The sequence below is a fragment of the Panthera tigris genome, chromosome C1, assembly GCF_018350195.1.
Source record: "Panthera tigris isolate Pti1 chromosome C1, P.tigris_Pti1_mat1.1, whole genome shotgun sequence".
NCBI lineage: Eukaryota > Metazoa > Chordata > Mammalia > Carnivora > Felidae > Panthera > Panthera tigris.
In genome coordinates, this window is record NC_056667.1 from 18,418,114 (window position 1) to 18,487,701 (window position 69,588).

The following is a 69,588-nucleotide window of genomic DNA, read 5'->3' on the forward strand; positions in this document are numbered from 1 at the left end:
CAGGGGGCCAGGCCCTTTTGCCGGCAGGGACCAAGTCAGGTCCACGTGCAGTCACGCCCACAGCCCCCGTCGTCAGCCACAAACAACTCTGGGGAGACGTGGAGCCAGTGACACCCCCTCTTTGCACCTTAGTTGTGCCATCTGCAAACCGGGGGAGCTGATGCAGCTGCCTGCTCTGTAGTTGTGATTGTGGCTAAACTGCCCCCGTTCTAGCAAACACAGGTCCCAGCGCGGGCTCTCACTGAGGCTGTTTCACCTCCTCCCCCCCCCCCCTGCCGCCGCCCCTGCCCCACTCTGGGGAGCGAGAGCCACATGGGGTACACTGCTACTACTTGTGAAAAGTCACAGGCCACTTGTGAAGGGGGGAGAGGTGGTGGCATCGTAAGGGCCTGATGTCCCTCTGGGGTGCCAGCCACGCCAGGAAGGGGCCTCACCAGCTGCACTTGCCCAGGGTGGTCTCTGTGGTCATTACTGATGGAGCTGGATGCAGGGAGGCCAAGGCACTGGGTGCAGGGGCGGGGGGCGGGTCTCCAAGGCAGGGGGTTTAGCCCTATTCCTGTCCCCAGGCCCCGCCCTGTTCCTCCTTGGCCATGGTGGGAGGTCCCCCCACCCCCGGCCCCCGTACACGCAGCCCTAGAAGTCTGGCATTGGGATCCTTCAACACGTCTCCGAGTTATATTATGGTAACAAATCAGTCAAAATTCCATTTTACAGTTAAATAGGACAGAAGACAGACAGTTTACTGTACAAGCAAGTTGTGCATTGAAAACAAACACATCAAGCAAATTATAGTGCAAAGCAGTTTCCACCCCTCCCCACCCTCTTCCCGGCTCCGGGACGGATTTACTGAAGATAGGTGTGTGGCAGAGGTATTAACACCTCGACGTGACAATATGTCACAAAGGATCTGTACCCGCCACCAACAGGCTTACAGTAACGTGGTATCACAACCCCTCGGTTTCCTTGTGCTTTCTCACTCAGTGTGTTTGCCTAATACAACTTTAAAGCAGCCTCGTAAATAAGGACCCATTTTTAGCAGCCCCTGCTCTCTGTACCCACTATGGGCCTTAGAGTCGGACTCGGCATGGCTATCATCGCTTTTAGTCAGGGGGCGGGAGGGGGGATCAATTTATTTCCTGTCTCTGCCCCTACCAGGGCTTGGCTATCAGGAAGGGCTGGTAATCCAGAGTGGGGCTACAAAGTGCTGGGCGCTGGGAACCCAAGGGTGCCTCCCCCCGCGGGCCTGGGGGCCGGTCTGTAACCACAGAGGACAGGAGCGAGCAAGGTCCAAGGGGGATGGGTCTGTAGCTGCTTCCTGAGAAGGGGTGGAGAGCCCCCCTGGGTGTAGGGAGTCAGCAGGACACCCCCCGCAGCCATCGTCAAGAGATGGGAGACTGCTTTTTCCAGTGAGGACAGGACGAAAGAAACTGCAGCAGGGGAGGTCTGAGTAAGGTTACCAGAAGGACTTCCTAACTTGCCGGAGTGTGTATCCGGTGTGCATCATCTGGCTGCTGTTACAGGTCGGGGGCGGTACGGCAGGCCGAGAGCAATTACAGAGACGACAGCTAAGGAGGGGAGATTGTCACATCCACAGAGGATGTGGCTGAAACTGACGAGAAACCACACGCTGTCTAGCCCTTAAGGGTTTTCTTGTCCTTTTCCATTTACGCCTTTTTAGAATTAAACTCAGACATGAGACTCTATGCAGCCTGAACCCCGAGGCTTCCCCATTTGCAAGCTAAAGGGGCGATACTTCACCTCTGAGCCCAGGGGGTGCTGAGCTGAGGCTGCTGGGCCCTTTATGGCTCTTCTGTTTCGCCATCACGCGGCCACGGCTCTCCACCCCTACAAATGTCTACGAGCCACGGATGTGAATTCCAGCATCACCTGGGTTTCCCTCTGGTCCCCGCCAACGTGGGCCTTTGGTGGAAGTCGGTGGGACGCTTGCTGGAGGACCATGGCCTCTGGGGGAGGTGTGGAGGGCTCAACAGTTCCACACTCTCAGAAGGCAGAGGGGATGTTGTTCGCTACGACAGGGCTTTACCTGTGACAGACAGTGTGTCTGAAAACATTCGAGGCTTCTTTCTCTAAAATCAGCTTTCGAAACTGGTTTTTGTTCCAGACTGCTTTTGGAGCACAGACTAGTTAAAGACGGAGAGCTGTCAGAGGCTCTGGCTGGGCCTGCCCACAAGGCTGGGGGCTGGGGGCGCACAGCTTGGCTGGACCTACGTGGGACAGGACGCTGAAATCCGGCCCCACGACCTCTCACCCAGTGTCTTCTGCTAGGACCTTTCTGGTCCCTGCGCTCTCTCCAAAAATGGCAATTTCGAGACCAGCCTAGAGGGAAGGGGGGATCCCTGGCCCTTCACCAAGAGAACAGAGGGTGAATGCCTTGGGCTGGTAAAGTGCATGGAGGACCTGCCTGCAGGTGTCTTTCCTGGTTTTAGGGACCTGCTGCCATTGGCTAGTCTACTCTGGGCCTGGGACCCACAGACAGCTGGGGAGGCGGGGGGTGGCTTTGGGCTGCTGGGAACTCTAGGGAAGCAGAGCTGGGTGGGGAGCTGGCTCGGGGGTCTTATCATCTCATCTCTGCCAGCGATTTCCTGGGCCGCTCGGTGGGTCCCTTCCCCATGTATACAATGAGGAGAAACCCTCTGAGGGGTGGGGAGGCCTTCCAATTCTGACTCGGTTTGTATGAACGTGGAGGGAGGGCTGGGGATCTCTGAGGAAGGTGGGGTGGGGCCAAGCCATGCGGGCAAACGTCACCTCTGTCTGGAACAGAGATGGTCTCCGCCCCAGGGGACCTGGGCCCTGTGACAGCACCGGGCGTAGCTGGGGACAGCTAGGTCATTCCGGGGGAGGCGGCAGGAGACTTTCCCCACGTGGGGTGAGATGATGAGGATCTGGGCCGGGGGCAGTGACCTGAGGGAGGTCCCCGCCTGTCTGTACAACGGCGTGGCTGGACTAGATGCTCTCGGAGCCACCTGCCGGCTCTGGAGCCCAGGATTCGCGGACCCCGGGCCCGTGACCGGCCCAGAGCGTTAAGTCTCATTCCCGTCCGGGGCCTCAGAGCTGCGCCGGCCACTTGTCGGGAAGGTTCGTGGGGCCCCTGCCTCCGTCGGGAGCAGTGGGCTCTGACCCCGGGGCGGTCAGTAGGGCCGCCACACGGCCTCGTCCACGCGGCCCGGCGTGCTCAGGGCGGTGGGGGAGTTGCTGTGGCTGCCGTCCGCCTCCACGCTGTCGCTCTGGCCGCCCAGGCTGGGGTTCATGAGGTTGCCGGCGGCGACGGAGGCGCCGCTGGGGCAGGAGGCCAGCATGCGGGTGGGGGAGCGGTCGCCCCCGCTGCCGGCCACCATGGAGAACTGGTAGGAGCCCGAGGACGCGCCGTAGTAGAGGTGGTAGGGGGACGGGTTGGCCTGGAAAGGGCCGCTCTGGTTCTGCGGGGCCCCCGGGTAGGGCGGCGGGAGGTAGGTGTGGTGGAAGCGGCTGGTGGCCGGCACGCTGGCCACGCTGAGGCTGCCCGAGGGTGTGGCGCTGTAGGGGAAGGCGGCCGACATGGCCCCCGGGTAATGCATCCTGGGGTCGGGGAAGCGGCTCTCGGTGAAGGTCTGCAGCGCCGGGAAGGAGCGGTCGAACTGGCGGGGGTCGGAGAAAGGGTTCAGGTCCGAGGTGCCTGGGGGACAGCAAGGGGGACAGTCAGTCGCAGCCTGACACCACCCCAGAGGCTTGCGGCGCACGGGCCCTTCGCGGAGCCCCTGCTTCTAGATCTGCCCCCGCTCTCACTGCCCTGGGCTGCTCGTGGGCCGGCCCCGGCAGGGAGGCGGGCGCGAGCAGGTGCCCGGGCCACAGGCGGCCCCGGGGGCCTCCCTGGGCGGGCGGAGAGCGGGGAGGGCTTTTCTTTCTCCTCACGGAGTTCTCTTCACAGCCCAGCTGCAGAGGCCTGCCGAGGGGGTGAAGGTGGCCCCCACCTGGGGAAGCGGCTTCCGCCTTCCTCCCTCCCTGTCAATAGCTGGTAAGACCGTGGGTGTGCAGACAGTCTCCAATGACGCTCTGAGCTTGGGAGCTGGGGCTTGCTTTTACAGATAAGGAAACTGAGGCAGAGAGAGAGAGAGAGAGAGAGAGAGAGAGAGATTGATTTTCCTGACGTGGTGCAGAAAGGACTAGAACTCATCGCGAGGCCGCTGCTTCCCGCTCTCTGCTGCTGGGTGTGCCAACCTCTCCTGCCCAGGTGGGGCTGGCTAGCTTACCTGAGCTCCCACCGGTGTGTGTGTGTGGGGGGGGAGGGGCGGGGCTGGGTCCCCAGCAGCTGTCTGTCCCCCACCCTCACGTCCCTCATCCCGGGCCTGTGTCTGCGGGGCTGTCCTGTAGGCCGGAGCGGACTGAAGGCCAGACAATGATGAGATGCCACCCTCCCTGCCTCAGCAGCAAAGTGAGATGGCAGCCAGAGGGGCTTAGCGGCCTGGACCCTGCCTTAACCTGGAGAGACCCAGCCCAGGCACTGCGCTAGCTCCCTCGAGGATGGCTCCCCGCTAGACTCCGAGACAAGGGCATCTCAGCCTCTGCCCCCTACTCTTAGAGTCACAGACCCGCCAAACCTCAGCATTCAAAGGGGCTTCAGGACTGAGTCTAATCCCTTCAGTCGGAAAACTCAGGCTCAGAGAGGGTGAGGCACTTGCCCAAGGGTCACACAGCACATTAGACCTGGCACAGAATCCTAGAGTTCGGGTTCTGAGCCCTGACAGGTGTCTGATAGGCAGGCAGCTGTCCCATCTCTGAGGCAGCACAGCACCTCTCCTGGGTCTGACACTTAGTAGCTGTGTGTCCTTGGGCAGGACACTTAACCTCCCTGTGCATCAGTCTTCCTACATGAAAAATAGAGACAATAATAGCTCCTGGAGTTAATACATGGAAAGTGCACAGACCGGACACAGAGCAGAGGCCCGAGGAGGGTTGCTGCAGTAGCTGTGACCCTCTGTGGCTCTGAGCACCCAGGAGAACTGGCCACTCCAGGGGCTGCAGAGATAAGGCCCTCCCCCTGGTCCTTCCTTGTACCCTGGCCGAGGGGGTAACTCTGGACAGCAGCATAGAGGCAGGTGAGCCCCTGGCAGTGGTCCTGAGGGCAAGTCTGTCTGGTCCCCACCCCTCTATGCCACCCACCAACGAGGACTCAGGAGGAGACCAGTCGCTGTCACCCGGCCAGCTCTAGGTGGCCACTGCCTGCTCTGAAGACAGAGAGCTGCGGGTACCCTCGCGCCTCTTGATTCCCCAGATCTGCCCGACATGCCGTGTGATGTCAGGTGAGGCCTGTAACTTCTCAGGGCTTTGGGGTCTTCCTGACTCCACTGGGGAGAGCTGCCTTAGCAGCGAGCTCTGATTCTGGTCCTGGCTGTGAATCAGAAGGGAACAGTGCTCCCAGGCTCGAGGTGGGTGGATGTGGGGACAAGGGTCCGGATGACTGCAGCCTTCTGGAACATTCTAACAGGTCCCTCGGCTGGTCAGTGCTGCCTTGAAATGTAAGGGGCCAGAGGTGCCTGGGTCCCCACCCTCGTCCCAGAATGCCAGTGCAGAAGGCTCTGTCGGCAGTGCCTGGCACCCTGAGCAGAGCCAAATGTGAGGCTGACACCTCGACTCTGAGCCTAGGAAGTGAGTGGTGCCCACCTGATGGGAGCCGCATTCTCCAAACAAAGGGAACCCGAGCAGGGGCCCCAGGATGTGACAGTAGGGCTGCAGCCCAGGACACACAAGGCTGTGCAAGGTGGCCCCGGGTCCGGTGCGTGTGGCCTGTGGAGACCACGTGGCCCTCGGAGTTGCCTGGCCTGCCACTGTCCTCTCCTGCCTCCCTCCCGGAGCGGTGGGGGAAGCGTCTGCCCTCAGCACCCCTGTGGCTGCTGCCCCCCCCCCCCACCCCCAGCCCAGTAGCCCCAGGAAACCGGAGCTGGCCAGCTGTGGAGCAGCCAATCCCAACACTGGAAGGAAATGTTTATTTTCTTCTCCAAATTGCCCCAGCTGCTGCATGGTGGCTGAATGAGCCCTTTGAGCTGTGAGAAGCCCCCACTGTGGGCCCACAGCTGAGGGGGCCGGGGGCTGGGGTATGGAGGGCTGGGGGCCTCGGCACTGCTTGCTAGTGACCAAAGCCGGGGGGTCAAAGGGCACAAGGGGCATCAAGAGAAGCGTTTTCGGGGGGGGGGGTTCCTGAAAATGATCCCAGGATAGATTCTGCAGGCAGAGGCTCATCCCACCAGAGGGGGAACACCAATGAAGGGGCTCCAAATCTAGCCCTGCTGACACCCCTCTGCAGCCGGTACTTTCTTCCTCCCACATTACTGATGAGAATACCGAGGTCCAGAGAGGTGAAGGACTTTGCCTAAGATCACGACCGAAGCCTGGCACAGCCCGATTCCTAGCCAGGTCCACCTGACTGCAAAGTTCATGCTCCTTTCCTGGTCCCGGTCATCAAGGGCCCTTCCTTCCACTCCAGAGAGGACAAGCCCGTGGATGGGGAGAGCTGGCTGGGGCAGACGGCCACAAAAGGCTGCTGTGGATGATTAGGGAGGGGCTGGGGGCCCTGCTTCAGGATGCAGTAGAAGGGGAAGGACCGGCTCAGCCCTGCCCCCAGAGTGCAGGTAGGGGTTCTGGCCTGGCCCTCAGGCTCCTGTAGCCACATCCACACAACTGTGGCAGCGCGGAGGGAGGCTTTCCTTCCCCAGGAGCTGCTGGACAGGAAGCCACTGTTTACTCTCACCTTCTAGATTCCGGGGCTCCCTGGGCCCCAGCTCTGCCTGTAGCAGGGAAAGGCCTAGAGTGTTAGGCTACTGTACCTTGACAAGTGCTGGCCTGTGGGAAATGGAAGCGTGCACAGCTTTGGGCAGGGGTGGGCCATGAGCCCAGAGAGCAGAGTACCTCCCACTGGTTCTTGAGGTCAGACCCTTGTGCGGCAGCCCCCTGGGCTCAAGAACTACTAAGTGTCTCAAACTCACCAGCCCATGGGTCTTTCCCCACCCTGGGGGCTCAGTAGGGCCAAGAGTGGAAGCTTCCCACACCAGAATAGAAGGGACCATCTCTTCACCCCGAGGGACTATCATAAGTCCCCCCTGCCACTACATCATGCCTGGCGGCAAGGTCTCTCTTAGTGGAGAGCCCCAGGAAGCCCTCATATCAGCCTAGAGCATGGAGAAGGCAGTCAGTTTGTGCCCCTACCCAGGCTCTTCCTGCTTGGGGCCCCCTTGTCTGTGCCCTCAGAAGTGCAGGAAGCTCCTGGGGGTAGGTTCGGTGGGGCCCTTGGACCTGGTCAAAGGTCCAAAGTTTTGGGCTCTGTGACCCAAGAGTGGCCCTTAATCTCTTAAGCCTCAACTCGCTCATCTGCCAGATGGGTTCTAAGCAGGCCGAGAAAGAACAGTCACCCACATCAAGCAGCAGCAGCTGGCCCTCCCGCCTCTGTCCAGCACTGCTGACCAGGGCTCTCGGCCTCTGCCTGGCCAGGGGCCAGCCTCGCACGGTCCTCTGTGCCCCGACCCGCTTGCTGAGTGGGCCCGGAGTGCAGAGTAAATACTCACCACCCAGCCACTTAGTGGGCACCTGCCATGTACCAGGCATCCTGTCTGCTCTGCAAGGCCCCATCGTGCCTGCTGTGTCCACCCAGGCAATGGGGACAGAGACACGGTCTGGGGCTTGGGCCTAGATGCCTCCCTCCTCTTCTGTTTGGAGGAACTCCCTGGGGCGGGGAGGGGGTTGGGGGAAGGGAGGGCTTTCCCCACGGGGTGCTGTGTGTTTCCGGGGCTGCCACATCACTTTGCTGTTTACGAAGGTTGTCTGAGTGCAGCCCTGGCATTTGAACATCTGACGCCCCGGGGCTGAGGCAGCCCCTCTTTCAGACGACACAGCAGAGGCTCCAGCGGGGGCCACTGGGACTGGTCTGTCAGAGGCTCCTTAGACAAGTCGTGCCCCAATTTTAATGGGTACACACACGGTGGGATTAATGCCCATCTCCCTCAAGGGACAGGGAGTTCCTGGAGGGCAGGGACCGTGTCTATTCATGCTGACCCCCCAGGCACGGCACATGACCCGTGGTGGGTGTCAGTAAGCGTCTGCTGAATGAAAGAAGCGTCTGCTGAATGAACGAAGGGCCCAGCCCAGGTCGGGGCACATCCCTAGGAAACACCTGTAGGAGCAAATGAGCACCAGCGACCTCCTCCAAAAAACAAGGCGGTGCAGCGAATGAGCTTTCGGTCCGGAGGCGCAGGACCACGCCCCGGCCCCCCGTCCGCCTCCCCACTGCCCTCCCCGCCCGTGCCGCACCTTGGATGGGGGTCTGGGCCTGGCTGCTGAAGTGGCTGGCGGTGCTGATGGAACCGCGGGGACTGGGCGCGCTGGGCGTCACGCGCATGCGCAGTCGTTCCAGGTCCCCGAAGCGATCGGGGAACGCCTTGGTCTGGTCCTCCAGCTTCTGCCGGTGCCCTGCAAAGCATTGGTTGGGGGGGGGGGGCGGGTGGAGGAAGCCCGTCAGCAGCTGGTTCCTGAGAATCTCAGGGGGACGGAAATGCCTCACTCTGCTTGGGGGGGGGGGGTGCGGTTCTCCCTGACACCTCTGCAGGGACAATCCTCAGCTTACTACCAACCTCTTTTCTGAGGCTCCCCAGAGACCTCGTGCACAGAGAACGGTCATTATGGGCTGCCCTGATGGCCCGCCTCACCCCTACCTGCTGGAGTAGGCATACGTGTTCTTCCACTTGAACCTCAACAGCCCACTGTGCAGCACAAGCGTAAACTGAAGCAGCAGCCGTGTGAAATGGCTCAGGTGGGCTCCCGTGGGCGTGAGGGAGAGAGCCCCCGGGGCGGGGGGGTGCTGCCACCCTTTACCTCCCCACCCCCCCTGCAAGAATCATTGGCCCTGGCCTGGGACAGCTGGCTGCTAGCCCTCAGCCATCCCGAGACCCCCCAGCACAGCCCTTGTCCTCGCCGGGCCCCAGACAGAAGGGCAAATTCACCGGGGCGTGTGGAGGAGGCATGGGGAGGGCCCGAACTCCCACCTCTGAATGGGAGCTGGGGACAGGGGACCGGGGCACCTGGCTTGGGGCATTACACGCGGAGAGACTGCTGGCATCTGCCACCACTTCTCTGCCACAGCCCACCCGGGGAAGGGCCCCAGCCTCGTCTCCTAGGCCCCGGAGGTGCGGGCAGGGCTGGGGTGGCCGTGCGCCTGCCTCTGTGCAGCTGGCTGAGGGCTCCCCGCATGGCTTCTTGAATGACATCAGGCTTGCGGGGACCACCCCTCCCCTGCCACACCACATTTTCAACTATTCATTTTCCATTTCATAAGCAACACATGAATCTCTACAAAAACAAACACACTGCAGAATTACAGATAAGGCTAATGACTCCTTCGACCCACCCTGAACCCCTCCCCAGAAATCTCCATGTGATCAGTTTGGGGGGTCTTTCTTTCCAGCCTCTTTTGGTTTCACATGCATGGAAAACACAGAGTAAGTTTCTCCCAAGAACCTCTGGAGTGGTCTCAGGCTGGTTTATCATTCTGTAACTCGCTCTTCCAGCCAGGTGGACCACCTGTCTCCTGACCTGGAAAATGGGGGCAGTAACCCAGCCCCACAGAAACAACAGTGCTCCTGCTGAACCTCGGGGGGCCTCCTTGGGGCTCGGTGCGGGCTCAGCAAGTACGAGGAGGGCTGATCACTATGACAGCAGATGTCCCTTTTTCCTGCTGGTCACAGCCCCTGGTGGCTGCCACTCGCTCAGCCAGTCCTCTAGGATGCTTAGGTCGTTTTGAAATTTTCTCCACTCTCCTTCACATGCAATGTCCCTGTCACGGCCCAGAAACATCCCTATTCACACCTCTTTGTGTCTGGGGATCTCTCCAGCGCACAGACACTGGCATGGGCTGATCAGTCAGACACTAGCCATGAGCCTAACACCCGAGGCTGGCCTATTCCACTCCAATCAACCCTGAGGGAGGAGGCCAGGCCAGGCAGGGAGGCTAGGTTCTCTTTTTTTACCAAGAGAATTGCAGCTCAGAGAGGCGAAGAGGCTTGTCTGCAGTCACACAGTGAGGAAGAGGGAACGATGTTTTGGATCTGGGACGCCTTGGAGAAGAAGCATGGGGAGGGGCTGAGGGAGAGGGAAGGCTTGCCTGAGTCCTCGGGTCTGCAGGGGCATGCCGAGTTTTCTAGATTGACAAGGAGAGAAGAAGAGGGAAGTAGGTAGGAAGTAAAACAGAACTCCTCACCATCCTTCCTGAGGCCTGGAAAATGGCATCCTGGGGGCCTGAAAAAGCATGAAATGACTGTTGACCTCCCTTGGGAATGAGGGGACAGAGTTGGAGGCCTCAGAACAGGTTTGACTTCTGATTTTCAAAATGGGGATGCAATGGATTCTGGCACCAGACGCCCAGGCTCCCTGCACACCCCTGCCTCGCACGGGCATCTGAGGGCTCTTGGGGAAGAACTTGGAGTCCTGGGAGCCACAGTGGGCTCGGCAAGTCACCAAGGAGCCGGGAACCCCCCTTCTCCTCCCAGGAGGCCCCAGGCCTGGAGCCCAAGGGACATTTGTCTGCCGCGGCCTCCCAGGACCTTTGGCAAGGGGGGAAATGTAGGCTGGGTAAGTTTAACTGGAGCCAGGGCTACGGGCTCTGAGGCCTCTGGGGGCCGGCAGGCCATGAATGAGGCACTCGGGGTGGGTGGGGAGTGAGGCGGACTGGAAGAGGGAGTCCTTTGCAGGAGGGGCAGTTGTCCCCCAGTCCAGCCGACGGGTGCCCTCGTGGGGGTGGACCCAGTGTTGCCAGACCCACCAGTTTGGCAGGGGAACAATAAACTTGCTTTTATGTGAAATCTCCCATGCTTTCTATGCTGGCAATTCACTCCAATACCGAGAAACAAAACAAAACAAAACAAAGAAAAGGAAAGAAACATCCCAAACCAACTCGTAGGATGTGTCCTGCTCACACTGCCAGTTTACAGCCTCCAAGTTCGAGATTTCAGCGTCTGGTTGGTTGTGTAACCTTAGCCCCTGAGGACTGCTTCATGGCTACCCCTCAGGAGGTGGTCTCGAGGGGGCTGCCGCAGGGCTCGGCCCTGATAAGCCTCGGAAGAAATGTTGTTGCCGTTGCTGCTGCGGCCACTGAAGAACCAGCAGGGTGGTGTGGACAAGCTGGAGGGCAAATGAATTCAGAACGATCTCAACAGGCAGGAAGTCGGCCGGATAGACGTGGAGACTGCAGACTGACCTGACAGCAGCTTGGGTGTGAAGATTCTGGGTGTCTTAGTCGACCACAAGCTTGAAGTGAGCCAACGGGGGCTGCACAAAAACTCGTGCGATACGTCCGGCCTCCTGATGATCGCCATTGTGGAACGAAGCCCCGTTTCTGAGTCACGCTGTGTACCTGGCATTTGCAGCTACTCTTGCGGCCCAGCGGAAGGAGGGCGGGGTTCACAGCCAGCCTGGGTTCGAGGTTGGGCCCAGCCACTTGTGCAGCTTGGTGGCCTCACTCAAGTCACACGCCCTTTCCCCCACCCCAAGCCGCAGTGTCCCCATGGTGGCCACACAAGGTCTATAAATGCCCTCCAGCTACATGGGTTACTTCTATACCCCAGCTCCTGCCAAGGGAGGGTGAGATTATCACCCCCACGTCAGAGATCAGGACACTGAGGCCACGACGGTAAGTGTGGGACAGAAAACAGGGACAGCAGAGCCAGCACTGGCATGCAGACCCCTGAGACCAAGTCCCTTGACGCTTTCCTTTTTGCTCCCACTGTACAGATGGGGCTACTGAGGCTTCCAGAGGAGATCTCTGCTATGTGGTCGGTTTGGGCTATAAGTCAGGTAATCTGGCCCCGAAGCATATACCCCACCACGCGCTGTGCTGCCGTCACAAAGGGCCCACCCCCTGGAGTGTGGGAGTTCTCACAGTGCTTTGGGAATTGCTTCCTTGTTGCTGGGGAACAAGGGAGGGGCAGGGGGAAGCTGAGGTGGCTCCGCGTGGCCCGGGCGCCGGAGAGTCTCAGAGCCACAGGGCCCCGGCCTTCACACTTGGAGCAGAACGGAACTTCCTGTGCCCGAGGAAAGATGGGCCCACAGAATAGACCTCTTTCATTTGGCCACCCACAGTGGGAGCCGGTGGTGGTGGTGGGGGGGGGGGTTGGCCTCGCTCACTCGGTCATCTGGGTCTCAGCCCTTTCACACCGTGCCTCAGTTTCCCCTCTGCACAGCTCGCTCACTGGGGCCCCTCTAAGCTTTGAGAGTCCCTGGCTTAAGATGACCACTACCGGTGGGAGCCACCGGCCATACTCGGGCCTCCAGAAGAAAAGGAGGCAGGGTTGCTTGCTCCATGGGCCACCCACCCCCCACGCCCCCACCCCACCTCTCTCCTCTTGCTGCTGCTGTTCTTAGAGTTTCTCAAGTATGCCCTGCCTCTCACACTTCAGAGCCACAGCTCGGGCACAGCCCCCGCCAGGAATGCTTTCCTGTCCTTTGGGGCTCACCCCAAGAGCCCCTCCCTGGCAGGAAGACCCCCCTGTCCCAGCACCGAGCCTCTGCAGCACCCCGTAGGCTGACAGAAGCAGCAGCTAGCGGTGCCGGAAATAAAAACAGCAGCCCCTGCTTGCTGAACGCTGCCTCCACTCCGGCGTCTAAGGTGTTGACATGCGTTGCCTTGTTTCACCCCGCATCTCCTCACTGTCCCTACTTCACAGGTGAGAAAACTGAGGCTCGGTGAGGGTCAGTGACATGTCTGAGGTCACACAGATGGCTTGAGGCCACCTTCTCTCCCTGGAGTCCATCCTGAAAGCAAGGAGCCTGGGTTTTGACAATCACGGGCTCCAGATAACGGGTGTTAGGGCCGAGCCCAGGCCCAGGGCCCAGGGCAACTCTCTGCGGGCCCAGGAGGACGGGCCTGGGAAGAAGAGGAGAGGGTCTCAGTGGACTCCACCAGGAGCCCCGCCCTGCTCTGCAGCTCAGTGCTGAGCGTCCAGCTCTCTAACCACGCTTTGCTCTGACCCGCCAAGTCTCTCTCCTCCTCTGGGCCTTAACCGCCGCAACGGTCAAGTGGTTTTCATACTACCTAACCCCCAAGGTGAGGATAAGCTGCAGGACAGACCCTAAGTGTTTAAAAGTAAAACACTTTGCAGGGAGGATGGGGGCCACCTGGGTAGGGCTCCACCTTGGCCCACCACACCTGTCAGCCTCCAGTAGCTGAGCTCAAGTCACTGCCGGTCCCTGCAGCATGCCTCGATTAGTGCTGTGACCCTCATCTATAGGAGAGCAAGGTCCCAGTGGCCCAGGCCTGTATGAGGCAGTTCTCACCCACTGGGGATCTTGGGCAGGTCACCTTCTCCCTCTGGGCCTCGGCTGTCTCATCTGTAAAATGGAGATCACATTGGAACTCCGAAGGGTGTGGACAGGCTGCAGGAATTAAACAGGTGGTCCGGCCTAGGCCCTCAAGGAAGGCGTTCTGGGCGCCATAGTTCTTCCTTAACGTGTCTATACGGTAAGCATGCCCAGCCTCGCAGGTGTAGAGAAGGGCCAGAAGCGGGGGAAAGGAATACTGCGGCCCAGCCACGCTGAGTGATTCACCCAGGGTCACACGGTGCTGGAGGAAGAGAACGATGGCTGGATTCTGGGCTGGGGGCTCCCTTCCCACCAGTCCCTAGGCATCCTTCATCACCACCAGCTGGGCCGGCACGGGGTCCCTGCACCTGCCAAGTACCTGGTGCTTCTTGGGGACCGTCAGGGCCATCCCCCTGCCTTCGTGCTGCCCCAACACAAGTCCCCGTGATGAGAGTGGCAACCACTTTTGCAGGCACCTACGAGGGGCCAAGCACCGTGCTAGGTGAGCCATGCATATCGTTTACAAGGGCCATAACCCTCTGAGGGGCTGCTACCATCACCCCCATTTTACAGGTGGGAAAGTGGAGGTGCGAGGTCAAGGTCAAACCTGGACCGGTCAGCACGTTGCACGAAGCTTGGCGGCTGAGGTCTCGGCTTCCCAAGCGCTCCGAGAGAGGAGAGCTGGGGTGACTGGCGGTGAGGTCTGACTGGCAAGCGACCAGCTCGGCGCTCGGCCTCAGCTGGGTGGGAGAGGGACGGGGAGGCAGGGGACAGGGGACAGGGAGAAGCAGAGCCGGGCACAGGAAGAGCGGCGGCTGCCGGGAACAATGTGGGCCCCAATTACGGGGCCCTTCACCCATCCGAAGCCACTCAGCTGCCTCCTCGGCTGCCTGGCCCGGCTCTGGTGCGGTCACAGCCCAGACACAGCAGCCACTGTCCGCCCAGCTGCGGGGTGGGGCCCCCGGGCCCCAGGCCCGCTCTGTGGCCTGTCAGGAGATTTACACCCGACTCTTAACAACCGCGGGGAATCGCAGGCGGGTGCTGGGCCCCGGGTGGTCTGCCTTGAATCGGCCCCCTGTGAGCAGATGAAAGCCGGTCGGTGGCTGGGCTGGGAAACCGGCTGGCGGGGGGCCAGCGGGCAGGGAGGCAAGCGGCTCCCTCCCAGGGCCGCAACTGGGGCTTCCAGCGGCCTGGGGTTGATTAGGGGAGCCCGGGAGGTCTGAGGTTAACCCCTTCCCTCCTGCTGGGTGCACTCCCCTGGGGACCTAGGGGGCCCTGGGAGTACGGGCCTCTCCTCAGAGGAGTTGCCTCTCCTCAGCCCAGGCCTCCCTCTACCTCCCCACACCTGGAGCGGAGACCGAAATTGTGGCAACTCTAGGACCCTGGAAGGCCCCGCTATGGGCTTAGGGTCACGCTTCCTCCCCGTCCCCGTGCCGTCCGGAGCCTGTTTGCTTACTTCCTTCGGGCCTCTCTGGTCAAATGTCACCTCCTCAAGAGGCTTCCCTGGTATCCCATCCCTGTGCGCTCTACCCCTCCCCCCAGCTTTGTTTTTCCCCATAAGACTTCTCACAACCTGAGATTAAGTCGACTAATCATTTAGGTACTTCATTTATTCAACACATATTTACTGAGCACCTACTAAGCGCTCATGTCTGTATTCCAGGGTCTATGCCCGCACGTGGCAAAGCAGAGGAAAGAACTTCTGCCCCATGGAGCGTATGTAATAGTGAGCGGAGATGGGAAATAAATGACATAAATGAGTGAACTCTATTGCATCTTGGAAGGTGATCAGGGTTCTAGGTAAAAATCAAAGCTGGTAAGGGGTGGGTGCGTGTGTGTGATTTGAAACAGCATGACGGTGGTGGGGGTCTCACTGGGAAGTTTGAGTAAAGCCTTCATTCAGGGTGGGAAAGTACAAGCCACGCATCTGGGGGTGTCTGTTTCAGAGAGAGAGAACAGCAGTGCAAAGGCCCTGAGGCAGGGATGCGGCCGCCCAGTTTGAAGACCAGCCAGGAGGCCAGGGTGGCCAGAGTGGGGTGAGCAAGGAGGATGTCAGAGAGGAAGTCAGGGGGTAACGAGCACAGATCACGTGGGGTGCTGTGGCCACAGGGACAATAGAACTATTTATACCATCTTTCCCCACCTCTAATGTAGAAGACCCAAGTGGGACGGAGCCTGTCTATTGGGCTCACTGTGGCATTCCCAGTTTCTAGAACAGCGCCAGACACATGAAAGGTGCCCAGGAAAATACCTGTTGAAATCATGCCACATACATTTTTGGGAAGAAAGGGCCCACAGGCAAGATGCTCGAACTGTCCCCCTTTGCCTCCGGCCGGATTAAAAACTTGGGTCCTACCCTTTCAGGTGCCAGCACCTGCTAAACCCGGAAGATGGGGTGAGTGGTTCCATGCCAGAATCGCCAGGCACCGGACTGCCTCCTGCCTGAATCCTGGACCCTGCTCAGCCACCTGCTTTTTAACCAGCCCCCGGTGACTATGAGGGACACCGGCATTGAGAACCTCAGAAACCAAGGCCACACAGGCAGGAAGCCACCAAGCTAGCCTTCAAACCCAGCCAGCCACCTGGCTGCGTATCGGGCATGCTCTGCAGGGCACCAGAGGGGAACGACCCAGCCACAGAACCCACAGCTGGGCCTCAGGGATCTGCAGACTCCCACTCCTTGGCTCCCAGGACCAGCCCCTACTCCCACCCCCACCCCACACAAGGCTCAGCCCTCACATGGGGCTGGGAGTCACAAAGCAGGAGAAAAGCCCAGAAAGGAAATCCTGTGATAATCCGTGAGGGTTTGGGTACTTCCTGCGGGCTGTGCAGCTGCAAGCTCCTTTCACGCTCAGGACAACTCCCCAGAGCAGACGCTACTATCCTCCCCATTTTACAGATGAGGCACAGTGAGGCAGGAAGGCCCTTCCAAGTGGCCCTCACTTCCCTGAGCCCCAGACTGGAGCCCATGGGGTGCACTGAAACTAACTCACCCTTGGGCAAGTGGCTCTGCCTCCTGGCCTGTCTCCTCCCGGGTGGTTGCAGACCTGTTAATGGGGACCTGGCACACGAGGAGTGCTTGGTGACCAGCAGCACTGATCCGGTCTCTCACCTCTTACAGGTGGGGAAACGGAGGCCCGGAAAGGAGGAGGATTTGTCCAAGGTCACAGACAAGGCCAGGGTGGGGTTGGCAGCCAGGGTGCGGGTGAGACCTGACCTGAAGGCCTGGGTGGGCGGGGGCACAGGCAAGCGGGCCCTCAGGACGGGAGACCTGGAGAACTGCCTCCTCCCACAGCTGCTCTTTTCTATAAATAAGCTTCTGCTAAGATTTTGTTTGAACAAGTCTCTTTAATGAGACTTAAAGGCCTAGAGAGGGGTGCCATTTGCCTCGGGTCACACAGCCAGCCTGGCCTCGGACTCCGGCCCAACTCCCGGGCTGGCTTCTCTTTCCTTCCTCTTGCTGTCTCCCCTCCCTCCGGCCTCGGCTGCCTTGTCCTGTGCAGTCCCCTGCCGCCCCCCGCCTCCCACCGCCTTCCCCTATCAGCTCACCCCCAGAAGGGCTGTCTCAGGTCTGGGGACCCCAGGAGAGAAGAGCTGGCAGGGGATTTGAACTGGGGGCTCCCAAAGGCAGGGCCACACCCCTGCCCTTATCCAGGGCCCTCAAGGCGGGGTGGAGGGGGTGGGGTGGGCAGCTCTGGGCTGAGAACGGCTGGACATGGGGGGTTTTGAGGGATCCCAGGCATTGCTGGGCCCCTGGGAACCTTCCTAGCAAGCTCCAAGACCCCCTGCCACACGCCTCTGTGGACTGGGTGCTCACTGCTTTGTGGAGTGGCTCCTAAGTGCTGCATCATCGCAGCGAAGCCGACTGTGGCTCCCGTCCGTCCTGATTCTGCCCCTGGAGACGGAGTGGTGTGCCACCTGTTTGATACCTTTAGGGCCATGGCTTGGGCTGCCCCCCTGCTGCTGACCAAGAGTCACCACCCACAGATGGTGCTCGTGGTGGAAATGCACGGTGGTGGCCAGGTGCTGGGGATAACCGAACACCATGGCTCCAGTGACTCACCAGGACCCTCCCCCTGCCACAGCCAGATGCTATCCACATGCCATCACTGGTCTCTAGGCCTGTGGTGTGGGTGGTAGCACCCCACTTCCTGGAGGCGGGGGGGCTGAGGCTGAAAGAGGCCAGCAGTTTCCCCAACATCCCCGACCAGGCAGGCTGTCTTCCGCATCCTGGTGGCTTATGGCTCACAAGGGTTTCCCAGACATCACCACCTCGAGACTCTTGGGGTCACTGACTCAGTTCACAGGTGACAAGACTGAGGCCCAAAAGACAACACGACTTGTCCAGGGCCATGAATCCCAAGGCCAGGGGCATGGACCCATCCACATCCAGTCCTGGCAAGAATCTGGCCAGAGCAGATGCCTGTCTTTGGGTCTGAAGACCATATGAGGGAGCTAAGGGAGGCTGGAGGAGGGGGCCCTGAGGGCCTTCAGGGAGAGTCATCCGGGGACACCAAGCCCAGCTTTAAGCCTTCCCCAAGTGGCCAGACACCGGAGTGGGCCCCGGAATTGGACAGATGGGGAGCTAGGTCAGTCTGATTCCCCAGGAGGAGGGGCCAGCCCTGGGTGGCCCTCATTGACGACACCCTGGCAGAGCCCCATCTGTTCTGAGCCTCCTGGGCTCCAGTCCCCATTCTGTCTTCCTGCCCCAAGTCCACCCAGCTTGGAATGGAAATCGACAACGACTGTCTCTGGGAAGACAGGGCCCCTCCCAGCACCAAAGGCCATGGGAGGCCCTGGCAGGTTCTCAACATCCCCTGGCCTGGACTCTCTCCCCACTGGAACTGGGGTGACCCTTTGGCTCTGCTGTCGTAAGGATCCCATGGGACAATAAATGTGAGAGGGTTTTCTAAACTCTAAAGGACCACGAGTAGGAAGGGAAAGGCAGGGCAGCTCCCGATACCCCACACTGAGCATGTTACAAGTTGGGGGGTGGGGTGGTCCAGAAGGAGCACTCTGGTCAGGGCTCAGAAAGCAGCCAGTCCAGAAATGGCCAGCTGGCCAGCTGGTTCTCTGTTTCTTTCATTCATTCATTCATTCATTCACTCATTTAGTGAATACAGACCTCTGGCCCATTCTGTGGCAGCTGCCCCTCAAGTGCCCATAACATAAACCTACAAACAGCATTATCCTTCAGCAGGCAGAAGCAATTAAACACAAACTCTCTTTGATGCTAAAAGGCACACATCAGGACTCCCTGCGCATAGTAGGTGCTCAGTAAATATCTGCAGAATCAAGTTCGCATTCTTGAGTGTGGGTTTTGGGGTCAGAGTGCCCAGGCTGCGTGTGACTTAAGTCACATACTGAGATCCAAAGAAAGTTTCCAAGGAGGGGATGTGGCCTCACAGCCAGACCAACTCCTGTTTTTGATGGCTCCCTCCCTCAGCCACTGGCAGAGGAAGCTGGGACGGAGTAGAGCAAACCTGGCCCGACCTCCCCCCACCCCCAACACTCACAAATACCCTATTGGAAGACTTTTCCATCTAGTTCCTTTCCCTAACAGATGCCAATCACAAATCCATACTCCCTCAGCTGGCTCTCAGTGGGCAGTCCTGGGGGGGGGGCGGTCAAGCTGATTCTGCCATTACCCCTTCCTATGGTCCTTGCTGGCCTCCAGCAGTCCAGGGATAAGCACTGGGTTTGGGTTTATTGGCAGGCACCCGGAGTGTGCAGGGATGTAGAGCCCAGGAGTGCAGCCCCCTGATGAGAGCGTTTCAGGGGACCACTGCCATCTGTCTGACCTCGGCTGCTGCCCTTCCCCCTGCTGGACCCTCCTCCCCACTGCCCAGAGGGCTCAGTGGCTCGGGCACTTACGTCTGGGTTCCCGGGGTCCATCCACGGTCACCTTGATGGCTCGGTGGTAGGTGGCCACTTGGGTGGGGTTGGTGAACACGGTGATGGTCAGTGTGAAACTCTTCCCTGGGGGGGGGAGTGGAGAATAAAGGCAGGAGGTTGGCACCTGGAGCTGTTAGCAACACCCCGTCTCCCTCCCAGAAAGGGCAGATCTCTCTCCTTCGAACCTGGGCAGAAGATGGGGCTCTGGGTGAAGTTCCAGCTGCTGGCCTTGGCATTCAGGGCCCCAGGAGGTCTGGCACCAACTTTATCATCCTCCCCCTCCCCATGCTCTGGCCACCCTGCTAATTTTCTCCCTGCTTCCTGGCTTTTGTGCTGTTCCTTCTGTCCAGCGACCCTTGCGATTTGGGGCTGGGGAGCACCCCACGTATAACTACAAAAATATGTATAAGAACGCATATATTTTTTCCTAAAGGTAATGAGTGATCTTTATAGAAAATTTGGGGAACACAGAAAAATCGTCCACGGTTCAACTAGCCAGGAACAAACACTATTAACATTTGGGTGTTTTCTCCTCTAATCCTTTTTTGTGTGGGTTATGTGTATTTACAGAGTTGCAATGATACCAAAATACATATTTTCATACCCTGGTTTTGTTTTCTTTCATTTAACCTCACATCATAAGCACTTTCTCATGTCGTTAAAAATTCTTCATAAACTTCATTTTTAATGCCTGCAAAATATTTCAACTCACAGAAGCCTCATCTTTTATTTATCTGTCTTACTCTCTGACGCCCCTGCTGACTTCTCACTGGTGTGTGCAGCTGGGGCTGAAAACGGGCTGATTTGGGAGCCGCCGACATTTCATTTGTACATGCAACTGTTATTTCCAGAACTCCGTTCTATTTTTAGACAGACACTTGGCTCCAAAGTCTCCATTCAAAATTCCTAAGAGAGGAAAAACTTTTAAAATGATAAATTTTTTTTTTAACCAGTTAGAATAAAATGAAAACGACCTTTCGTTTATAAAAATCTTTGTCTCCATCTCTGCTTATTTCCTCAGAAAAGATTCCAAGAAGTGGTGAGTGATTTCATCGCAGTCAGAGGGTTGGGACGTATTCAGGGGCATTGATCTCTCTGGCGAGATGGTGCTCCAGAGAGTCATCGTGACCGTGACAGCTGTCAGCGCGGTGCCATCGGCAGCATGGCCGCCTGTCAAGGTGGAAGGAGGATCTTACTGCCCCTGACTCCGTTTGCCTCTTGGCCATGCCCAGTGAGACTGACAGTCTTGACACGTTCATCCTCTGTCCTAACCCAACGCCAACTATCGCCTCGATGTTCCTTTATGCTTTCCTATTGGCATTTCGGCGCCTTTTGGAGATGGCTCTGCAGTAGCCTCTGAGCGCTTTCCCCGCCCTTTGTGTGGCCATCAGTTTCTCAGCTCAGTGGCCTTTCTGTCTTGCGTTTTGCTTTTTGCTTTCTGACCCCGAGCTGGTTTGCATTTCCAGTGCTTCCTCTCGCTGGTGCTTTCTCCTACTGTCCTATGTTGAGGCGGGTTTCCCCGTGTGACAAGCGAATCAAGGCTTCCCCTCGATAAACAGCCTTCTTCTCTACCTTCTACCTCTTAATTCTTTGGCTCTTCTGGGGGTATAAGTGGTGGGTGGGGTATGAGGTCAAGATTCTCCTCAAAGGGCAACCCAATTCTCCTCTCACCTTCGCTGAAGTAGGCCTCTCCTCTCCTGCCCTCTTCTCTAGTAGCATCAAAGCCCCCACACGGTCTGAGACTGGGGAGGGTGCGAGGGGAGCCTCGCTGATCCCCTAATGCCGGCCTCCTCCTTCTCTGCCCCTGAGCATCGCTATCTCTGCACCCCAGTTGCAGACCCAGGGGCTCCCTAAGGGCAGGGGCCTGTGGGCCGTGGGCGGGCACCGAGGGAGGCAGCCTGAGTGGACCCCTCTGCAGCCCCTGTACTCCCGGCAACTCTCCAAGGCAGGCAGGCAGGCAGGCAGCCAGCCAGTCTTGATGTCCCCGCTTCACAGGTGGGAGAGGAGCTCTCAGGGCAGGGAATGCTGCTTAGCAGTTCTCTCTGCGTGGTTGGGTCCAGTGATCCATGAAAACTCTAGCCCCCGAAACAGGAGATCCGGAGCGGAAGGAAATCAGGCTTCCAGGGCCCCGGCACGGAACCCTCGGGCTTCTGAGACACCAGGGGGTGGGTTACACTGAGGTGCGGCTCAAACTGGGGAAGAGTGGGGCCTCTCTGGAAGAATTTTCCTGAGCCAGTCCACTGGAGGCAGGGACAGAAATGCAAACAGCACCTGCTTCTGGACTCCAGGGTCCGCAGAAACCTAACCCCTCACGCTCAGACCACAGGGGCACTTTCCACGGTTTCTGGAGACCGGAAGTGCAGAAGGTCTAGGGAAATGCCAGGCCGCAGGCTCCCTGCCTACCCCCTCCTGGGACCTGCCTTCCCTCACTCTTTGGTCACTTTTCTCCTGGACTCCTCCCCCTCCCCAACCAGCTGGGCACTTTCTGGGGGGGGGGCCCCCAGGCCTCTGCCACTTCCAATGCCTCCTTGAACTGCCGGGTGCCGGGCTGGATGGACCCCAATTATTGAAGTGCTCCTGCAACTCTGTCTGGACTCCACTGAAAAGTCACTTCCTCAGTGAGGCCCTCTCTGGTCACTTTATCAAAAGCAGGCATCTTAAACCTGGCCTCCGAGGCTGCTTCTCAGAATTAAGTGGGCCCGTGAGCAGGGACAGGAAAACAAAAATGACAACTGTATTGTCCCTAACCTCTGGCTGCAATTTAGCATCTCCCTCAAGTATGACCATCGGCAGCAAACCACAGAGGTATTACAGAAGTTCCTGTGACCTTGTCACCAACAGACGTCACAGGTATTTACATATCACATTACTGACGTTGCAAATTTCTCTAAATATCTTTTGTGCTCGTCACGACCTCAGAACCGTGGTCGTCATCAGACCCATTGCCACATCTTACCATTTAATACTCTAATAAAGCAGCACATTTATCCCAATTTTAAAAGACATTTTGCTAACTATGTTTTATTGTCATTGGTTTCCATTGTAATCCTTTGTGTTTTATTTGATTTGGTAAAACACATTATTCTGAAACTGTCAGGCGGGCCATAGGGTAAAAAAAAAAAAAAAAAGGAAAAAAAAAAGGTTAAAGACCTCAATCGGAAGCATCAGAGACCCTCTCGCTCCCACCCTACCTTGGGAGGGAGCTGCTTGTCCCTTGTTCACTGCTGCGTCCCCAGCCCCAAGGACAGCATCTGGCACAATAGGAGATGCTCAGTAGATGTTAGTTAAATAAATTAAGGTAGAGACGACCGTTCCCATTTTGCAGATGAGAAAACTGAGGCTCACAGAGGGGCAACGAGTCATCCACGTCACACAGTATTTGGGCAGGGCCCAAAAGGTTAGAATGTGCTGGGGCCTGTGCCCCTACCGCATACTAAGGACTCGCTCCTGGGGAGTGAGAAGCCCCCACTCTCACCAGGCAGCAAACCGTAAGCCACCCCTGAGGTCATCGGCCCTCCTCAACAGTTTCCCCCCCCTTTCCAGGCTTGGCACCATCGTCCCAGGTACCCAAAGAGAGGAGGGAGGGAGGAGTAGCTGCCCCTTGGGGCCCTGAGTGACCCCAGACATTCCCGTAGGACCCGGGGTGGGGGGGTAGAGGGGGGCCCTGGACCAATCAGCACAAACAGCCAGGTCCGGGAGTGTGGCTTTAGGCAAGTCCCTGTCCCTCTTAGATGGTTCTTGGGTCATAACCCTTACCACACGGGGATTCATGGACAGCAGGAGGGGACAAGTCTCAGGGGACCTCGGGGTTTTCTCAGTGTTGGCCAAAAGGCCCTCTGTCTCCTCCCCCAGCGGCAGCCGGTAAGCCACACCCTCATCTCTCAACCCAAACCTCTCTCCACAAGCTCTGGCTGCTATTTAACCTGCCAGTGATAGTTTAGGAGCTCATGCTTTCTTCATTTTCACCTAGGCCGGTGGCTGCCTCCTAGAGGACATTTAGGGAATTTGTGGCATCTGGTCCTCCAGAGGTGGGATGTGGGGGGCGGAGGACGCAGATGTCCAGCACTGCCCAGGGCACGGAGGCAGTCATTCTTCCTGTGTGTGGAGAACTTGTTACAAAGAGTCTCTGAGCCACGAGCCTAACTCCATTTGACATAAAGCGAAGGTTTTTTTCCACGCTTTTAATATCTACTGAATTGTCCAGGATGGGAGACGGGCTTTTTGTTTTTTGGTTTTTTTTTTTTAACCCTGCCAAGAATTGCTCACAACTTCAGAAAACTATGTCATCGACAGTGATGCTGCGTTCAGACCTCGAGTCCCGTGCGCCCGGGCTGGCGGCGTGCCCTAGCGGGCACGGGGTGTTGTGCCAGGCACACAAGCGCCCACTCAACCCACAGTGTAGTCTTGCCCAACATTTACGTGTTCAAATGGATATTTTATCATAAATCACTTTCCCCTTTCTTCCCCGTTATAGTTATGGAATTGTATAGGTTTTGAAACCGCGCGTAAGTAGGTAAGTTACGTCGTCTACGCGTTTCACTGTGGGCTGGTGAAGGGGGCGGAACAGAACATTCGTTGTAAGAAGGGCACTGTGTCTGGTGGGGTGGGAACCTCGGCCCTACTGGCTGCAGGAGACACCGATGGCTTGGTTTCTTTCCCTCCCTTTTCTTGGGCCCCACGTTCAGGCTTATCACGAGGGCTCTGTGGCGGTGGTGGTGGGTATGTGTCCTTCATGGAAAGCTATTTTCCTAGAATTAAGACAGAATCAAGGAAACAGGCAGAAGTTTCCATCTGGCTTCTCGGTCTTGGCAGAAGTCAGAGGGCCAGGGAAAGGCTCGGGGTCCCGAACTCCAACCTGTCCCAGCTCCCAGAGTGACCCACTGTCTGTGTGAATCGCTGATGTGTCCTCTCAGTGGGAATTTCCCATTGGGCAACATGGGCACAGCAGATACGCTGCTCCGTGCCACCGGACCCCGGCGCCCTCCTTCCCCACTGCCAGCCGCCTCCACTTCTCCCACTCGACGATTCACACCTTCTGGGTTTCCCCCACCCCCGGCCAAACCACACCACAATCACAGAATCAGTGACTATACCACTCAAAGCGACTTCAAAGATCTCCAGTGGCAGGCATCTGAAGTAACAAAATCTGTAACATGTATCCCACTCTCGATGTGTGCCAAGTTGATACGCTTGTGCCAATTTCCTTAATCCTCACAAAGTCTCAATAGGGAGGGATCATCGTTGTCCCCGTTATATAGACGGGGAAACCGAGGCACAGAGAGGTGTGGAGCCACGCGCCCCATGTCATCCAGCAGAGCTGGGACTGAAATCCAGGGGGCTGGTTGTTGAGCCCAGGCCGTTCAACACCATGAGCCTCTGAGGTCTGAAAGTCTCGTCAGGTTCCCCAGGTACTGGATCTCCCATTCAGGCCCCCTGCCTGTCCCCCGAGTCCCACGAGACTGACGGGAGAAGAGCGGTGAGAATGGCTTACAAACTCAGCCCCCTGCGTCTCCCAGACGCACAACTTCAGCCTCCAAGAGCAGGCGCCTGAACACTAAACAACGTTTGGGGAACCCGACTCTCTCCCCCAGGCCCTGCAGGGTAAGCGCAGGTCTGTGCGCACAAACGGCATAGAGAAATCATCTTCCGTGGCCGAGTGGCCAGTTGGCCGGCCATGCCCTCGGTAACTCTGGGAATCACAGGGTCCCCTCTTCCTCCCAGGACAGGGAGCAAGGTGGCACGTTCCTGACGCCTTGCTGGCTCCCGGGACCGACCTCTCCTTCTGCCGGCCTCACCAGGGGCCACAGCTTCGGTGGGCCTCCCTCGGCCTCCCCTACACATCCTCGCCCCACCTGGGCCTGCACACCTGGCCACCGCCCCCGAGTCAAGCTGCAACCCCTGGCGAGTGACTCTCCACTCAGGGCTGCGGCCGGGATTAAGTTGCAAAAGGCCTGAGAGATTGGGGATGACAAAAGGGGCTCGGAGACTAATTAGGAGCAGCAATGAAAGCTTAATTCATAAAAGCAAACATTTTCCATCCATCAACCTGCAACCAGTTAAGGGCAACGTTTGAAAGAAATCTGTGCATGGGGAAGGGAGCCAACAGGAACAGGAAATGTTTGAAAGAATGTAAACTATTTCAGTTTCATAAAAAGTAACAAGTAAACAGTTATTACATGCAAATAATGCCCTGGTTTTAATTAATGCTGAAAAGTCAAAATATGTTTGACATTTGTATGTATACATTGAACGGTTGGAGAGGAAAAAATGGTGCCCAGATGCCCGTTTCTGAGCAGGGCTGGCGGCTCAGAGGGAACTAAAACCTTGAGAAGGTCTTGTTTATTGGTGATGAAAAGTACAATTCTGCCTCAGCCTCTGTTGAGACTGGCGGCAGAGGAAACCTAGCTTACTTTCTTAGCGAAGCTGGAGGGGCAGGCTGGGTCTTGGGAAGGGCACTCCCCACTTTTCAGCAGGCTGGTCTTAAAGGGCCAGCGAGCCCTCAATCCACCATTTCGCTGGGGCAGGGTTTCTAGGACTTCTCCACCCACAAGTGATGATGGGTTTCGGGTCCCAGAAGCCTCCCACTCAACAGCCCCGGGCGGCAGCCACAGTTGCCGCGGCTGGTCCTGCCTTCCTCCTGCTGCCAGAGGTTGATCACATAGGCAGGGTGGGGGACCAGCCTTGATTCTGGGGTGGGGGATGGCGGCTTTCCAGCCGCGCTTTCCAGCATTCGGCATCCTGCACTGCATTCACCTCTGTCTAAACCACCCTAAGGCTCACGGGGCTGGGGAAACTGTGGCTTGGGGAGACCACAGCTGGGGAGAGGCAGCCTCAAAGCTCGAAGCTCTGGGAGATCCCACCCCTGAGGGGAGGGTGGCTGGGGTGCTCACCACCCCCACCCCCCGCCCCGCAGACCAGCCATTTGTCTAAGCCAGCTGCTAAACCCGCCTGCCACAAAAGAGCTACGAGGCTGTTAATCCACGATCTGCTCCCAGCATCTTTTATGAGACCAGAACACTCGAAAAAGGGGTGATGTGGATGGCTTTGAGAGTCAGTAAATCCCAGAAACTGGGAGAGGATTGTGTCTTTCTCTGGCAAAGGATCCTAACTTTCTTCACATCCTCAAAGGGGTCTGTAACACCCCCATGGGGTTCCAACCCACTGTTCTAGACCAAGTCGGGCCTGGAGACTTGTTTCTGGGGCTCCCACTGGGACCCCAAGGGATTGCTCTCAGCTGCCTTCCCCCCCACCTCTGCCATTGCCAATGTCAGGGTGCGCAGTCTCCCTTCGGCTCACCTCGCCCACTGCGGCCCACGAAGCGAAGGTCATTGAATCTGGCCACCTGGTTCTTCATGACTGCCGAGGCATTGCGCAGTTCAGCAGAGTAATTCTCGTCATTGCCTGCCATCACAGTCACCACCGTCCCATCAGGCACATCCCCCAGCGCCACCACCTGAGGGCACAGGGGCAGAGGGGCAGCTTAGAGAGGTACGGGACGCAAGGGAGAGGTGGGGAGGGGCCGGGCAGCTCCCCTAGGTCCCAGGCGCACTGCAGGATTTCTCAAAGGCAGAGCGGACAAGAGGCTTAAACACAATGGACACCTTCCCCCCCAGATAACAAAAGCAAGCAGCCCAAAGCTCTGCCTTCCACACCCAAATCCTAGATCGACTGGTTAAGCCGTGTCCTGAGAAATTATTCTTTCAATTAAATCCGAGCGAGAGCTGCGAATGAGCTCCATCCCTACAGCGTGGGGTGCAGTTCCCTCTTGCCTTCGGCTTGAGCAAAAGAGGAATCGACATACTCCTAGCAACAAAGTCCCTAAATAAAAATAATATCAACAACGGTAATGACGGGGCTCCTCCCCAAGCTCAATTAATGCAAGAGCCGTTTGGGGTCTGAAATTTGGTCCTGAAATGTGGGCCAGGCCCAGGTTATCGGCCTCTGCAGAGCCTGAATTCGTTATGCAGGGAAAATGCACAATGTAAAACAAACCGGTGTTTAGAGGGGGGTTGTACAGAAAACCCCTTTAAAATGAGACAGGGGTTTCTGGTAGCAGGAGGATGCACCTGCTGGGACCTGCAGGATGGGGCTGGAGATGCCTTCCCGCTTCGTCTCCCCCAGCCCTCACCCCAAGCAGCGGGGAGAGGCAGATGCCTTTTGAAAAGGAATCAGACTGCAAATACAGTCACAGCCATTTAAACGTGGCCACCGCGTGCAGGGACTGAGGGATCCAGATGGTAAAAATTTCAAGGAGAAAATGTTTGGGGTCTGATTAAAAAGGCCAGATTTCCTGTCAACATCCTGTCTTCTTTTAATTTCAAAGATTCCTTTTAAGCTCCAAGTGACAGTAAAACCTCCGATCTGGGGATTAAAGTCACACGGGCCTCCCCCTCCCCCTCCACCCCGGGAGATTTTCCCCACTGGCATTTTAAGATGTCACCCGGGAGACCTCCAAGAGCCACTCATCCTTTTTTTTTTTTTTTTTCAATTTGGAATCGTCTTAATGGGAGCAAGGGCGGCCTCAGCTGCCAGAAGCCGCGGTTTCCAGCCACCTCGGGCACCCACCACCCCCAGCGCTGGCCCTTCCTGCCCTGCCCTTTCTCACGGCAGCTGTGAGAGGTTTAGGGGAAAACCAAGGCGTTTTCGTTTCATCTCGCTGCCCCCTTAAAAAAATGAAAATGAAACAGTCGCCTACTCCCTAGCAAAGGGAAAAAAAAAGATCCTCTGGCTGGGGTCTGCCAGGGGTGGGAGCGCCCCCCTCCCCATTTCGGCCTGACATTCGGGATTCCCGCCCGCAACGGTTTAGGGTTCGGTGCCCCCTTCTCAGCCCTAGAGTCGCCCGGTGTAAAATTTCAGAAGCCAGAGGTTGAGGGTGTGAGCAGGAAGTGTTTCTGAAGCGGTGCAGGAGGAGGGGTGCTGGCGGTGAAGGGTAGGCCCTATCCACCCTCTGCACCCCACCTCCGGTGTCCTCCGGGGCTCTTCGTCCCCTTTGCCCGCAAGGCTGTGTCCGCGGGGGTCCGGACCGGAGAGGAGCGAGGCCCCATCCGCCCGTTTCCGCATCAACGTCTTTCCGCAGGGCTCCCCGAAGGTGGAAGGGGCAACCCTCCCAAGAGTCATCCGTGCCCGGTGCCTCTGAGAGGCAACGCCAAGGTCCCCAGGCGGAGCGCGCAGCGAGACCGAAAGCGCCCTGGGCCCCGGCTGCTGGGCTCTCGCCGCGGGGTGGCGGGCACGTCCCCTCCCTTCCCTTGCCTTCCCGGGGCCCTGGCTCCTGCAGCCGAGACGCCCGGATCCCCAGGACCAGGGGCCGCCCGCCCCGGGCCCGGCACTCACCTTGAACGCGACGGGCAGCGTCTTGTTGCAGCGCCAGTGCGAGGGCAGCACGGAGCAGAGGAAGTTGGGGCTGTCGGTGCGCACGAGCTCGCCCGCGTGGTCCGCCAGCACGTCCACCATCGAGCGCACCTCCGGCCGGGCGCGCCCGCCGGGCCCCACGGACGCCTGCGCGCTCAGCGCGCCGCTGTTCTCGCCCATCTTGCCGCCGCCGCCGCCGCCGCCGCCGCCGCCGCCGCCGCCGCCGCCGCAGGGGAAGGCCGTGGAGGGAGGTGTGAAGCGGCGGCTGGTGCTCGGGTCTACAGGAATACGCATAACAGCGGCCGTCAGGGCGCCGGGCGGGCGGCGGCGGCGCGGCTCCCCCGGGGGCGGCCGGCGCGGGCGCCTCCTCGGCCGCCGCTGCCGCGAGAAGCGGGAAAGCAGAAGCAGCCGGGCCGCGGCCTCAGGGCGCAGGGGGCGGCGCCCGGGGACGCCCCGCCGGGGCCCGCCCGCAGCGAGGCCTCGCTGCCCCGACGGCCGCGCGCAGCCTGCCCGCTAGCCCCGCATCCCGGGCTCCCGGCCCGCGTGCGGCCGCCCCTCGCGGCGGGACGTCTGCCTCGGCCCCGGCGGGGCCCGCGCGGGCTGTCGCCGCCGCCGCCCGCCCCCGCAGCCCGCTCGCGGCCGCCCCACCGACCGCGCGGCCGCAGCCCCAGGACAAATCCTCGAGAATCAAGTGGCGGCGCCGCGCGGGCCCGCGCGGGGTTACTATCCCGGGGCCCGCGGGGGCGGGGCCGGTCCGAACGACGCGTCGCTCAGCCAATCGGAGCCCCCATCGCCGGCACCTCGGCCGCGCTCGGGGGGAGGAACGGGGACCGCCGAAGGCCGCCCAGCGGGGAGGGGCGGAAGGCCCCGCCCCAGGGAGGACGCCCGGGTCGGGGGCCTGGCGCGTGAGCCCAGGGCTCCTCGAGAGTTCTGGGGCGCCGGGGCCAATGCTAAAAATTTGGTTAAAACGCCCGGGACTCTGCAGGGGGCTCCTCTGCCGTTGTCTGCAGGGCCGCGGCTCCCTGATGCGCGGGTCGCAGGTCCCCTTCTCGCGCCCTTTCCCCGCCGCCAGTGGCGGCACTTTCCCAGCTCCAGCTGCTTTCTGCCTGTGATGCCTGCACTCTCAGCTGGGGGACGCGGGGGCCTCCCAAGGCCGGTGACATCGAGCGGGGAGCTGCCCCAAAGAGGTTTCTCACCCTTCCCTGACCCCTTCCCGCAAATTATTTTGACCCATGAGCTTGCACCGCACACGAGATTCCGCGACCACCAGCGGCCTCTGCAGCTCCCAGCCTAGTGCGGCTTTGGGCCCGGCCTCTTTGGCCCCGTTGCCAACCGGGGACAGACGGAAGGGTGTCCCCTGCGGGCCCGTATGTGGCTTGGGGGTGACTAACCCCGTTCCCTTCCTCTCTGCCCTCAATGCAACTTTCAGCACCGTGCAGGCCCCTTGCCTCGTCGTTCTTCGTTGTGGCGGCCTTCGGCCTTCGCCACATTCTTTGAAAAATACGATGGGGGCTGAAAAACGCGAGTGTTTCCCCCTGATTTTTGCCCGGCGCATATAAACACTGTTCTGCTTGGTGCAAGAGGACGGAGTCACGGGCAGAAGAAAACTGCCGAGAACGCGGGAATGGCTGCCAAGCTAAGGGCGCCGGCTTCCAGAGGAGGCAATTTTCTTCCTCTCTGTGGATGCAAACTGGCCCCCGCGGGCCCATGGCCTCGTCTTCCCCGGCTGTGTGCTGGGGCCGCGCCGCAGGGACGCAGACCGCTCTGCCGAAGCACTGTCGCTTCAGTCCCGGCCGCGCGGCCCAGCGACTCCCAGGGCATCACAGCAGTCAATCCTGTCCTCCTCTCCCGCCTCCTAGGCCAAACGAGCGGGCCTAAGGAGAAGCTACAGCGGGGGGAGGAACTGGAAAGATCGAGCCCCCATTCATTCTGGATTATCGCCCCAGATTGCGCTCCCTGGAGTCTAGGGAGCGAACGAACGCGTGCGGAATCTCCCCGCCGTCTTGGAGATTGGGCTGAATATTCGTTGTTCCCGGGCTTGACAGGTGCAAAACGACGAATTCCAAGCTTCGGAAACCAAGAAGCATAGGATCCGAAGGTGGCCGCAGGATCGCGCCCCAGATCTGAACCCGGCCCAGTACGTGCCATTTCGTCCTCTCCAAACGAATTCAAGGCCCTCGTGTGCCCCAGGGGGGGGCAGGCCGTGGCCCAACCTCGACCACCTGGAGAGCCGGTCCCTGCCCCCGTCATAGCCTCACATCAGCCCCTCGGGCCATTTCGAAGGTGGGAACACCGAAGGACCCTTGCGGGATCCTTTTATGGAGCCTACATCTCGGAGTTACAGATCGCGAGGGCCAAGGCCCTTGCAGTCTCGGGAGCGCTAGCAGTAGCTGCGGAACCAGAAGCAAGCGAGGGACCGGGGCCGTGGCGCGTCCGACCCCTGGGAGCTTCCCGCCTGAAGGCCCACCACGTCGTGGCCAGGTACGGCCCAGGGCCAGCGAGGGCGGGCGACGCGTGTGGCCCTGGAGTGGCCGAGGGGGCCAGGACCCGCTGCGTCTCGGGTTTGTAAATTTGATTCGTCTAATGGTTTCGGTTTGCACCCGTGCCCTTGCTTGTCCCTCCGCCTGATTTCTCCCTCATCCTACGGCGGCGGGTTTACAAACGGATATCCGGAAAATGCGGTTCCTGTGGGTATCGGCACCGGGCACAGGATCCGGCGTGCTTCCAGCCCTCGGGAGGGTGCTCAGTGCGGATGGGGATGGGCGCGGAAACCAGGAGAAGCTTGGGTCTCCAGCCTGAGGTCGGCGGGGGGCCGCCGGGCCGGGAGCAGTTTCGGGAGCCACCGCTAGTTGGCGCCTGCACTCTGCCCGCCGCGGAGTTGCCCGGCCGGCCCTGCCCACAGATGTGCGCCAGCTGCAGTCCCGTGTCTAGAGGCTCGCCTCCTATGTACTGCCCTTTCTGGACAGACGTGCGGTACGATTCCTCACCATCTGTGCGACCAGGACAAACCAATGGCTTTGTGTCAGACGGAAGGCTCCCCTACCTGCCCCTGATGGGCACCCCTGGCACCCCAGGGTCCCTGTGCCCTCTGACACACAGAACATTCTCCCTGCCAGAAATGCACAGTTGCTTCCGGTCCCATTCCGGGGGGCCAATGGGTGAGGAGGACAGCTTCTTCCCAATTTCTGCCAATGGCCAGCCTACATCCTTTCCATCCCTGACTGACAGCCTCAGGGTCACTTCTCTCTCTCTTTCTCTCCTTTTGATGTTTTGAGAGGCAGTTGGACAGCTCCCACTCCCTTATGTGGGAAACGTGGATACCCTCTCCCTTCCCCATCTTGTATGGATAGACATCTCCTTTGCCTCTTCCAACGGGCCGCTGTACAAATCTGCTTTTTCTTAAATGGCTCTCACCTAAGAGCACCCTAAATTGTCCGCAGCAGGGCTAAGAAGCTGGGAGGTCTGGGCCTACCTTGGCCCAGAGCTGGGTGAATAGCTGGACCTAACCTGGGGTCCGCAGAACTCAGGATCTGGGGGTCACTCCTCCCACCAGCATCCTTTGCCCTGGGAGTGGGAGCCATGGGGTCAAAATAACCCTGTGTCAGGGCGCCCTCCTCGGGCAGCCTGAGGGTGTCTAGGAGTGCGCTCTAGGTGGGATGGTGGTAGTGAGGTGCTTGCTTGTGTCTCCCCACAGGCCAGAGAGCTCACAAGGGCAGGTCTGATTCCCTGAGAGTCCAGTGCCCGGGGAGGGGTGAAGATCCCCCCAAGCATGCCAGACGCTGGACATATGGGACATGGAGAGTCTTCTGAGCAGCTCACTGGTTGTGGACGGAGCCTGGCGGTTTGTCCAACTGCCTCAGTTTGTCTTCTCCCACCATCGACTGTGACCCAGGGAGAATTGCTTAAAGCCTGTCTGACTCTTGTCTATTTCTTCTGTGAACTGGGGGTAAATGAGCCGTCTCCTCACAGAGACATGTGAAAGGTGCTTAACACAGGCCTGGCACATAGGGGGTGCTCCATCCATGCGAGCTATCGCTGTTGTGAGAAATAAGGCCCGGTCACCCCTTGTCTGGGGCCTTTGGCAAGTCTCTTCCTCTTTGTGGGCCTCACACTTCCCATTTGTGAAACATCCAACTTTCATGTTCAAAGCTTGCCAGGTCTCAGAGCCTAGTCCATTGCCCTGTCCCCCTCGGTTTGCCTAGAGGCTGCCTGGGGCAGGTGAGGACCATCTGTGACCTGCCTCCAGGCAGAGGCCACTTGTGGGAGGGTTTTCCAGCAACCAGCACAGGGCGGCCTGAGCCTGGATCTTGACTCAAGACTCACCTTCTTTCCCCGAGGCTCTCAGACCGTCACTCTGGAAACCCATTGGTCCCCACCCCCGGCCCCCTACTGGCAGACAACAGAACTCTCTCCGCTAGGACCTGGGCCTAGCTGACGCTGTTAGCCTCCTCCCCCTCCCCAAGGACGCTTGTGCTCCCTTTATCCTGAGTCCCGGGGGAGCCAGTCCAGTTACTAGCAGAGGACTGTCTTCTAGAAGTTAATCATTTCTCACAGTCTGGCTTCCACACCCTCACTCTGGAGGCACCTATCGTGAAACCCTCCTGCCTGGTGGCCTGGAGCTTAAGGTGGGACATTTCTGTCCTTCACTGAGCCTCAGTTTCCTTTTCTGTGAATGGAGTGGTTGTAATCACTCCATTTCATAATCCAGAACACTCCCTCTAGAAAGGGGGGGGGGGCGTTGCGTTTCACCACATCTAAAATGTCATCAATTGTTCCATGTGAAAGAAAAAGGAAGAAAATCCTGCTAATTAAACCAAGACTTGCCTGCATCCCGATTTCAAATATGTGTGTTTATGCATATATATTATTACACACACACATATGTGACTTAGTGACAAAGGGTCATGAAAAACAACAATAATGCGGTCAAGAGATTATTGCTGATGGGGTTGGGAGCCCTTATCCCCAGACAATTTCCTCCTGGGCAGCCTCTCTGGAAGGCTCCTGAATGTGCAGAAGAAGGACCAGTGTGCTTCTCAAATTACAGGGTGCCTTTTTTTTTTTTTTTGGAAAGGGCCAACCTCTGAGGGAAGGGAGGGGGGAGCTGGAGAGAGCACTGTGGTTAGGACACCACTCCTGTCTCTGCCACTGACTGGCTGTGTGACTTTTGCACCTCACGGAGCCTTGGTCCCCTGGCGGGTAAAATGGAAAGAACAGCATGAGCGATGAGATGGCCCAGGTGTCCCGGTGTCCAGGCACTGCGTTTGTGCTTTAAGCACATCATTTCAGGGGCGCCTGGGGGGCTCAGTCAGTTGCGCATCTGACTTCGGCTCAGGTCATGATCTCACAGTTGGTGAATTTGAGCCCCGGAGCCCACTTGGGTCCTCTGTCTCCCTCTCTCTCCGCCCGTCCCCCACGTGCTCTCTCTGTCTCTCTCAAAAATAAACATTAAAAAAAAAAAAAAAGTACATCATTTCATTCCATTCCAGCAATTGTGTGCGGGAGCTGTTATGCCCATTTAAACCAAGGGTAATGGTGCTCCAGGTTTTCTGGGCTAGGGAGAACCAGAGTGGGGTTAAAATCCTGATCAGACTCAAAACTTGGGGCTCAGAGGCACTCCCTGATTATGCCCCCCTGCACCGGTTGAACAAAATACTGGAAAGAGCCGGGGTACAGAGAGCGAAAGTGCACAATACACGTCAGCTCCCACGATGGTGGTGGAGCCGGAGGCACAAAGCCTGTGGTTCAACAGCCACAGGCGTGGAAATCAGCAGACCCTTGAACCCAGGCTGGGAGGCAGCCAGGGGCTGCACGGGTCATCTGCTGAGGCTTCCCCACCTTGTGCTCTCCTCCGGCCTCCGAACCTGCCGGTGAGGAGACAGACTCGGCTGTAGTCCCCAATGTACAGACAGGAACACTGAGGCCCAGAAAGTGGGAGAGGCCGGACCTGTTTCACCGAGGAAGAGGCAAGACTTGGGACTCAGCTCTGGCAAGGCCAGGGGCGGCGTGGTGCGACCGAAAGCAGGGCGGGCTGACAGCCACCCCTGACCTCTGCCCACTCTGCCTCGGCCAAGTAGGTGAGCCAGGCCAGGACCCGCATGATGGTCTCCTGGTGCCACCTCACAGCCTGAGGAGACCTTGGGCACCCGTTGCTCCAGGCGAGATGTCAGAGTCTGTGTGTCTTCTCAGGTCCTCAGTGTCCCCATCTGAACAAGGAGAGTGCCCTATCATGGTCCCTGTAGGTGCCAGGCTGGCTCCCCTCGGGCCTCCAGGGAAGTTTCACTGTGACTTTGAGGCCAAGCCCACGGGGCTCCTTTCCCTACCCCCGCCTCCTCAGCCCTGGTCCTCCTCCGGTGGCACTGGTCCCCTCTTCCCCACCCCCTCCTCGCAGGTCCTCCTGAGAGGGCACTCAGCTTGGGGAATTGCAGAGACAAGAGGGAAGGATGGAAGAGAGGAGTGGTCTCAGGGTGAGCCTGGCCGGGGGAGAGGACCCAGGCCCCATCAGCGGTCGGGGTAGGGGGCTCTCGTTCCGGCTCCCATCAAGGGGTCTGGTCTTCCTACTGCCTTCCCTGCTCCTCACTTTGGTCATCTATGAAATGAGGAAACAGTTCTGGTAGAGCCTCTTGGTCTATGACTAATAATTGCCCTCATTTGGGCCTCAGAATGTGAGGGCCCTTCTTGCAACGTGATTCCTTGATCCAGGTTCTGTCTCTGCTCTGCTGGCTGGTCAGAGTGCCTTAGACTCTCCGTCCACATCAGCGGGTAGGTGCAGAGCTAGCTGCTGGCAGAGTCATTAAATCGGAGAATTCTTCATCGGGAGGGGGAACAGAGAGTGGTGAGAGGGACCTGGGTAGCCGGGAGCCCAAGAGGGTTCCGGGAAGGGCGTACTCTTTCCCCGGCCCAGGATGGGGCTTCGGCTCTGGCAGTCAGGGAGAGAAAGGGCTCCTCTCAGTGGCTGTCACCTCTTGCACTCCCTAGAGTGGAGGTTTTTCAGGTTTAAAACGCCTCCAAACCTTAATCAGATGGCAAGCAGAGGAGCCAGTCAGAAACCAAGTTTTGGAATTGAATCGGAACCACGGGATTAGAATCTTGAGCCCTGTTAACCATTACTGACAACAGTTAAGGTCTTCTGGCGTGCCAGGCGTGAGCCCACACTTTATGCTCATTTGTGCCTCACAGTGCTCTTACTGGGGAGGTACAGTCACCCCCATTTTACAGGTGAGGGAACTGAAGACGTAAACTCGCCCAAGGTCACGCAGCTGGAGCCGGGATCCCAACCAGGCAGCCTGGCCCCACGCTCTGTTCTCATGGACCAGAATCAGATGCCTGAAGTTACAGTCATGGAAGAGAATTAGAGTCAGAATTTTATAATGTCAGCCTCAACAGGGCTCTGAGCTACCCTGTCCAAGTCTCCCGTTTATCCAATGGCAGAACCGAGGCCCGGGGAGGGAGAGGGTCTCGCTCAAAGTCACAGCCTAGGCCAGGGGCAGAGTCTGGAACCCCCTCCCAGTCCCCTACCCCCCAGGTACTCTGGTCCAGGGGGCCTCCCTCTCCATGGCGGGCCCTCCTCGCCCCACCGCCCACCCAGCGGCTCCCTGGCCCAGTCGGTCCCATTAGGGATTTTCCACCTCCCCAAAAAGGTCCTAATGACTGTCAGTCCTTGTGAAGCCTTAATTAATCTCAGAGGCTGATGGCTCTGAGGAGACCGGGGGCTTTGGCCTTACGCAGATGAAGATTACGGCTCCATTTCATGTGGTAGAGAAGGAACGCCTCAGACATTCCTGCCAGCAATAAAAGCCACATGGCTTTCCAGCGTCGCCCTTGGAAAAGAAAAAAAGCGCAGCCCTTTGCGGAAAGAAATCAACTATGTGCTGTATGCATGGCATGAGATAAAAACGGTGGAGAACAGTTGGCCTTTTATGCTGCTTCCAGTGGCCACCGAGAGCGGCAGGGCCCAGCGGCCATGATCCCAGCTGCAGCCCTGGGGAGAGGCGGTGGCCCTCGGCACAGCAATGGCAGCCGCGGTGGAAGGGCCTCAGCCCCTCCACCTGAACTGGGTTTGAGCTGCCCTAGACGTCCCACAGGCAGGGCTGGCTTCCTGGGCCTGCGCCCCATGGGGTTGGACAGCGGCCTGCTTGCAGAAGGGTCCTATGCTTGCTCTCATGCTCTGCCGTCACCACCCCTACATTCTCGATACTTTTTGAACAAAGGGCCTGCATTTTCATTTTGCACTGACCGCCACCCCCCCCCCCCAAATTATGTAACCGGTCCTGCCCACGAGTCACCCCGCCGGCCAATTACAACATCTCCCCTATCACGGGGCTGGGTCTGGGCCCGGGGAGCAGTGTTTTTTTAACACCTACTTTGCTGACATTATCTGAGACGAACTTCCAACCAATCTTGTGAACCTGGCAGATGTGGAAACTGAGGCTCAGAGAGGCTGCCCCACGGCAAAGGAAGCCCGGGTTTGGAATCTGGTTCCTCTCGTGCCAAAGCAAGTGTCTTCACCACCCTGCGTTCCACAATATTTTATCTTTACCACGCTCTGTGGGGGAGGGTGACACACGCAGTCAAGCTTTTTTGTTTCCAAATAGCAGAAGGGGTAACGGAGGCCAGAGAAGCGAAGGTACTCACGGCACACAGGGTGGCTAACGGAGCACCCAGTACCACGCTGTGCGACAGTGACAGGGGCCTGGATCCACTGGGCTGGGGCTGGGGAGGGGGCGGTGTGCCCCAGTTTTATAGTTGTTTGTTCCCCTTGTGAATTTATTAGCGCTCTCTGTGGGTCGCTGCCTCGAGTCTGGCCTGGGACGTGTAGCAGGAGTCCCGGACTCCCACTACCCCTCACCGGTTAGAAGTTCTCCTTAGTAACTTCCTCCACTCTTTCGTGTTCCGGTTTTCCTCTGCCACCCTCGTTGGCTGGGGAAGGAGTTGCACCTTGTATCTTGATAAACTCAAAGGAGTCCCCGTCTTCAACGAATCCTAGAAAACTGGAGCTGCGGGAGGCCTAAAGGCAGTCGTGTCCTATAACTTGGGCTAAGCCCAAGACTCATGGACCTGGCTGCTGGCTCCAGGGGAGCCATCCCCTTATTTCTTGGTGGGTGACCCCAGACATGTCCCTTCCCCCTCTGGGCATCCGGGAGATAAGTGCACTGGACCGCACTTGATCCTCAGGAAGACTGTCCATCTTCAATGTTCTAGAATTCCTTATTAATCTATGACAGTTCTGGGGATACCGCGGTCCAGGAGAGGTCAGAGGCTTGCTCAAGGTCACATAGGATGCTCACTGGCAGCTGGAGCTGATCGGAAGCCCCTGCCTGCTGGCCCAGCCCTCCCCTGCACCAGCCTTTGGAGGGCCCAGCCTTTGTCTCGCCCTTCTCAACCTCTCAGGCGCCTTAAGTGCCCAGGTCCGGAAGCCACAGCTAAGGGTACCTGGATGTCTGTTTCATTATTATTCTTTAAACAATATTTATATTTTATATACTCTTCTGTTACTATATTTTACAATAAAATATTTTAAAAGAAAAGCAAGAGATAGAAAAATAGAAAAAGGTCCCCCCTCCCCCTTCCCAGAGCTCTAAAATGAAAACGGACAGAAATGCTTAAATTTGTGTACCGTTGCAAAACTGCCCACAGTACATCAAAGCTGGGGAGTATTTATTATTGGCAAGACCACTGTTTCAAGCAGATCGTCCTGTCTACCAGCTCAGTCTCAGCCGAATGATCTGGTGGCCCTTAAAGGCATCCTCATTATGGCAACACCCCCATGTGGGGCATTGCTGGGTACCCAGACCCTGCTGAGCATGCTCCCTACTGAGCTCCTTAAATCTTATCAGTAGTCCTTCAGATATGTGTCGTTGGGCCTACTTTATGGGTGGGGAACTGAATTTCACCGAGTGACTCTCCTGGATCCAGTCAGGAAGGGGCAGAGCTGGGATTCGAACCAAGATCTCTTGATGCTGAAACTGCACTTTGCTCACCCCAGGAGCTTCACCCCAGGGCCCGGTCCCCTCAATTATAATAATAACGCTGTCTATACTTGTCATGTATCATTTCATTTGACTCTCATGACCACCTGATGTGTGAGGCCCCCTGTCATCATCCTCGTTATAACGCTAGAAAAACTGAGGCACAGGAAATTTGGGAACTTGCTCCAGTTCACAATGTGGGTAAAGGGGAGAGCTGAACGTTGCACCCAGGCAGCTTTGCTGCCCGCGTGGCTGCGTGGAGACCACAGACGCCATGAAAGCAAGACAGAGCTGTGGCCCAGGGTCCACAGATGACCCCCAGAGGCCAAAGGCCAGCAGGGCTGGATGGCTGGGGTTGGGGGTGCGGCCAGGGAGATCTGCCCTTGCGGAGGTGTTGAGGATGTGGGCAGAGCCAAATAGAGGCCCGAGCAGGCTCATAAATCCCTGCCTGGCATGTCTGGGCCACAGGCTCAGACACTGGGCACTCTTTGTCATTTGCTGTTGGCATGCATTTGTCACTGGCAAGAGTGTGATGTTCATCACCTGTGTGTCTCTGGCCGTACCTGAGGGGGCTTCTGGAAGGGGATCATAGAAGGTGCTCAGACCTAAGGTGGGGGCTGGGCCCTCTTACTGCCCCATCTTTGAGGCTCAGTTCAATCAGGGATGGGCTCGATGATGTGAAGTTCCTTTAGGTCACAGAGGCCTGGCCCCATCCCTAGGAACACGGCAAAAATGTTGCCAGTCCTGTCCTCGGGGAGCCCTGCACTCGATGGGGGGTGGCTGGGATGGAAAAGAAGCAGAAAAATAAGAAACAGATGGGGAGAAGGCACTAGATTCGTTTGGTCAGCAAACACTCGTTGAGCATCTATTGTCCATGTGCCAGTGGTTCGTTTAGGTGCCAGGGACACCGCTATGGACGAGACAGGCATGGGGGCTCCATGCAGCTTTGATTCCAGCTGGGAGGGCAGAAGATAAACACGGAGGTAAATAAACAGACGTGCCGTATTTGATAGTGTCTTGCAATGTTGGAGAAAACAGATGAGGACAAAGGAACAGAGAGTGACTGGGTGGGGGGGGGGTGGTAGGGCAAGGAGGTGGTCACCGATATTTAGACAGGGTAGTTAGTGCAGGTGTCTCAGAGGAGGACCTCTGAGCCGAGACCTGGAGGCTGAGAGAAGGACCCAGACAGAGGAGGGGAGAACTGTTTCCCCGCCCCCCCTCACCCCCTGCTTTCTCACCCCTCCTCTCTACCAGGCATGTCCACGGTTTCTAAGACATTTTCTGCCTTCTGTCTCTGTTGCTTTTCCCACAATGGCCCCGAGAACCCAGATGGGGTGAATTTAAGTAGCCCTGTGTGCAGCTGAGGCAACTGAGGCTGGAGATGGGAGGGGTTTGTATGGATTGATTCCATCCCTGGCCGGTGCCCCTCCGTCTGCCCCACTGCCCAGCTTGCTCGTCAACGTCCAGGTCTGGGCAGGCCGCAGGGGAGTCAGGCCGTGGGCACCGTGTCTCAGGGGTCACGGGGCTAGAAACGTGGGCTGCTGGACAGGGCCCGGGAGGGGTGGCAGCTTGGGGCTGGGCGGGGGTCCGGAGCGGAAGGCGCCCAGCCCTGATTGGAACAAGGTGTCTGCACTGGGAGCCCGGCTTCATTGATCTTGCCCGGTGTTCTGGCCACCAGGCGGGGCCAGCGCCGGGCAGGCTGCCGGTTTTCCCAGGTGTGGGGACACCCTGGGGGAATGGCTTTTCATGTGGTTGTGGGGTAGGCATGCCACCCAGCACGTGGGGGAGCCCAGGGCGTCGGGGGCACGCTGGCAGTTTTGGGGGGGGGGTTGGTCTGGAGACTTGCAATCCCACAGCCAGCAAATCTCAGGCTCCTGGACACGGGGTCACAGACTTGAGGCTCTGAGACCGACAATGTTAGAATCCTTGTCACTGGAGCTCACGTTTATTGGGTGCTCCCTGTGTGCTTAGCACAGTCCCCATCACCCCACCCTAGGAGGTGGGCCCGGCGACCTTCCCCACTTCCGGTGCAGAGACTGGGGCTCAGCAGGGTTAGGTAACCTGTCTGCGGTCACACAGTTACAAGGTTTCTGTCCCAGAATATACGATCCCTAGAATCGGAGACTCCTAGGGTGTGCGAATCACAGCGGGTCCACACTGGGAGAGCCTTGAAGATGCTTAAGTCCAACTGCCCTGCATTGGAGAAACAGGTCTGGGGAGGGGACGTGCCTTCCTGAGGTCACAGGATGGCCAGTGGCCATCTCCTCTAGGTCATCTTGGGGGCTTGGCTGGCCCCTGAATGTGGGGTCTCTGGGGCACTGACGCCCCCGACCCTCAGTCAAGACCTAGTCTCTCACGTGTTACCAACCTTTCTGGTAGAAACTGATGGTTTCCCGCTAGCACACGGGAAGCTCTTTTAAATATCTAACCTGAATCCCTCATGTTGCAGGGAAACCTTCTTCCTTCTAATCTTGCAATACCTCTGGGAGGAGTTTGGCCTTTGATGGGAGTACTCTTGGAGTGACCGTCAGCTCAGCAGCACAGGATGGCAATTACAGACAGGGTTTGGGGAGTTGAGGGCCAGGAGAGGGGAGGGGCGTCACCAATTAGCTCTATGAGTTCTGCATGACCAGCCCCCCCTCCCCCTTCCATCTCTCTGTCTTCATCTCCTTTCGCTCTCTCCCTCCCCGTATCCAGCCACACTAGCTTCCTTGCTGGTCCTTAAATACCAGTCATACCCCCACTGTAGAGCCTTTGCACATATGTTTCCCTCTCCCAGAAGAGCCCTGAACATTCTGTCTGTATGGCTCCACTCGCCGCCTCATTCGGGTCCCTGCCGCACTCTGTGAACAGCCTTCTCTGAGCCCCTGTGTTTCAACAAGGGCAGAATAATGACCCCCAAAGATGGCCACATCCCAACGCCTATCATCTATGAATATGCTCCCTTATGTGGCAAAAGGGACTTTGCTGACGTGATGAAGGTTAAGGGCTTTGAGATGGGGAGCCAGTTCTGGATTCCCTGGGTGAGCTCGATGTATCAATATATCTATATTGTGGAAGTAAAAGAAGGAAGCAGGAGAGACCAGTCACAGGATGATGTGATATGGACAATTGACAGGGGCTACCATCCAAGGAAAGTGAGTGGCCTGGAGAAGCGGAACACGGCGAGGAGATAGTGTCTCCCATAGCTTCCAGAAAGAAACACGGCCCTGCCGATACCTTGATTCCAACCCGGTGAGACTCACATAGGACTTCTGACCCCTGCCCCACCCCCCCACCCCGAACCATAAGATAATATATGCATGTCGTTTTAAGCTCCGAAATTTGTAGTAATTTGTCATAGCCTCCCTAGGAAACCAATTCATCCCTATTTCTTGATTTATACTTCTTCAGCACATTTATCATCACCTGATAAATTATACCTCTCCTCATGAATGGTCTCTTTTCCCCTGTAGAATGTCAAGTCCAGGAGGGGAAGGTTTTTGTTTTTTAACTTGGTGTTGCATTCCCAGTTAGAGTTGCCAAGTTTAAGCAAATAAAAATACAGAACTTTCAGTTAAGTTGAATTTCGGATCAACGACACACACTTTTTTTTTTTTTTTAGTATAAAGTGGTCCCCGATATTGCGATTACTTATTTGTCTGAAAACTCAAATGATCTGGGGGTCCTGTATTTGGTCTGGCAACTTTATCCCCACTGCCTAAAAAAGTGTTTGGATACATACGAGCGTCTCCATAAACATCTATCGAATGAATGAAGTACGTACATGAATGAATGGACATTAATTTCCAGCCTAAAACTCCTTTTGGGTTCCAGAACACCTCCTGGATAAAGCGTGAATAATAGCAAATAATCAAAGCAAACCGTGTTATGACCCTGCTTACACAGCGGGTGCCGTTCGGAACGCATTGTAGTCGTTTCCTCGGTTGCTTCTTATAGTAACTCCCGTGAGGTCATTAGCCCATTTTCCAGGTGAGGAGACTGAGGTCCAGAAGGTTTGGCAACTTTCTCAGAGTCACATGACCGCTGAGTGGCACAGTCAGGCAATTCAAAGCCCTTGAAGAACCTGGCTTGCAGAACATTCTAGCTTCGTCTCCGGACACACCTCCCTGCGCACAGTAGGTCCTCTCTAATAGCCCATGATGCCTTTTCAAGGGGTACCGTCCCCTGATCTGGGACCTCAGAACACTTGCTTATGCACCAAAGCCCTGTAGTAATTTCCCTTTGTTATGAGACCATCTCTGATGCTCCCAGGATGACTCAGCCTCTCTCTCTTCATTACTCTGTGGCCCCTTGTCTGAATGCATCGTAAGGACTTGCCATTGCGTCCTTTACTCCCCCAGACTGTGACCTCCCTGAGGTCAGAGCTTTCAGCTCTTTGGCTGTGGAGCTTAGAGCCTGGCTCTAGGGAGGTGTCTAGAAGCATTGAGCATGAATGAATGAATGAATGAATGAGTAAGTGAATAAGTATCTTTTTCACACTGGGCCTCAGTTTTAGAGTCTATGAAAGGACAACAATCTTTAATCCCCCACCCTGTCTCTTAAAACACATTTCTTTTTGATTATAAGAATAATACACATTCATTAAAGAAAAATTGGAAAATAATAAAATTATGAAGAAGAAAATTAAAACCACCCATAATCCTGCCACCCAGGACAATTGTTAGCATTTTGGTTTTTAGCCTTCTGGTACTCCTACTGTATGTATAGATTTAATTTCTTCTCTCTTCCCCTCCTCCTTCTTTTCCTTTTTAACACTGGGAACGCAGAGTGCATGCTGTTTTCAACCTGCTTTTGAAATGCGCCAACATACTGTGCGAGTTTCCCGCGCCCCTCGTGAAGTCCTATCCCCGATGGCAGGGGACGCGTCTGTGCTGTCGGGCATGGGAACACGGGGTAGGAGTGTGAAGATTACTGCCCCCCCCCCCCCGCCTTCCCCAGACGGACCACCATAGTGCTCCCTCGGGGCCGGCCCTTTAGGGTGTTTCTGCATTTGTCATGAAGACACTGCCGGGAACACCCTGGTATACGCGTCTCAGTCCGTCCCAGATTCCTCCCTTAGGACCAGTTCTGAGCCAGCCAGTCGCACTGGGCTGAAAAATGCCCATTTATCCAGCCATCTGTCCACATGATGGTTGAAGGCTTATGGTTTCCACCCCAGATCCTCGGTTCCAACCAGAATAGCCTCACAGATGACAAGAGGCTGAGGGTGCTCGTGACCTCAGGCCCGGGCAGACATCTTACTTGTGAATAATTTGCTACCTGAGCTCACCATCACCATGTCCCAGGCCTTGTGCATCTCGTCCTCACGATCACTGTCCGGGGCAGGGATGCTCCCATCTTACGGATCTCAGACTGAGGGTCTGAGAACTAAGTGGCTTGGCTGAGGTCCCAGAGCAGGGAAACAGGGCCCCTGGGAGCCACCTCAGGTCAGCCTGACCTCACGTGAGGCTGACTGTCCCACCCTCCAGGGGCCACACCCATGTAGACCACCAATGCTGCTCTAGGGAATTGTGGGCTTTGTAGTCTGGGGGTGCAAATACCCTGTCCCACCATACCAGCTGCCTGCTCTATAAGGGGGGCACAGTCCGGCATCCCCGGGAAGCATGGACAGGGCTTTGGCCTAAAAGCTGGTGGCCAGATCCTGCCCTATGTCCTGACTCCTCTGTGCCTCAGCCTCTCCATCTGTAAAATGGGTAGGCAGAGACTCAGATGACAGCCCCCTGGGCTTTAGGCTGCTTCAGCAGAGTGGTAGTGATACTCGCTGCTGAGTCAGAGGGAGAAAAACTCTGTCAGATGGGTCACTTTGCCACAGACAGCCGAGCCTGGTCTTGGGCGGGGACAAGCGGCGGGCGGTGTTGGAGTGGGCAGGTCTGAGTACCAGGCTGGGCTAGGGGGACCTGACAGCCCCAGATGGAGCCTGGCTGCACCCCTCCTCCCCCAGCCCCGGCAGATGGGAGGCTATTTTTTAACTGACCCCACAGGAAGAAGAGGCCAGAAATGAGTTCAGGGGGTTAACCCAGGTCCCTAGGGCCCCTTCCTATTTGCATCCTCTTCCCCCACCACCCAGGGAGCTGTGTGGACTTCACCAGGAGCTCCCTGAAGCCTTCCAGAGCTCCCAGAAGATCAGACCGCTGGAGCTGGAGGGTCCCCACGTGGCCCCGGTGACATGTGGGGGGAGGGGGGGACGCCGAAACCCAGAGCCTGTCTTCCTCACTGCCATCCCTGCTGTGGGCTTCCACTGGGCCAGGCCGTCTCCTCCACTGCCACCTTTCTGGGGACCCTGGGCAGCCCCTCCTTCTCCCGGCCTCAGTTTCCCCACCCTGTCAGATGATGGGTGCCCTGTAGGCATCTCTGAGGCCTCTCCCAGCTGAGCAGATTTGTTCTGGGCCGGGGCCTGTACTCTGTCCCATCAGTCCTGGGTTCCTGGGAGGCCTCCTCCCTCAAGCTCCAGCCCAGCGGACAGGGGCCAGTGGCAGGTGCTGGGGACCCCCCAGGAAGAGGAGGGATTTCCAGGTCAGAGAAGCAGGACCAGCCTGGGTAGGGGGGGGTAAAGCAGCTTCCCCCTGCGGCCTCCGTCAGACCACATCACCAGGTGTCCCTCGGTCCCCGCAGGCAGGGGTTCCTGAAAAGTCCGGTGTCTGTTGCAATGGGTGTAGCCTCGGATGTGTGTTTGCCCGTGTGAGCATGTGCGTGTTCATAGGCGCACGGTGGGGGTGGGGCGAGTGTGGGGGTCGCTGGCACACAGGCGTGGGGGCCTAAGGCGGAGGTGGGGCCTTGCCGAGCTGTGGCAGAGGCCGCACCCACCCCGGCAGATCCTACCCAGAACCCCTCGCCGGGGCCGGTCCGACTTGAAGGCCGAGTGTGTGTGGGGGAGGGGCGCACGCAGGGCAGGGGTGCATGCCCGGGAGGGCACAGGGCCCAGATGCTCTCAGGGCCTCCAGAGGCTGGGACCCCCGTGGGTGCTCGACAGATGCTGACTCCGACTCGCCTCCTTTCATTTACTGTCTATTTAAAACCCTCTCTTAATACACAGCATGAATTGAATCCCTCACCCAACCCACCCCTGGCCCTGTGACACAATTAGTTTTGGCCCCTTGAGCCGTGTGAGGGTTAGGGGCGCTGACCCCCGTGCAGCCAAGACTCTGCATATGGATTTGAATGCCCCTAACCCTTAGCTACTGTTGCCTGGAAGCCGCACCAATAACATAAGCCGTCAACGAACACGTTTCTTGCGTGTCACATGTATCCTATATAATCAAGTAAAGCTAGAGAAAAGAAAACGTTATTACGAAAATCCTAAGGGAAAATGCTCTTACAGCACCGTATTTCTGGGGGGAAAGATCCATGTAGAGGTGGATCCTCGAAGTGCAAACCCGAGTTGCATCACTGTCAACCATCCTACAAGGACACTGGAACAAATTGGAAAATATAGAAAACCATTCAAAAAATGTTGAGGCCTGAAATCTTAGAGCCGGAGCGAATCCTCCGGGCATCTTTGAGGAGGTAGACGTCTGCGGGCTTCTTGATATAATCGTATTAATTCTCCCAGCTGAGCGTTTCCCATGGGCTGCTGGTGGAGCTGAGCACTTTAAATACTGTCTTAGTAAGTTCTCTGAACTGTCATTTCTCCCCATTGTGCGGATGAAGAAACTGAGCGGAAGGGAGGGTAACTAGCTTTAGGGAGTGAGGGCAGAGCTAAGATTCCAGGCCTGGCTAACTAAAAAGAAAAATTTTTTTTAATGTTTATTTATTTTTGAGAGAGAGAGAGAGGGGACAGACAGAGCATGAACGGGGGCGGGGCAGAGAAAGAGAGAGGCACAGAATTCGACACAGGCTCCAAGCTCCGAGCTGTCAGCACAAAGCTCGACGCGGGGCTCGAACTCACGAGCTGCGAGATCATGAGCCGGCTGGCTAATTGGAAAAGTGCAGATCTTCTCAGGGTCCAGGGCTCGGCTCTCTGAGCAGACTGTGTTTCCCCATTCATCCTTCCAGCTGTATTTCCTGAGCACATCCTATGAACTAGACCTAACTCAGCTGTGAACAAGACAGATAAGGCCGTAATCTGAGCCCCCTAAGTGGTCACAGACTGAGCTCCAATCTTGACCACAGCTTGATTGCAAGCTCTGGTTGTCGCTGGCTGAGCCATAGTCCTGCCTCCCCCAGGCAACAGGGGCTTCTATGAGCTTTTCGTCAGCCATGATATATTTAAAAGCCCAGGTCAGGTGCCTGTCTGATCAACTCATTGTTCACGTGGGCAGGGAGGCCATCAGGAGCCCACCCACCACTTCCGGCCCACTATTCTGGGCCAAGCTTCCCTGGGGCAAGGTGCTGGGTGTTGGCGTGGGGCCTGGTCTGGCAAGGGAGGGCGTAGAAGCCCAGGTCCCCTCTTGTGCTTGACTGATTGCCACAATACCCAATCTGTGCACTTAGTGCAAAACAGAGATACAGAGCCCCTGTTTAAAAAGCAGGAAAACATGGGGCGCCTGGGTGGCGCAGTCGGTTAAGCGTCCGACTTCAGCCAGGTCACGATCTCGCGGTCCGTGAGTTCGAGCCTCGCGTCAGGCTCTGGGCTGATGGCTCGGAGCCTGGAGCCTGTTTCCGATTCTGTGTCTCCCTCTCTCTCTGCCCCTCCCCCGTTCATGCTCTGTCTCTCTCTGTCCCAAAAATAAATAAATAAAAAAAAAAAACGTTGAAGAAAAAAATAAAAAGCAGGAAAACAGGGGCGCCTGGGTGGCTCAGTCGGTTAAGTGTCCGACTTCGGCTCAGGTCATGATCTTGCGGTCCGTGAGTTCTAGCCCTGCGTCGGGCTCTGTGCTGATAGCTCAGAGCCTGGAGCCTGCTTCATATTCTGTGTCTCCCTCTCTCTGACCCTCCCCTGTTCATGCTCTGTCTCTCCCTGTCTCAAAAATAAATAATAAAAAAACGTTAAAAAAAAATTAAAAAAAAAAGCAGGAAAACAAAGCTTTTAGCTTTCTTTCGTGATCTCTCTTAACTTGTCGTGGCATTGGTATTTGGTACTTAACGTTGTACCCCTTGGACACGGGGCCACCGTGGGGTGCGTGCAGACCCTCATAGACATCCGGGCCCCCACCCCAAACCTTGGTGCATGGGTCATGGGCACCTGTCCTCCCCATGCCCGCAATCATGCCCAGCCCTGCCTGTGGCGGGGGGGGGGGGCAGGACTGAGCCCACCTCTGTCCCCGCATTCTCCTCTGTCTCTTCCTACTTCACTTACAAAGCACAAAGGCAAAGATAAAATTAAGAATTTCAAGATGGCGGCTGCAGGGCAGTAACCCAAGTGTGGGGTCCCCTACTGAACTTGGAGCTTTGTGCCACCCCATAGGTCACAGTCTAAGAAGCTGGCCCTGCCTGAGGGAGGGACCCAGCTCAGATGTGAGGGTCAACCACCCAACTCCCACCCCAGCAACAGAGCCCCTGACACGCAGAGGTGCAGGGAAGGTGTGGGGTGTGTAGGTGAGCAAATGTATTCAGGAACCGCCTCTCGTGCACTGGGCTGTGCCTGCGGGAGGGGCGGGCAGAGGCTGGGTTTGAACCCCAGCTCTACCGCTTATAAACTATGTGAACTCGAGCCAGTGACTTCATTTCTCTAGGCCTCAGTTTCCTCCCCTGCAAAACGCAGATGAAAATGTTCACCTCGCGAGGTTGTGAACATTAGCAGTGATGTATATAAAGTGTGGAGCCCAGCACTGGCACAGTCAACTTCAGAGGTGACTCAGGGCAGAGAGATGTATCACCAGGCAAACCCGGGGGTCCCTAACCAGGGGCAGAGGCATGTCTGTGTGTCCCGCACCCCACATGGGGCACCCGAGAGGGGAATTTCAGGGGACTTCTGCAAGATGCCCAGGCCAGTAGGCTTGGGCATGACGCTGGGCCAAACAGAATCCACACTCGGTGGGAGAGACCGCTTAGGAGAGGAACCCAGAGGGAGGCGCCCTCACCAAAGTGCTCACGGTGCTGTTACGAGAAGGATAGCACGGGCCCCGGCCAGAGAAGAAAGAAGCCCTTTGTTTGTACCACATGTGGACCTGGGCCAGCCATGGGATTTCAGCCTGGCTTTCTGGAGTGTTTGCAAGCTCCTCTTTGGCCGTGTCCTTCCTTGACCTCCCTGGGCCTCAGTTTCCCCCTCTGTGCCCTGGTGAGAGAGAGGGCCACCGTACATCAAGTGCCTTCTGAGTGGACCGTGCACGGTGCCTTACCAACCTCCCCTCTTCGGTCCTCAAATGTCAACTGGTCCATCTCTCAGATGAGAGAGCTGAAGCCCAGGGAAGGCGATGACTCACCCAGCAAAAAAGGGACGGAGCTGGCTCGCATCGGCCAGGCCTGGTGTTGGCAGCTCTTCCCAGGAAGGGGACCAGTGCAAGCGAAGGAATGTTCCTCAGCCCGAGAAGACCTCGATTAACTCAGAGCTGCTGTGCCGTGGTAAGGTGCACAGGCTCTCCAGACGCGGGCTGCCTGGGGTGGAACCCCAGCTGGGTGGCCTTGGGCAGGTGGTTTAACCTCTCTGGTCTTCAGTTTCCTCTTCTATAAAACTGACTTAATAGCATTTGTCTAATACGGTTGTGAGGATTCACAGAGGCATTAGTGAGAGCTGTATGTAAGAGTTTGCTGCTAAAGTATAACTACTTAAGAGTTGAGTTGTTATAATTAGGTTTCCTAGACAATTACACCTTGATCAATGCCAATTTTGTACTTTTCCTTTTTGTATTGAGCACCCAGCTAATTGCTGTTTCAAGTCTTCGACAATTTCCTCTCTCCTTGAAAAAAAGAATTCCCTGACACCCCTCCCCCCCCCCCCCCAGTGCCTATAGACACGGTAGGTTTAAAGGCTCTTGCTAGAGCAGCTTTTCCCAAAGTGGGTGCCTCAGCACACCAGCCCCAGGAGGAGCCTAGGTTCATTAGCATATTAAAGGCTCTGAAAAGTCCTTCAGCAAAATACTCGGCTGGACCTTGTTTGATACAGCCTTCCCCAGTCTGGTTTGGTCACAGAGCCCCTTTATTTCTGCTCGACACCTGACAACATCTGCCGAACACACGGTGGGAGATACCCCCCTCATTTCCTGGTTTCTAGGAAATGGCAGACAGAGCGGAGCGAGACGGATGAGTAATGCCCCTCACAGAGATGCGTGGTTACCCGACCCCTGCAGAAATCGTCTGCACCGAAGCTCTTCCCTCGCTTGGCTGGTCCCCTGTGCACTCACCTTCACTGTCTGATTCAGTCCCCACAGCAGCCTGGGGAGGTCAGTAGCGTCAATATCCCCATCTTACAGATGAGGAACTTGAGGTTCAGGGAGGTTAAGTGGCCACACAGACAGTAAGTGGCAGATCCGGGAGACAGACCCACAGGTTCTGATTCTAAACCCCACATTCTTTTTATGAGCATTGATAGGAAAAACAAAAATAGATCTCATTCTGCCAGGATCAATCTTCCCCAGTGACATGCTTTTAAAAATCTAAAGTGTTTTTTCCCCCTATACACTGAACGTATCGCAAACTTAAAATCTTTAGCGTTTTTTTTTTTTTTTTTTTTCTGATTACAAAAGCAACCCGTGCTGGCTGTGTGTAAGACTTTTTAAACACTTTGAGTTGGAAAAAGAGAAAGTCCACATAGTCCCATGCAGCGAGGGGCTACAGCATTGAGCAGCACAGACATAGAACATTTCCGTCATCACAGAAAGTTCTGTTGGACGGAGCCACTCTAGCCTCTTCCTAGAATCCCGACGTATATGCATAATGATTCTTAACATTCTTGATGAGGTTCCCGGATACGTTTATGTCTCTGTATGGCCTCACCCATAAAGGGAAGAGAGACTCCAGAGGCAAATACTAAAAATGGGGGGAAATAGTCTGAAAGTAAATAGATCGAATGATAGTGGTTTTCTCTGGGTGTTGAGATTATAGTTTCTTTTTAAATTTCCTAGATCCTTTAGGATTTCTATAATATAAAATACAGAGTTTCTGATGGATCTGTAGTTTCCCTAATGTTCTTGGTGCTTCTAAAATCTTTAAGCTCTGATCTTACCCTAGGCTTAATTTATTATTATTATTTTTTAAATTATGGACTCATGCGGGCGCCTGAGTGGCTCAGTGGGTTAATGTCTGACTTGGGCTCAGGTCGTGATCTTGCGGTTCGTGGGTTCGAGCCCCGCGTCGGGCTCTGTGCTGACAGCTCGGAGCCTGGAGCCTGCTTCGGATTCTGTGTCTCCCTCGCTCTCTGCCCCTCCCCTACTCGTGCTCTGTCTCTCTCTTTCTCCGAAATAAACGTTAAAAAAATAATAACAAAAATAAATTATGGACTCTATGAAGAATGGAAGCCTGCACAAGTCAAGGGAAGGAGACAGAGGTTTCTTCTCGGGCCCTGGGCCCCTCCGGCCCGGGGCCGTTCTAGGCAGAGCTGGCATTACCACATGCCATCCGTGCAGCCGCTCAGGGTGCTTTGCTTAGAAGAGCCCCACACTTGGTGTAATGTCCCGCGGTTGCCATCCTGAAACTCCCAGTGATTTTTTGTACAAGCCCTGCAAACTGTGTTGCTGCCTTGGGTGCCGGGATTCTCCCTGGGATGGGTTGCGTTTTGACTGCTCTGCGCCGTCGCCCTTGTCCTCATCAGACCAGAGATGTGCACCCCCATGGAGCCCTCTACGTGCCTGAGAACAAGAGTGCTTCGGTGGCTCGGATGTATGTCTAGGGAGTGATAAAAATAGGGTTTGCAAGTGGGTGCGGGAGGGCCCCTGAGGTCTCTGTTCACACACATACACGCGCTCAAGGCGCACGTTTGCACTGGCCTATTTCAGAGGCGGCCTGGTGCATCATGGGATGCCTTGTCCCACATCACTGCCCAACTCGGATCCTGCCTGGACTCCCCGCCTTGAAGGCCATGCCCAACCTCTAGGCCCGCCTCCTCTCCAGCCTTTTCTCCCTCAGCCTCTCCTCAAGACCCCCAAGCTCTCTCATCTCTAAGAAACTCTTTATATGTAGTCTTTCTCTGTCCCTTAGCCAGCACTGTTAATTCTGCCTGGACCACTGATGTTCCTTCCTTTCCAGACCTACCCACCTCAGACTCTACCCTTTCTGTGAAGCCTTCTGGAAGCATTTGAGAAGGAATTGCACTGGTTGCGTAGAGGAGAATATGAATCACTTTGCCTGGAGGTGTCAGGGAGGGCTCCGTGGAGGTGGTGAGGCCAGGCCTTAAAGAAGAAGAGACGTCTGCCAGGTAGAAGGAAGAGCTTTGTTGGGCTGGCTCTGATGTCAGACAGATGATGACACGTATCTGGGCTTCACCAGCTACTAGCTGCATGACCTTGGGTGAGTCCCGTCCCTTTGCTGAGCCCCAGTTTCCCCATCTGTAAAGTGGGGATAATACCAATAACCCCCTGCTACATGGATTGTGGTAGAGATGAAGTGAAATGAGGTATTCTTGGAAAGGAACCGCGCACAGAGCCTGGCACACCATAAGTCATCAAGAAGTGTGGTTCCTGTGTCCCTTCCTCACTGCCTTCCTCCTCCTAAATATTACTTTCCGCGGGTCACACCATCACCGAGTCTGTTTGTTTATTCATTTCCGCCACGGAGGTGAAGATCCTGTGATGAATATCTAGTGGGGTCATGGGAGCATTTATGGAAGTCCTGGAAGGCTGAGGCTCCACATAGATAAGAAGGGCACAGGCCGAGGGGTGCTGGCCTAACTCCCCGGGGCATTTTCCAGAGGTGAACTCTTTCCACTCGTCACTAAAACATCGGCTCCGGGAGGGTGGGTATCTTTGCCTTTTGCCTGCTCCTGTATCCCCATTTCCCAGAACAGTGTTTGGCGTGCATGCAGTCGATGTTTAATAAATGTCCACCAGAAGGTTAACAGCACCAACTGGTCCCCATTACTTCCCAAGTCCTGGGCATTCCGGGAAAACGGTCTCCCCATGAGGGCCACAACACAAGCCACACAAGCGTTTCCTGAGCACCTGCTGTATGCGTGGCTCTGCCCGGCCCAGGGCAGACCCTTCCTTCACAGCCTGACAGGGCTGGGTCCTGGAGGAGGATGACAGACGCGGTGATTTGGCAAGAAGAAGAGAGAGGAGGGGTGGCCAGCGGGGCCCAGGCTGGGCAGGAGCAGGCTGGCCCCACACTGTGGTGTGTAGGCTGGCAGGAGGCCCAGCTCAGTGTTTAAAGGTTTAGAAAACGCTCAGTCACCCAAAGGGTTAGTAACAAAGTCTCCCCGCCATAAGTGCACCATGTAGCATTGACTATGACATTGTAGTGTTTTCCTTCCAGTCTTTTTTCTAAAGTCTTATTCTCAGGGGTGGCTTCCCTTCCCCTTCGGGAAGGTATACGGCGGCTTTTTAGGGGGGAAACAGGCTCTCCTTTGGGTCCCCCACCACCGCTAACAAGGGGCTCCTCATTCCCACCATCCTGGCTCTGACACATCTTCCTGAGACATGAGAGTGTCCAGAGCTGTGTGAGGGGCTTCAGCGGGTCTAACCTCCTGCCCCTGCTTCCTCCGTGGGCAGGGGCAGGACTCAGGTCTGCTGAGGGATGACTCAGGGGAAGCCTCAGAGTGGGGGGCACTTCCCAGGGCTATGGGGGTGTCGGTGCTTAGCCATGGAGCACTCAGGTGAGGGCATGGAGAAAACGGACCTTTCCTCTCCTCCTCACCCCCATTCCTTTTGCCCTCTTTTTCATTGGAACGCCCCCAAGTTTCCTCTTCCCTTAATACCTTCTGCTGGCTCTGCACCCAGCCACCTTTTCCTCTGAACAGAGATGAGCAGACCAGTTGGACTCACTGATGCTAAAGGGTCATGGCTACGGGGTCCCGGATGGGCACCCCAGAGGGGCTGAGTGGGATTTCAGTCACCATATCACGCAATGCAGGACGTTTTAAAGGGGGGGGGGAGACTTTGGTCACCTCTGCAAATCATAAGTTATGGGCATCCACCCTTTCCGCCCACATGTAAGTCTGAACCTTTTGCCAAAAACACTTTTCCCAGACGCGAAAGAAAACCCCAAAGAGGAACCTAAACCATCACACTGCGGTGCTGATCGGACGGGAGTGCCCAGGCTCCCACCAACAAGCGTTTCAAAGAATGAGCCAGACGGTAAAGGGGGAAGTGAGGGGGCCACTGGAAACCTCCCAGGCTGGTCAGCCTTGGTTCATTCAATCCCTGGTCCATCCATTCTCCCTTCTCTCCACCTATTTAGCAAGAAACGCTGGGTGGTCCTTCTCGACAAGTGGGGGGTGGGGTGGGTAAGAGTGGGGCAGGACACTCCCAAGGCCTGGAGGGGACAGGGGAAGGCCCGGGAAGGCACCCCAGGGGGAGGCCAGAGGAGAGAGAGGCAACTTTCTCACTTTGCCTATCCCGCTCAGAATCAGACAGGAACTTCCCCCGGGAGGAGGGAAACATTAAATAGCCATAATTTCCAGCATTTATGGAGGGCTTGACTCTGCACTAACCCTCTGCACTTGACCCTGCGTTAAGCACGTAATATATATCCTCGTTGAACCCATCCAACAAGCTTTGAATTGGCTACTGTTTGTTCTCCCCATTCTAAAGATGGGGAAACTGGGCTCAGAGAGGAGCAACGCTTTGTCTAAGGCAAGCCTCGAGAGGCTGCAGCCTGGGCTTGTAACCACAGTTTATGTTGCCTTGTCCCCATTGAACGCCTTCTTTTCTGCCACCCTCCCAGAGGGCCATTGGCAAGGGGTCTCATGGTCCCCCTACAGCCTCTTCCGTGCTTACCCCTCTCTGGCACTGAGAAAACCAGACGCGGGGATATCTGCTGTGGCAAATGATGGGATTGGAGGCCCAGCCGAGTGGCCCATGCCCAGCAGGAGACAGACCGCTGAGTGAGCCCTTGCTGCACGCGGGCCAGCACGGGGCTGCGGGACAGGCTCCATTCGCTCTTGGAAAGCACCCTTGGAGGGCAGTGCTCCCAGACCCATCTCACAGAGGAGGAAACTGAGACTCAAACAGGTGAATCAACATGTTGGCTACAAAACCGCTTAAACCCAGTCGGCCTGACTCCTCAACTATGTGCAGGGTGGAAGGTTTGTCGCTGGGTGGGCAAGAAAACTTGGTTTCTTGTTGCTGAATTGGACCTTACCCAGGCCAGACCCCTCTTTGGGCCTCAGTTTCCCCTTCTGTATAATCAGGAGGTGGCACTCTCCATCTGCCAGCTCCAATGTATCCTGCACGGGCTCACTGTTTTGGGTTCTCGCGACTTCCCGAGGTATGACGGGGTCTTACTCCCATGCTAGTCCCACAATTCCCAGAGCCCCTCCTTGCTTGGGGTTGGGGGGAGGGCTGCCTTTGGAAGGTGCTCTTTCAAGGCCAATGACAGAGGGCCTGGGCTCCATGGAGGGGCTAAAGCTCTTCCTTCCACCTCCCTCTTCCCTTCTTCTTATTTCTACCAGGTCGGCGGGATACTCAGCACCAAGCTGGGCACCAGGGCTGGCCCTGGGAGGCCAGGGCTCCTGGGTGGTTGCAGGTGGTCCCGGGGAAGACTCCTGGCAGAGGGGGTGTTTGAGCTCAGTTTTGAAGATTGGGTGAGACTCCCCAGCTCCCGGGGCGGGGGGGGGGGCACACGCTGGGTGGTGGATTTGAGAAAGGGTCTGCCGAGGAGGCATCTCAGGGGCCGGGAGTAAGGACGGGCGTATCTGCTGCCCGTTCCTCCCGCCCAGCCAAACCCTGAGCCCAGGCCTCAGTTTCCCCACCTATCGAGCAGTCTGGACTGGCTCAGAGTCAAGGCTGGGATCCGTGGAGGCTGCTCTCCCCTGCCTCTCAGAACCTTCTGGAGGGTCAGGTTTTCAGGCCCTGTTGCTCAGGGGCATCCTTCTCCCAGCTCCGCTCCCCTCCGTAAACTCCCCTACTCGCTCAGGTAACCAAGCAAGCCTCGGCTTTGATGCGGCCACCTCAAGGCCGAAGCGTCAATGGGCCCTCTATGTGACCAGTGGGGCCGCTGGGGGCCGCCAGCTGCCATAGCGGGCGTGGGTGAGGCCTGGACACACAGTCCCACTGTGTGGGGCTGGCTCATGCCCGCCCAGACCCTGTGGCTGGTGGGGGGCTCCCAGGAATGTCTCCCCGGGGGGCACTTGGGACAGACAGGGTGGTCTGGGGAGACGGGTGTGTGCAGGGCAGCCCCGGGAGCCACCGTCAAAGGGGCCCAGCAGACGTGGCGCCAGCTAAGCACCATAGTGGACGCAGGATAGCTGGCGGTCGGTCTGGTCAGTCCGTTCATCTCCCAGGGCTGGGGAGGGAGGGGGAGGCTTCCATGGGCACACCGCTGAGGGTGACCGACTGTCTTGAGGTGCCTGGGATTGGGGACTTTCAGGGCAAAACCCAGGAGAGTCCCCTGTTGTTGGCCACTGCCCAGAGCTTAGGAAAGGACGGTGACTGACCTCTCTGGTCTGGGCAGCTTCCTCCCTGTCCGGTGACCTCTGAGTCAGACCATCCGGGCCCGATTTGCCCAGTGCCACCTTGTCCACCCTCCGCCTCCACGCAGCCCTGCCTCATGCCCAAGAGGCCGTTTTCCATTTCTCCCGGGCGTCTTCGGGGGGAGGAGCTGCGAGTCAACTGCCCACCCAACCGCGGCTTCGAGAACCTTGGCCAGACTGGAGGCCCGACAGACCTGCCGTCCATCCACCTCAATGCTTCCGCCGGCTCCCGCCATCCCGGGGGCGGGGGCGCCCAGAGTCGTCTCAGTCCTGTCTCCACACCTTTGCCCCAGGCCGTTCTCTCTCTGGGGGATGCCTTTTCCCCCCTTGTCACCTCTTCACCCCGCAAGACCCAGCCAGACCCAGCCTGAATGTCTGAAGTTCTCCAGAGAAATTGCTCTCTCTTCCCCCAGCTGGGTTAGTACCCTCTTTAAACTTCTAGACTTCCGTTCTTTCCCCCTTATAACATGGATCACCCACACCCCAGTGCAATTTTCAGCTTACTCATCTCTTTCCACACCGGACCTTGAGCTCTTCAAGGACAGAGAATCTGACCCAGTCACCCTTGTGTCCAAGATCCCAGCCCAAGGCCAGGCTCGTGGAAATTATAAGAACGAAGATGTTTGTGGGGCGTGTCGCCCGGGCTAGGCGCCCTGTTCGTCTAATACTCTCCAGAGCCCCGTGAGGTTGGCATATAATCATCACCCCCATTTTACTGACGGGGAGACAGGTACAGAGAGGTGAGGTGACTTGTCCCCGGATGCGGAGTTAGCGAAGGAAGGGCAGAGTCAGGGTCCACAGCCTGAGCTTGAATCTGGGCTGTGCCCTCTACTCCCTGATAGGCTTTTGCAGAATTACCGGATAAACGAGAACCCCTGCCTCCCCAGGGTCTCCTAAATCCCGCATGTGGCAATTCAGGCTCATTTCCTCCAGTTTCCTCCCCAGAAGGCTCCCCTCCTTCAGTGTCCTGAGGGGAGCGCTTTTGCCTGCGAGGGTGCCGTTTAGGGGTGTGCTGCCAGGGGGGTGCCCCAGAGAAGGGCCTCATGCGCCGTTTAGCACAAGGGCCCTGGCCTTCAGTGGAGCTGCGGATGGGCCCTTGGGCATCCTCAGAGCCATCGCCTGCGTTTGTCAGATGGGGAAACCGAGGCCCGAAGAGAGGAAGGGACTTGCCCATAGATGCACGGTACGTCTGAGTCAGAGTTAGGTCTCAGGGTCTCCATTTGCCAAAGAGAAGAATAAATACCCTGTGTCCGGGTCTAGTCCCGGCAGACGAGGAGGGAGAAGGACGGAGACTTGCGGAGGGTGCAGGGGCCACCCCAGGAGGCCTCTCACGCCTTCCGTCCTGGTGCCTGGAATTCTGCCAGCAGCCTGCCAGCCTTTCGAGTTGAGCATTGCCCTCTGCTTTCCTCCTCCCCCGCTACTTCAGGGTGGGAACCGAACGTCTCTCCACCCTCTTCCCCAGCCTCTTCTCCAGAGTGAACTGAGGTGAGTTTGGGAACTGGGAATCCACGTGTTCCAAGGCTCCCCAGGGGTGGAGACGTCCTGAGAGCCGCTGAGGGACCGGGGCCCGAGGCCTGGAGTTCTGCTTTTGCACGGAATTCAGGACATCTGTAGACTGGGGTGGGGAACACGTGACATCCTTCCTTTCATGAATCTCTAACTAAAATTCAGCCTCTATTTCCACCGTGATTTTGTCGCCAGTGGAAATCCTAGGTGTGCTTCTGTCTCCTCGGGGCCCGTCCCAGATTATCCAGAAATAATGTTTCCGCTTAGCCACTGGGTTGTGGCGGCTCCTGGGCCTCCTGAGGTCTTTTCACGCAGCGTGTCATGACAGAGACCTCACCCCTTGCTTTTTTGTCGTTTGATAACCGTATTTTCCACAGGTTTGGTTTCCTGCACTTAAAAAATGTGATTCTGAGAAGGAGTCTATAGGCTTCCTGAGACCCCAGAAAGATCTGTGACTCAGGATAGGTTAAGGACCCCACGTGGGGCAGTATGGAGCCCGGGACTTTACGGCCCAGAGGTTGGATGTCTCTGGGGACAGAAGTGGCAGATTGGGGGAGACGGAGCCCCCAAAGTAAGCGTGCCGTAAACGGAATGTGGGAAATGGAGCTGGGCAGGAGAGAAGGGGTCGGTCAGAGAGTGTGGACGGACGCCTCGGGCCCCAGACCTCGAGCCCTCCCCGCGGACCCTGTCTTACAAAGCACATCTGTGTCCCTGTCCGTCAGGAATCCTGTCTGTGGGCGCACGTGGGGCCCAAAGCCGCCAGCTCTCCTCTCCCTCCCGCTCCTTGCTGCCGGCTACCCTCTCTCTCTAGGGCTCCACGGCGTCAGGAGCCCATCTTCGGTGGCAGGTCCCTTCATCTCGTCTCCCCAGATTGCTTTGTTTTAAACTCTGCAGCCCTCCATCTTGCTCATGGAGGGAGAAGCACTGATTACAAAGACCCAGCAAATGGTTTTTATAAACTCTTATTTTCTTGCCACAGACTGCCTTTAATTAGCTCCGAGGACTACAAAGGGGGATTGCGTTATAATAGGAGCAGTTTGAAGGAAGGCTGTCAGCTCCCAGACCTGAGGCTGCTGCTTGTCACCAGCCACAACCAGGTTTGGCCGGAGTGTATCCGCCTCAGAGGTGGCGGCCCCTCCTCCCCCCGCCACGACTCCGTCCCCATCTGCAGCCATGCAGCCGGCCTCAGCCTCTCTCTAGGGAGGAGGAAGGGGTCCCACCTCAGACAAGCCCTTGCAGAAACCTTTAAACGATAAGCACCCAAATGTGCCTCGGTCCCTGCCCGGAGCTGGCCGCCCAGGGACGGTCTCTGAGTCACTCCGTTAGCCAGCAGTGGGACAGGCCGGTGGGCAGAAAGGCAGACAGACAGTCAGACCAACTTCGGTATCTCAGTTGACCACCTCAGCTGAGAAAAGGCAACCCCAGCCCCCTGAACCTTGGAGTCGCAGACCCCACGCAGCTCCTCTCTCTTTTCTGGAGGAGACCCCGTCTCCGTGAGTCACCCAGAGGCACTGCCCTCCTGCACGGCCCATCCACAGCCTCAGACGATCGGAATGTCCCAACCGGAGGGGTCACAACAGAGAGGTTAAGTTACTTGCCTAAGGCCACTGGGCAAGGTAGCCACTGACCTGGGACGCAGGCTCAGGGCCACTGGACCCCCAGTCTCAGGTGCCACAGCCCCATCTGGACTCCTGCTGGGGGTTGGCGGGGGGTGGGGGAAGGCGGCAGGGGGTGGCCTGAGACCATGGCGCATCAGCCCTACGAGCCGGACAGAGGCAAGAAAAGTCTCCCCCTGAACCCTAGCCTCCATCAGCGGTCCCAAGTGGGGGATCCTGGAACCCTATCTTTTTTGAAGGACACAGCCCAAACCTCTGGGTCACTCACTCTAGGCCACGAATAGAGGCAAATCCAGCCAGAAACACTTTCTTCTCCTCTGTGACCAAGATTATAAACCTTCCCCAGTCCTGCTCCCCCCGCCCCCCGACACTTAGCCAGTTTCAGCGCGCCCCGGAGCTATGCAAGCTCTCGACAAAAGCCCGTAGCCCGTCTCTTCCCTCTGCTTCCCTCAGTCCGGGACGACTTGGAAAGCACTGGAGAAGTCCTCAGAAAGATCTTTAGATCCATGGCTCTTGACAGAAGCTGGTCTGGCTCTGGGAGGCCTGAGTGTGCCCCAGAGCCCGCGTCTGCCTGAGCTCTCCAGGTGGGCCAGGGGCCCCCGTCAGTGAGGCAAGAAGCCTCAGGTCACAGGCACTCCCTCCATGTCCTCTCCACCCCAGGACCCTTCGAGGTCGGCCTTTGAGGTCTTGTGGTATCCATTTCCCCTACCGCTTGCTGTCCCCACCAACTGAGGAGAAAAGTCCCACAGAAGTCCACTCCAGGAGACCACGGAGGCCACCAACCCCTCTTCCCACCTCAGGCTTTCAAGAGTCAGCGGATTTCGGTAGGCAGGCCGTGCCCTTGAAGGCAGCCAGGGTGTTCGGTGGAGGGACGCGGTCCGGGGCCTGGCCACAGCTCCCCACCCGAAAGGCTCAGCCCAGGGCCCTGGGCAATCGTTACTCACCGCGGATGAAGGTTGGCGAGTAGGTCGGGAAGGAATCGAAGATGCTGTTCGAAGCCATGCCCCTCTCTGAGGAAGGCGAGAAATCAGACCTTCAGGGGGTCGGGTTGGGATTGACTTGGTTGGCTGTTGTTTTATTTTTTCCTGGCTACTTTTGAAAATAAAAGGGGGGGGGTGGTGGTGTCGCTTTTTGTTTGTTTTTTGTTTTGTTTTGTTTTGTTTTGTCTCTTTTTCCCCCCCTATTGCTACGAAAAAGAAAAAAGGAAAGAACGCGAGAGTGTGTGTGTGAGCGAGAGAGAGAGAGAGAGAGAGAGAGAGAGAGAAAAATCCCCAAGGAAAGTAAGTTTCTGTTTGTACCCAAGAATTTGGATTCCCGGTCCCACAGGAATGTCTAGCCACAAATTTTCAACAGAAGCGTATGCAGAGTGTATCATTAGATGGCGGGAAGGGGCCTTCGGCAGCCAGGGCGGAGAAGCATGTAGGGCAGGGAGAGCAGAGCCAGGCCCAGCATCAGCGCCACGGGGAATGAATGAATGAGGCTCACCCCCGACAGAGCCCAGGCTCCAGTGGGTGCGAGGGCGGCCCGGGGGTGGGGAGGACCGGGAGCCAACCAGCTCCCGCGCAGGGCCCTGAAGGCGGCTGAGGGCCTGGCCTTGTGGTTCTGTGGTTGAGGGACCAGGCCTTCACAGTGTCAACCCAACCTCAGCTCACAGGATACAAGAAGCCAGCTCGCGGCCTTGGCCCATTGGCTGGGCTGTGGTCACCTGGGCTGTGATGTCACGGCCTCTTAGAAGATCTTGTGGCTGCCTCTCTCTCTTTTTGGAAAAAAAGAAAAAAAAAAAAAAAGAGGGAGAGAAAGAGAAAGAGAGAGAGAGGAAAAAAAAAAAAAGTGATGGCTTTTATTTGTGGGGCTGGCCTCAGCACGCGGCCCAGGAGCAGAACCGAAAGCAGTTGGAGGGGGTGGCCGGGCGGTGGTTTGGATCCTGCAGGAGACTCATTTTTAATTAAGGCCAGTGTTGGCCTGGGCGGGCCCGGAGGCCCGAGGGCCCTCCCCAGACCCACCGGCGGGTGGCAGGGCTCTCCTCCGCGCCACCCAGCCCCTGGGCTGCGGCTGACGCCCTGCCACGGTCCACCGCCACCGTTGCCGGGGAGAAGCGTCCACATGTGTGGCACTGGAGGGGGATTTTATGGGACGTGGGATTAATACACAGGGAAATTCGTGGACTGGCCTCACCAGGGCTCACACCCCAGCGCAGCCTGCACGCCGAGGCCTCCCTTGTGAAAGCTGGCGGTGGGGGGCCCGTCCAGGCCAAGGAGCCCTCAGCAGGGCTCGGGTTCTGAGCCCCTGAGCTTGGCATTCAAAGCCCTTTGCTCATTTTGCCCGCTTTCACGTCCTTGGGGTTCTCTGTTGCAGCCTAATGTGCCTGGGCTTTCCGGCCTCCAGGGCTAGCCCCGCCCCACCCCGCCCTGTGGCCCTTAATCAGGGCACTTTTTGAATCCTTTGTGGCCCAGGGGGTTCAAGGGATTCTGAAGTAGAAAAGACATGGGAAATGATTCACTTCTACACTTCTGTGTCCTCAGGTGTGTGTGTGTGTGTGTGTGTGTGTGTGTGTGTGTGTGTGTGGCGGGGGGGGGGGGAGGGTGGTGGCTTTCACCATTTCCCTTGCAAGCTGTACTTGCCCATTGCATAGGTCAGACACTGAGGCGTAGGATGTTGAAGTCAGCTCGTGCAAGGCCACAGAGTATTGTAGTGGGATTAGAACCCAGCGTCCGGTTTATGAGCCTGGGCCTCAGCCATAGTAGCACACAGCACCCTGCAGCGCCCTCTAAACTCAGTCCTGAGACTCAGAAGCCCGGGCACTGGCCCCTGGTCCCTCTCAGGGAGCCTGAGCGTGGAGCTGGGCCCCAGCAACCATCCTCGGACTCACGGGAGTGTCTAGGCTGACGCAGACCAGGGCGGGCATCTAGAGAGAGGAGAGGCTTGTCCAAGGTCCCACGGAGACCTGTTTCCGCCCACAGCCAGGCTGGTCACTAGGGAGCAGGCCGCCCTCGGAGACTCGCTGCCTGTGCCTCATTTGGAACCCTGTGAAGGCTCAGTCTTCTGTTCCTCAATGGCGAGTTGGCGGTGGCAGAGTCGGTGATGGGTTGTCATTTCTCCAGGGAGGAAGCAGGTTTATGGTGAAAGCCACAGGGCTCTCGAGTCAGATTTGAGTTCCACCCTCAGCTCTGCTGAATCCCAGCTGCAAGGCCTGGGGCGAGTCATCTCCCCGCTCTGGGCCTCAGTTTCCTTCCCTATCAAATGGGGATAACACATTTCTCGGAGGGACAGGCGACTGGGTGAGGACACCGTAAACATTTCCTTGCCAGAGTCTCCGTGACGTAATTTGGGGTCTGTTATGAGTAGGCCCAGGTAAAGAGGCCTCAGTCACATCGGAGGGCAGACTGCCCCCACTGGAAACCCACCAGCTGGCCTGGCCTGGGCAGGGCTACTTGAGTCAGGAGCACACAAGGGGCCCCGGCCTCCTGGTTACATTTGGAGCGTTTTGGAGTCTGCCGCGTTGTGAAATGGACCAAGAGACAGACACGGCAGGAAAGACCCTCTTTAACCGAAGTGGAAACTGAGGTCCCCGGAGGGGCAGAGACTCAGCCAAGTTCACCCAGTGAGTCAGTGGAACCCTGGCCCCCTGCTTCCCAGCCCGGGAGCTCTTTCTGACATACCAGCACCACCTCTGGTTTCTGTCATCCCACCCTACACGCTTTGCTGTTTTTTCCACGTGTAAAAGCGAGTCCCCCTATAATACCTGTAACTTGGTCACCCCGAGGGACTTCCCCTTCCCCGGAAAGCTGAGCCCGGGCCCAGGAATGGGAGGAGGCCCAGGAGGCTGTGTCGGGCCCAGGGGCACCTCCGCAGGGGGGGGTGGTTTAACGCGTCCCTGCGACAATGCAGCAAGCACACGCCGGGTACCGCGCTCGGTCCTGCCCTCGAGAGGCTTAGAATCTCCGCGTGGCCCTCAGAAGCATGCGCCAGACTGAACGAACCTCTGGAGGCCGCTGGGGAAGCAGAACGAACATTCCTGGAACCTGACTTTGGAATATTCCTGACGCCGCGAGATTGTGGGCGAGCGGCTTTATTTTTCCGAGCCTGCTTCCTGGCCTGTGACACGGGGCCAACTGCAGTCCCTACTTGCAACTGCAGAGAAGATTAAATGAGAAAATACTGTGAGTGTGCCTGGCACACAGTTTCTCAGTTTCTGGAGTTCCCTCCTTTTAGCTCAGACTGCGCACTCCCTTGGCGTGCAGCGGAGAGCTGGGTTTCCTCCGCGCGTTCGACGGTCTTCCTCCTGTTCTGGCTGACGCCAGCCCAGAAGGCATCTCCTACAATTTCTTCTTTAAAGAATGGGGATGTACAGCTGCATACGAAGCCATCGGCACCCAGGAGCATCTAGATTTTGCTGTTTCCCCCCCGATCTTTCACAATGTCCCACCCATGCCAAATTCAATGTATTCTTTAAAAAATTTTTTTTCTATTTTTATTTTTTATGCCTGCTTATTTTTTGAGAGGCATAGAGAGACAAAGCCCAAGTTGGGGAGGGGCAGAGAGAGAAGGAGACACAGAATCCAAAGCAGGCTCCAGGCTCTGAGCCGTCAGCCCAGAGCCCGACGCGGGGCTCGAACTCACAAACCGTGAGATCCTGACCTGAGGTCGGACGCTTGAGCCACCCAGGCGCCCCCAAATTCGATGTATTCTTAGCACCTTGCCTTCACCAAGTCTTTCCGAGGTATTCAGCCTAGTTTCCTAGAAAGAGACGCTCCTGCTTTGCATCGTATCGTCGATGACTTCGCATCGGTGCCAGTGAGGGTCCCATCGGAAAAACAGAAGCCACTTTGAGTACTGGAAACAGAGGAAAGTTAATTCGGGGGTCGCTGGCGACACAGGTGATGGACGAGCCGAGGAGCCAAACACTGACGGTGAGGAGCCCCAAGATCAGCCACAGCAGGAAGCCGCTGCCACCCTTTGGCGAGAGAGACGCGCAAGGAAAGGTGTTGCCAGCACGCCCTCCCCCACCTGCAGAAGCAGAACGGAATGGCATTTGCTGCAGCCACAGAGGAGACTCAGCCGCCATGGCAATGCCCCCGAGACAAATAAGACGGGGGCTCTCTCTTCCTCCCATCCTTCAGTGTCCTCCCAGTGCCTCCCATTGGTGGAGCGGAGCTGGAACCAGCTGACTTGGTGGAACTAGAGCCTTGCATCATGCAGCCAAATGGGGGAAGAGGGTAGAATGGATCTGAGGGCAAAATGGCCCCCGGACCGGCCTAGTAGCCAATGAGATTTTGTAACCATGAAAACCCAACTGGCAAGAAAGGGTTTGAGAACAAACCCGGCTGCTGTTTGGCAAGTTGATGGCTCAGTGGGTTGGTGGGAGCAGAAGGTGTGGATTCCAACCAGGGATCTGCTAGCCAAGGGGATCGATGGGCATGTAACACCAGAGACGCTAGGAAACCCCAGGAGCTGGTGACATGGAGAATAGTTAAGAAAGCACCTGCTATGAGTGGTGATGAAATCTGTTTTCTCAGCCCGTGTGAACAGCTGGTGCTTCCACAGTAACCTTGGGCTGCTGTGACGGCCGATTATGCCATCAGTCACGGGCACTGGCCGCAGGGCCCGTCTAGGAACTTTGCAAAGATGGCACCCTCCCTGTACCCATTGGGCCTTCCCAACAACCCGGAGGATAGGGGCAGCTCCCTTCACTTTTCTGATGAGGAAAAGACGAATCCCAGGCATTGACCCCCAAGTTCTAGCCTTTCGAAGTCAGCACAGCCAGCTTGGACGAAACGGGCAGCGGAATGGAGGCCGGCACTGGTCTTAAGAGTTCCAATTCCGGCTTTCCACCGGTGAATCACAGTGCTGGGCTCACGGAAGGCGCTGGAGAGACGTCTGCTGCAGGCTGCCCGGGGGGGCGGGGGGACTGGAGGGGGGCGGGCTCCACCTTCAGACCCCCGCACGGAGTCATCAAGAAAATGTTCCCCTCCCTCCCGGTGCTCCCCAATCTCCGCGGGGTCCACCCCCTGCCGTAGCGTAGACCCACATTCAGGCTGCAGGACGAGGCCACCCAGGGGTCAGGATACCCAGGCCAAGTCAAAAGATCAGTAGCTAAGGACCTACCACTCGGCAGGCGCATGCTGAAAGCTAGGTGAAGAGACCCACCCGGGGTCATCCACTCTGCGGGTGGAGGCAGGATTCAAACCAGCCTGCCCTCCACCTGCTCTCTGGGCTCCTTCTCCCCTCCCCACCCCCAGCCTCTCTCTTTCCTGTTGTTTGTTTCATAAAACTGCTCATGGTGCCCCCTCAGAACCAAACCCCTCCCGTCCCCTCCTCCCCCTTCCTGCATCAGCCCCCTTCTCCAGGGCCCCCCTGTGCTGAACCGCTCACTGCCACGTCCGTGTAGTTGCAGGGTATAGCCTAGGCCGTATGTTCAGCTGTCTTTATCCCCAGCACCTGCCTCACCAAGGACCCCCGCCGCTCTTCTCTTAGCGTGTCCTCCTGCCTGAAACTCTACCCTAGTGCACCTTTGGGTCGGGATACGTCGCAGTCGTGAGTCCTCTGTTACAAAGGCGGACGCGACCGGGTCGGGGAGCAATGGGGGGCCCGAGACGGGTTAGCCGCCTGGTGGGGGGGGGGAGAGGATCGCAGGCTGAATTCCACCCCAAACGGGGCCGGGGCAGGCACCCCTCTCTCTGGTGAGAGCGTCCCCCATGCCCCAACTATGCCATCTCTGCTGCTCCCCTATCCCACTCCCACCTACACACAAAGCCAACCAGGCAGACACAGCAGGGATGCTTCTCTCCCCATTTCACAGCCAGGAACACTGAGGCTCGCGGAAGAAAAGGTCTCACACACCGGCAGCCTGGCGAGAAGGGGATTCAACAGCAGGGGTGCCGCTGCCATGTCCCCCAGCCCCAGGGTCCCCCTTGACCTCCCCTCTCTCCCTCATGTCCCGTTTGGGGAGGTCCAGGTGCTGGGGACTTGGAGTCAGAAGAGCCAGGTTTGGATCCCAGCTTTGGCAACTTCCCAGTCCCGTGGTGTCCGTTGATCCTGTGAGCACCTCACCGCCCTGACCTGTAAAATGGGGAAAATCAAAAGCCCCTCTTTCCCAAGGTGTGTAGATAGAGGGGATCCCCGGGAAGGGTTCGCAGCAGGCACCGGGCAGGTAAGCTGCTAACACGGAGAGCCCTGGGCAGCCAGAGGGGTGGGAGGGGGGCCTGTGTGGAGAGGAGGAGGGGGGAGCTGGCGGTGGGAGGGTGCCTGTGGCTGCCCCCAGCAGAGGGGGGTCCCAGGGTCCTGAACCTGGGTCCCAGGCTGCAGGACAGGGCACTGGAGAGGTCCCTCTGGCCACAACACATCCTCCCGGAGATGCTGGTCGGCCCAGAGGCCTCTTGTGTTCCTCTGAGACCTGGAAAATCTTGCCCATAAGACGCTGCCCTCCCTCAGCATCCCGGGCCCCTCAAAGGAAGAAAGGAAACCCCAAACTGCAGCCCCTTTTGGCTCATAAAACCATCTTTCTCTGGGTCTTTCGGTGGAATAACCTATTTTTAACATCAAAGAGCTCTGCCAGGGGCCTAGACCTGCTGAGGGACCAGCTTTGTGTGACCACAAAGGGGCGGGAGGCGGGCACTCCTCACCGGCTGGGGCGGGCAGGAGGGTGGCAGGAAGGGTGCTCCCACCCGAGGGCTGGCAGAGGGGGGCCTCGGAGGGCCGCCAGCCGGGCTTCCTCCCTTCCCATTCAGTGAGCTTCTCTGGGCCCGGCCTGTGCCCCCCGCGCCTTCTCCCCCCTCCTTCTTGCACATTCTCCCCACAAACCGAATAATAACAACCATGACAATAATCATAAACTATTGCTCACCATGTGCCAGGCATTCTTCCAAGAACCTTATGTAAATTAATTCACTTAATTCTCATGGTAATCTGATCATTTCACAGATAAGCATCCTGAGACTCACGGAGGTTCATGGACTTGTTCAAGTTCAGCCCAGAGGGGTGGAACGAGGACTTGAACCCAGACAGTCCATTTCACCATTATTTAGTCTCACTTTACAGCTGAGGAAAAGAGGCTCAGAGAAAATGATGGACTTGCTCCAAATAACCTGGATGAGAAATGGTGAGGTCAGGGGGCTCCCGGGTGGCTCAGTCGGTTAAGCGTCCAACTTCAGCTCAGGTCATGATCTCCCAGCTCGTGAGTTCAAGCCCTGCCGGATCTGTGCTGACAGCTCAGAGCCTGGAGCCTCCGTCTGCTTCTGTGTCTCCCTCTCTGTCTGCCTCTCCCCCTGCTCGTTCTCTCTCTCAAAAATAAACATCAAAACGTTTTTGAAAAAAAGAAATGGTGAGGTCAGGATTCACGACTGGGATCTCTGACCCCAGACCCCTGCCCCTGGGCTCCTAGAGCGTGGCACCCTGGACCTCGGTTAATCCTCTAACAGATGGGGTGTGTGTGGGCGGGATATTCTCATCGTACTAAGAAGGGAACTGAGACCCAGAGGAAAAGAGACTGCTCTGTGCTACAGAGCTGAGAAGTGGTGGAATTGGGATTCCTGAAGCCTTTTCAACAGACTCCCCCATCCACCCTGCCCCCCCTTCTGCCCTGCCCCTGGCCCCTGCTGCTTTCCTTAAGGGGGCTGGGCCCCTGGGGAAGCCAGGATCGGTTGTAAATTTTAAAAACTGATTTGGTCTTAGTGTTATCCCCCCCCCTTTATCTCGTTCCCTTTCTCTCTCTCTCTCTCTCTCTCTTGCTCTCTCTCTCTCTTGCAATCGTAATGACCCCGTTTGCAGGGGTGTGCCGGCCAGCAAATTTGCTGACCCAGGCAAAAGGAAGGGGGGGTGTCATTATGTGGTTGGGAAATGGTGGGGCATTTCGTATGCCACCGATCTAGCATCCCAGGAATTTCAGAAACCCTCAAGGAAATTAGAGAATTAGCTACCATCCCGGGCTGTGGCTTCCTTGTCGCTGTGTGTGTGCATTTTCTTGACTTTAAACTAGGGCCCTTGGAGCATCTGTACATAAGGGGCAGCGTCCCAGGCAGAGGGGCTTTCTGAGGTAAGGAGAAAGCCTCTCCAGCCAGTGAGGCTATCGGCGGAGGCTGACACTTGGGGGGACCAGGCTCAGAGAGGGGCGGGAACTTGCCCTGGGCTACACAGCTAAGGTTAAGATCTACTGCATCAAGTGACTCACAGCTTGAGTCACTTTCTGTGATGCCAGGCTCTACAGGCAACTTGCTGTGTGGAACCAGAGGAGTTTTCTTCCTTCCCTGGGTCATTTCTCCTCATCTGTGGGAGGAGGGAATGGGATTATGGTCTTAGTTTCAGCTCCCCCAAAGGCAGACCCTGAGTCTCAGGAATACGTGTAAGCGGTGTATCCGGGAAGTGATCCCAGGAAGCAGGGATGAGGGAGGGGAGAGTGACACAGGGAAGGGAAGACAGCCCATCCGTGCAACGTGCAAGGGCAAGCAGCCGCCCTGGGCATCTAGAGCTCTGCCCCACCGGGAATCCTCTAAGGAACTGGCTGGAATACCATGCAGAACTGCTACCCCAGGGGCGAGGGAGCTGGGGTATGAATCCACCAGCGCGCATCTCTCGAGCGTTGAGGGTCATTCTAGGGATGATGAATCTCTACCAATTCTTGCTTCTCCCCCGCGGGCAAAGCTCACTCAAGGCCGGAAAACATCCTCGGGCCAACCTGTCCTGGAGGGGAGCGATCTATTCAGACCAGTGGGTGATTTCTAAGGCATCTCTTGGCTCTCATAGGCAAGGATTCATGGTTCCACGTGCACCTTCACCAGTATCCTCTCTTATCCCTCCTAAACTGCCATGACATCAGGGAAATGATGTGTTGGGACAGTTGGTGGGGTTCAAAATCGCTCCCTCACCACTTGTCCCAGGGCCTGAGATTCCCCTATCCGTGCTTCGGCTGTTAGCCACTGGTTTTTAAATAGTATCTGGCAGAACCCCTGGTAGGCAATAGCTTGGGGTGCCCCTGAGGAGGGATGTGCCAAGGATTAGGCTGAACGGGGGAGAGGGGACTCTGTTGTGTCCACTGTTTCTACCAGAGAAGTCTGCTTTGTCTGTCTTTTTATTTTTATTTTGGCTTTTATTTTTTTCTTTAAAGTTATAAATGCTCATGTTTAAACAGCCAAATGTTTCTAAAAGACTTTCCTTCCCACTCCTTACAGAAACCACTTCCAACTCCTTTCACTGTTTCTTTTAGTATTTATTCCATTTCTCAAAAAAACATGCTTACCAAGTTCATTGTGATTTTTTAGTCCTAGGCATTACCTGTTGACCTTGCACCATGGAAGAGGGTTTGGCTCCCTTCTGTCTGGCCCTTTTCATACCATGTACCCTTTCCATCCACCCAGGGTAGTTATTTTAGTTTTAGATTAATTATTTTATTAATTGTATATTTTTATTTTAGATTAATGACTACTATTTACTCTATTACTATTTTATTTTAGATTAATTATTACTATTTGCCTTTTTACAACTGGATTTT

At 56.9% G+C, this 69,588-nt stretch overlaps 1 protein-coding gene across 2 annotated transcripts; it reads right to left on the reverse strand.

The window, feature by feature from the left end:
* Positions 1 to 2,289: 2,289 nt before the first annotated feature.
* On the reverse strand, positions 2,290 to 60,618 carry RUNX3 (RUNX family transcription factor 3). Of its 2 annotated transcripts, none has more exons than XM_042995302.1 (7): positions 60,404 to 60,618; positions 60,050 to 60,115; positions 28,558 to 28,853; positions 26,524 to 26,680; positions 19,207 to 19,311; positions 8,296 to 8,454; positions 2,290 to 3,673 (listed from the first exon to the last, which is right to left on the reverse strand). In XM_042995302.1, exons 2-7 carry the CDS (start codon positions 60,105 to 60,107, stop codon positions 3,150 to 3,152), a joined length of 1,299 nt encoding a protein of 432 aa, XP_042851236.1. In that variant the 5' UTR covers positions 60,108 to 60,115; positions 60,404 to 60,618; the 3' UTR covers positions 2,290 to 3,149. The 2 variants fall into 2 exon arrangements, with proteins under 2 accessions (XP_042851236.1, XP_042851235.1); XM_042995301.1 differs by having other exon boundaries at positions 60,050 to 60,197.
* Positions 60,619 to 69,588: the final 8,970 nt, after the last annotated feature.

Excerpts from the sequence above, each read along its gene's own strand:
- RUNX3 (XM_042995302.1), bottom strand. The coding sequence starts at position 60,107 with ATGGCTTCGAACAGCATCTTCGATTCCTTCCCGACCTACTCGCCAACC. Across the intron at positions 26,681-28,557 it reads CGCTGCCCGTCGCGTTCAAG|GTGGTGGCGCTGGGGGATGT; the intron begins GTGAGTGCCGGG and ends CTGTGCCCTCAG. Across the intron at positions 8,455-19,206 it reads TGGACCCCGGGAACCCAGAC|GGCACCGGCAGAAGCTGGAG; the intron begins GTAAGTGCCCGA and ends AATGCTTTGCAG.